Genomic DNA, 71,133 nt, shown 5'->3' with positions numbered 1-71,133 from the left:
TGTCCAAAATTGAGACCGTTATGATCTGGTCAAATAAGCAAGCTGGCGCTGTTCACATCATCGAGATTATCTAATTTAACATGTTAGCCGTAGTTACTTGCTTACAATCGATGAGCAAGCTATCCATGGTGGTAGTTTTAAAGAGGGCAATCTTATCATTTCTAATAATTTGTCAAATAATGTTTAAGTTAACCAGCTCTCAACAGCACCTGGAGGCTTTTATGTTGATGGCTACTCAGACAGATGTTTTGCAGATGCTGGACAGTGAGAAAATCATAGACGGTGTTGCAGAAAAGAGTGAGCTGCTGCAAAAACTACTCGTGTAGTGAGGTAATAATAACACATGAGTATACTGATATTGTTTTTTATTACTATGTGACTATAATGCACCTGGGCTGGCAGAGTTAGTTTAGGTTCTGTTACTTAACTTATTGTTTTGTTATGCACCTTCAACACCCCTACACACACACACACACACACACACAATCACACACCCAGCATGCAACACTACTGATACCACTGATGTTCACACCCCATTGTATGTTCTGTTCATTTCAATATAGTTCAAACTAATTCTACCCTCTGATTCCAGTTTCTTTATTGTGTGGTCTTTCTCTGCTGACATTCATTCCTTAAGGCTCTGTAGTTATACGTATAACCATCTGATACTAGCCCAAAGTTCAGCATATTCATCGAGCAAACTACTACCTTGGAGTATTATTTTATTCAATGTGTCCATCCAGGCAAATTGGTGGATCCAAATGTTATAAAAAAAAACATATATGATGTAATTTCTTTGTAATCATCGAAAATAATGTTAAGTGTATGGGTATTTTTCCAAGTAGGCCACTGACATCGATACGTGCGATGCATTGAGTGGGCCGGTCTGACAGTAAACTCCCGGGCCACTTTTTTCCCCCAGTCCGCCCCTGCTCCAACATGGCCGACAGCTAAACTGTGACGTCACACGAGACCACTCCATAGGGAACCTGCCCTTCACTTGCATAGCTTAAGCTGTGAAGTTGTCTAACAGTGGGTGCTACAGATCAACTGTGTTGACAGTTTTCCAATAGACAGCATGATTATACTTACATAACTATTCTATCTTGTTTGATTAAATATTATTACATTATACTTGGGCTATTTTAATCGGTATCTTTTGTATTCAACTGTAGCCAAATCAGGAATCGGATGATCAAGGATCATATTAACATTCATTATACATTTTGTTGACACCAAAAGAGGAGCAATAACTTGGAATTCTCCAAGGCTTGGGCAGATAGTCTTTCTTGTAAATGGTTTTGGACAATTTTGTATATGTTCAGGATCTGTAGATCAGCTAAATTACGTAAAAATATATTCTGTTCACTTGAAAAACTTACAAGATTGATGCTGAAGAACATTTACAGCACGGATAGTGTGTATGCTTTTGCACTGGCTTGTTTTGTCTTTTTTTTTACTACCACAACAATGCTGCAATGTGCAAGTAAAGCAAACTGAAGCAAACTAAATCTCAAACACCATCAGTAGTGATAATGTAAATGTGTTATAACATCACCAAGGCACAGTTACAAGGTCCAGCCAACTATTAAGCTGTGCTAGTAGCTCTGTTAGGCTGTACATACCGGTAAGCACAGTGGGTCTGAGAGCTTAATGCTAACACATTAACATTAGCATGTTAGCATGCTAATTAGCTGTGAACAGGAGCCAATAGCTGCAAATAATGGAAATGTCATTAGTTTTACAGGCATTTGGTCATCAACCTAAGTACTGGACAAATACAAATTCTGACCTGATGGTGGTGCTAGAGGAAACCTTAAGGTATCACCAAAGTTATTACAATGCGTCCCGAAGGGACCATGAATGTCTGTGTGTATCAAATTTCACTGCAATCCATGGGATAAATTGTGGAAACATTGCTCTCAAAATCACAAATGTGGACCTCACGTGGTGCTAGAGGAAAGGTGAGGGGATCACAAAGTCATTAGGACACATAGTCTGGGAACCATGAATATCTGCATAAAATGTTGTGTGAATCCATCGAGTAGATGTTTAGATGCATCTCTAACACGAAGAACCAAAGGCATTAAAAGAAATATTGGGGGATCATGAACTGACAATCATTGTCTGTACTAAATTTGATGTTAATCTTTCCAGTAGTTGTTGAGATATTTCAGTCTAGACTCAAGTGGTGGACAGACCAACCAACCAACCAACCAACCAACCAACCAACCAACCGACAGACAGACTTTGCCGTCCCCATAGCATGGTCCAAAGAAAAATCTCACATTTTTTCTTGTTGAATAAACACAACACAAACAAACTGTAGGGTTTGTCTGAATGAGAGAGTGATCGGTATGCGTGCCACATGGCTGGTTCTGCTGATGGAAGCAAATTCCATTTCATCCACTGTTTTTTTTCCATTTGGGTATTAGGGTTTTCAAAACACCACACACAGGGAATTTCAGCTGGGTGATTCAAATCATTGTGCCATACCAGTCTGATGTTTTAGAGTTATATGAGGTCAAGTGTTCGTATAAAACTGACAGCATAATTAACCCAGTTATGTGGGTTTATGAGTAAAGCCATGCTCGGGCATGTAGAGCTTTGTAGCCAGGACATGTTTTTCATTCATGATATGGAAAAATGTCCCTCCTTTGCACAGTTAAAAAAAAATTATAATTACTATAATTACTATAGTGAAGATACTAACACCCATAAAACCATTGATCTAATCAAATTAACCACATTTTAACACAAGTGGGTCCAAGGAAGAGAAGCCATATTGTCACTGATACACAAAGACATAAACGATGACTTTGCAAGGTTAAACAGAGTGTTGGGTTGTCAGAAGTTGTACAAGCTTTCTCTCAAGGTTATAGTGACTCAGCTGTTGACATCCACACTTCTCCCCCATACCGCGAGGTGGAACTCATCTAGTTTTTGTTCCACTTCTGCCCCAAAGACCACACCTCCTCCTCAAAGTTGCTTCAAGGTTTGTCATTTCATGAACCCTGCCAGGCATCAGCGGCACAAAGGCATAACTTGATATGGGGAGTAATGCAGATGGTCACTCCAGTTGATTGATGACAAGTGTGACAGAGAATCATCCTTGCCCTTTGTGCTATCCATTCGAATTTGATGTTTTAACCAGCTTTCTATTCTATTTTACTAAATGCAAGAAGATGTCAGAACTGCAGAACCAACAAAATAAGATCAATAGGGCTCAGTTACATACAGTGACCGTCCTAACACAATCGTTTTTTCATCAACACAGAGACACTTTAATATAGAAACTGTCACTGACAGAATACACGGCAAGATAAGGTGAGCAGAGAGCAATTCCACAGAGATCCACATGATGAACTCATGATACATTCTCCCACTCTGAACTGCTGTGCTATTAATAAGCTCCAGCTGTCTTCCCAAATTCCCTTTGAGAATGGGAAACTACACATATAAGCTCTGGGATGAGACAAAATGACTCAGCAGATAACATAGTCACACTGTAACTCTGGTGTTTGGTGACTCTTTTGCGCGCTGTGTGTCGGATATTTGCGGCCCACTGGTAATCCATTTAATAAGAGGACGTGCGTCAACAATCATGTGCCTTCCACAGAGACTGCTGAGGAAAATATCCCGGGGTGACATTGTGGAGCGTTGTGGCCTAGTGTGTGTTTGGTAAACAGAAAGCTACAGTATAATCAGGATGTGATTAAGTCAAGCACATCTTAGTCAGAGAGCTATTTAGAGACTTAAGCTTTAATTGGGTTGTATTCAGAGAATCCCTGTCAGAGTAAACATAATACGTCTGGCAGTCACACACACACACAAGTGTACAGGGGGATAAATAATGACACAGACAAAAATGCGCACCGGGATCAACCCCCACATTGTAAACTGAGAAGCAGAGCCGCAGCACAGACACACTGGGCAACAAAGACACAATTAAAAAGGCTGGTACAACAAGTCCCAGAGCAGACAGCATAGACAGTTATCACTGTATCCATAACAAGCTAAAGGATGACCTTTGTCTCTTCCCAAAGCATTCACGGTTCATGCAGTTTCAGCTCGGTAACTTTAACAAGCTGATGACAACAGAGGAATCAGAAAGGGGTCATGTAGGTGCTCTGGCCAGGGTACGGGTAGACACGTCTCACTGGTTTGGTACACTGAGCTCCGCCCACGCTGGCCCTGTGCAGGCACTCGTCGCTGTCAGTCCTGCAGGCCCCACAGTGGCAGCTGAGGGCCACCGGGTAGGTGAAGAGCGGGTTGGAGTCGATGGGGCAGCCGGGCAGTATTGCTGCGCGGTATTCCACCTTGTCATAGGTACAGCCTCTCTGGATAAGGAAGCGTGGGCCGACTATAGTCCTCATGTTGCTGTCCTGCTCACCAGAGACAAACACATCAATCAACAATACATTTTTAATTCCTCGAGAACACAAAACTTTATTTACGGGCATGTTTTCAACTGAAAATTTAAAAGAAATGGGCCCAAAAATAATGTTTTTTTTATTTGACTTGACCTAATTTCACAATAAGCACATACAACATGGTATAAACTTACACATCCCTCATTTCGGTCTTTCAGTGTTCTTTTTCCCATCTGAAGGAACAAATGACAATCGAGGACATACGTACCCTTGAGTAGCAGAATCCCATGCAGATGGTGGTGTTGATCGCAACACAGTAGTCACACTCTGGCCTCTCTACGTACAGGGTGAAGTCAGTGGGAAAACACATGGGAACAGCTGGGCTGAACAGCAGAAACAGGAGCCAGCAGGTGAACGCTGCAGTCTCCATGTTAAGCAATGCTATGTTTTTTCCCAATCAATGTGGGAACTGAATGGGAAGTAATGATAAAGAGACAAACTGACAACCAGAGAACTAGAGAGGATGAAACGTTTAGTATCTTAAATATTATGTGTTCCCCTTCTGCATGTGTGGGTCACCTGCTCAAGAGATGCGAGCACCTGCAGGCCCGATGGTGCAGTGAGTCTGAACAATATCCCTGCTGACCAGTATTTATGCAAACATGTTACAATCCACCTGCATCCAAGTAAGCAGTTATCTTCTATCGGTGACGAACAGGAAGACCTGAAAGTGAAGTCCATTATGTGGATGACATGAATTAATGATTTCCTTCATGGACAAAGTCCATGCAACAACCAAGGGAATTGACGCAATGGATCATCGAGCAGCTAAAAGCTTAATTTGCTCATGGAAGAGTGCATATCTTTTAAAGACCTTCAATTTCAACCCGAGTTTTACTTCATCTTCCAAAACAAACCTAATATGTCTCTTATTTGGGTAAAAATGAACTGATAAAACACGTCTTAAGCAGCAAAACACTTCAATGCACTTCCTGAATGTGCATGTCACATAGATGCTTTTTTGCATCGTGGGTTAGAAATCTCGATAGCAATGTGCACACAACATTTTCACAAACTGTCACAGTCCTAACTTGTACTGAACATGAAAACATGCAGAAAAGGTTTATCTAATCTGCTCTTCTAGTAAGTACGTATGTTAAAAAACGACTGCAGCAGACGTAAGCATTCATATCTAAACACCAAATTCTTCAGACACAGACTCCAAGCTGCTGGCAAGTCAGTACCTTGATTTAAAAAGTGAGAAGTACAACCTATCCAGCGCTGCAAGACTGCAGGTATTTCCTTATCTCTATTTTGGTTTAATGATTGTTGAGGCTATTCAAAGTCTCTTCGATAAATTAGATCAGCGGTTCCCAAACTTTTTAGGCCACGCACCCCCCTTCTACATCCCGACCGGGTTCGCGCACCCCCCCCCCCCCTTAATAAAAAATAAAAAAAGAAGCAACAGAGCCTTTTAAGCCTTCATAGCCGCATAAGAATCGGACCAATGAGAGAACAGTTTGCTCGCGTGTGGCATTTGTTTACAAGATTTAGTCCGCTGTTAAATGTTGCAGTGTGAACACAAACCGAACAAAGGAGCAACTGCAACAAAGCAAACGAACTGAAGGTGTGAAAACGCCCTGAAACACTGCAACAAAGTTTCAATAACTTTCAGTTACACAAGGCGTCACTTTTAAAGAGCAATACGGATGCGAGCACACACACACAGGCTCAGAGGCAGATTATCACATTTAATTTACAATTAATGAGCGACTAATGTAGCCAGGATGTCTTCGGACAAAGCATCGATGCGGCGCGACACAGTGTTGTTGGACACCGGGATCATGTCCAACTTGTTTGCTTCTTTCTCCCCAATCATACATTCCACCATCTCTCTGGCAGCTGGCAAGCTCACGTCTTCAGTGATTGTGTGCGGTAGCCCCTTTCTCGCTATTCTGTAACCAGATATGAAGCCCGTAGTGCGTCATTTATAGACCAACACATGAATGAGACTGCAGTTGTTTTTGGCTGTTTTGTAACTCCTCCAATTTCGATATAAACAATGTACGGGGCTTTTGACTTGCACTGGCATGCTTGGTGTTCAGGTGGCGACGTAAATAAGAGCTTCAGACTGTTAGCCAGAACCTCACTGCACACCACGCACTGTGGCTTTGGGCAATCTGCGTTGCCAATCCAAGTGAAGCCCAGACACAGATACTTTTCATCATATTTCCTCTTTTTTTCCCAGTCTGATGCTCACTCTCGTTTCCTCTTTTTTCACCTTGACTCCGCGATGGGCCGATGTGCTCCCGATTTGTCTGTGCTATCCCTTCCTCCTTTTCGGTCTCCTCCGTCTCATCTTCCTCTGACTCTGGCTCGATTTCTTCTCCCGGTCTCTCCCCAAAGCACCTCTCCGTTCCCCTCGCCTCCGATTCCTCTCTCTCTCTCTGTCCCTCTCCTCTTTTACGACTGATAGCTTCAGATGTCCCACCTGACAGTTTTTAAATTAAAATTACATTTTTTTTTTATATTTAATATTATTACACCATCAGACCGCCATTACACTTTTCCTCTCGCGCACCCCCTAGAGCAGTGATTTTCAACCGGTGTGCCGCGGCACACTAGTGTGCCGCGAGAGATCGTCAGGTGTGCCGTGGGAAATTTTCTAATATCACCTAATTAACCATTGTCGGGTGTCTGTGCTGTAATAAAGTGTCGCAGATAATGTAATACTCTTATATCTAGGGCCTAGAGGCAGCTCGCGCACCCCCAGGGGTGCGCGCACCCCACTTTGGGAATCCCTGAATTAGATGATAATTGTGAAACATGCAGTTGTTTTTTCGCTGTCTTTGTTTATATCTCCTCTTTATTTAAAATTCAACAAGACTATAAAAGCACATTGTTCTTGCATTCCACGGCAGAGATTTTCTTCTTTTCCTTTCAATCACAAGTGTCGTCGCTCTCTGATAGTGTGCAATAAAGTCTATTCATGAACAGGAACAATGTATCCAGAGAATATCAGAATACACTCAGTGAGTGTAAGTTCAGTCTTTGTCCCTTTTAGCAGCTCCGAGCTTCTCCCCAGGTCTTCCTCCCCTTCACAAACATTAACGTGTGCCATTTTACATTAACTTTCTAAGATTTGACTGGAGCTGATTTTCTCTTCATGGCTGACTTGAAGGAAATCAACCATAAAATCTCTATTCATTCATTCATTACAATGAATGATGCTTATCCATTGTGCTGACATTAATGTCCCCGTGGCTTACACCTACTCGTTCTCTATTTGTTTTTACAGTAGTTGTCACATTGTCCGCCCTCACACACCTTCATGTTTTTGTGTTTGAAATTACAAGCTTCCCTATAAATCGCTGGAATGATAATCAAAGATAAAGATGTGCAAAGTAAAGCAATTTTCACACGTTTCACAGTTGACCAAGTCTGAAATGCACTGAAAAGCATTTTTCAGTCAATGTTCAATCGGTGTTCAACCTTTGCTCTTAGTGGACTGGAGTCGAGGTAACACAGAAGCGTCCTTGACAACATCTCAGAGAGAAGAGAAGTGTTAGGAAACTGAACTAAGCATGGTTGGAACAGGTGGTCCAGTGGCCACTTTCTCTGTGTGGGATTATGTGGTGTTTTTCGGAGCAATTCTGTTGGCAGCGGGCATCGGCCTTTTCCAGGCCATCCGGAGCCGTAAGGAGACCAGCAGCGCTGAGTTCTTGCTGGGTGGACGGCAAATGACGGCTGTGCCAGTTGCCATGTCGCTCACTGCCAGCTTCATGTCTGGCATCACAGTCATTGGCACACCTACTGAGGCCTACCGGTTCGGAACTGCCTTCTGGCTCTTCGGCTTCTCCTACGCCATCATGTCGGCAATCACTGCCGAGATCTTCGTCCCGCTTTTCTACAGGCTGGGGATCACCAGCGCATATGAGGTGAGGAAAAGTCACAGGCTGTATGTGATTATTGTGGCGCTGCACCAAATAACTTCAGATGTAAACACCAACAAAGCAAGCATGCTAACAGAAATGCATGACTTTTACCAGACAATGTGGCTAATGATACGTCCAGTATAGTAAGATTTAAAGTGATCTTGGTTGAATGGCTGTACAGAATACAACTGGTGGAAAAGTATTTCCTTCAAAAGGTGTTAAAACAGAGAAATACAAACCAATAAACAAACGCCTTTCATACTTTGTGGCTGTACAAAGCAAACCAATGTGTGGAAAGAGTTTAATGATGTCTGACTGTTTCTCCTTTCATTCCTAGTACCTGGAGATGCGCTTCAGCCGGCCCATTCGGATAATTGGGACCTCGATGTACATCGTACAGACGGTAACTAAAACATGCTTTTAGTATTCAACTGGTTGTTGTATTTAGATAATTGTAACTAAACATACAAAACCATGAAGAATGGAACAATCATCTATAATTGACATGGTATACGTAACATGATAACAAGCCGGCCTGTTTGACTTTATGTAGAGTTCTAGATACCAAGATTAATATGAATCACATGATTGTTGTGTTTCCACCTAATCAGCTAATGGTGCCATCTGTTTTCAGGTCCTCTACACCGGTTTGGTCATCTATGCTCCTGCTCTTGCACTAAATCAAAGTGAGTCTATACGAAGGCTGTTCTTGCAACAACTATGTATAAATAGTACTTTGTATGATGCTATAGTCTTCCAGAGATGCCTATGTTATCTTTGATGTCATTCGTCATGAGTTGCCCTTCTCTCGTGTTTGTCTTAAAGACAGATTGACCCGAAAACAAAAGAGGCGACCAGATGTGTTTTTCTTTTTAAATGAAGTGGGAATTCATCGCTTGTGCAAAGTAAAAAATAAAGATGGATAGATACCCCATTTCAGAGAGGTTATGGAGACTTTGGCTTGGAGTTACTAACACTGTCACACGTTGTTACGTCTCAAAAGGTTATTCTAAAATCGTAACGGAGCTTTGCTTTTGTGATTTCACAGTCACAGGACTTGATCTCTGGGGAGTGCTGGTGGCTACAGGAGCAGTGTGCATCGTCTACTGCGCTTTGGTTGGTATTGTGCATTCTAAAAAATATGATGTATTGTATTGAACAAATGATCTGCATACCCAAGAGTATACAAGAGGTCTATAATGCGTGCAAACATCGACTGAAAACCTCAAGTCCAAGCATGAATGCATGTGTATCTCAAACTGTTCGTTGTGATATTACACTTAAATATCAGCATCCACGTCTGATATGCTTGTGAAACTAATGCAAGTTATTCTCTGCATGACAATGCATAATTGTACATCACAAGCCTCATCTAGCTTTAAATTGGAAGTACTTGGAAATGATAAGCTGGCTCCAACATGGATCTTGTTTCAGGGCGGACTGAAAGCAGTAATCTGGACGGACGTGATACAGATGGTGATCATGCTGTCGGGTTTTGTCCCCGTTATAGCCAGAGGAGCTGTACTGCAGGGAGGCCTGACGAAGATTTGGGAGGACGCCGGCCAAGGAGGCCGTCTAGAGGCTTTTGAGTATGTTCACAGGCAGAGTTGTGTCAGATCGTATTTGATGTTCGTCTGTTTTTAACTCATTAATCAGATCAATTAGTTGGCAGCTACATAAAAACTAATTAGCTTAACTTTCCGAAAATTGTTTCCTGTAAACGCTTTAGTGTACAAGGAAGGGCGATTCACTGGAAATTATCGAGAAAAATAAATCTAAATTCTGTTTGCTTATTGCCTTTAAAAGTGTCCTCTCACACTGCCAGACGTTTGAGATGTTGATGTCCCCAAACATTCAACACGTTCACACCCTGTTCACTTTTATCAGTTTTGACCCAGATCCTCTGAAGCGACATAGCTTCTGGACCATCATAGTCGGTGGCAGCGTCATGTGGATGTCGATCTACTCAATCAACCAGTCCCAGGTGCAACGCTACATCTCCTGCAAAACCCTGAGACATGCCAAGATGTGAGCGTTCCTGCAATGCACTGCACACCTTACCGGCTGTCAGCCACGGCCCATGCACCGACAAGTCTTCTTTTTTGTCTCTCAGGTCGTTGTACGTGAACACGGTTGGCTTGTGGGTAACTGTGAGTCTGGCTATGTTTACTGGCCTCACCATGTACTCCATTTACAAGAACTGTGACCCATTTACAAACAGGGATATAAGCACCTACGACCAGGTAACCGGCTGCAATTGTCTCTTTACTCAACATCATCATCATCATTCTGTGTTTTGTGTAACAAAGCATTAACACTACGATTGGCTTATGTTTGCAAACCAGATGCTGCCCTACCTTGTGATGGATATTTTGGCAGATTACCCTGGAATCCCAGGCTTGTTTGTGGCTGCCGCATACAGTGGTACTCTTAGGTGAGGCCTGAGACGAACAAGAACATTACATTATTTTAAATCAGAACAAAATAGCCTGTGTTTGCTGAGGAAATGATCTTGTAGATAAGGTACAATAGTAAAGAAAGAATGAGTGACCGGTTGTGATTTATTGTGAAAAATCCACGTCATCTGCCGGCTACCTGAGACTAATCCTATCTGTAATCTATAATCTGCCATTCACATGCATCAGTCTTCCTCTTCTGTGCAAAGACTTAATAGCTTACTGTTTGTTTTCAGCACGGTGTCGTCCAGCATTAACGCTCTTGTTGCCGTCACTGTGGAAGACTTTATTCTTCCAGTGTGCAAAAACCTCACAGAGAAGCAGGTGTACTGGATGAACATGGGCCTGAGTAAGTTCAACAAAACACTTTCACAGTCGCCCAAGAACGAGCAGGCTTTAGAGAAGCGTAAAGTTCTGAGGGACAAACTAACACTAAAGAAAGACAGTTCTGAAGAACGCTCTTCTATAAAACCTTTCCCTATCTCATTGATTACCGAGCTCACTGTACATTCTGACGGTAATTACAACAGTAATCATCGCACAGTATGACTCCTTGAAGTTCACAAGATACCAGTAGACAAGGTAACTACTATCTCATCTTGTTAGTCTAGAGGTAGGTAAAAGTGCTTCCAGTTCCACTGTGCGAGTTACGACATGATCAGAACTGGTTAGCACTAGATAGCCCGACGACACCATGAAATCCTTATTTGTGAAGAGTTTTTCTTCAAGCGGACTGCCCTGGGTCTAGTATTCTCTTCAGGTTCTGCCCCATGCAGTTTCCCAGCATACCCGGCACATTCCAGGCACAGCTGGACCGTGCAGCACATGCAGCACGTACTTTGACACCGTGTTTTATGGACAGCGGCCACGAAATATAACCAGACATTCCTCAGTGTTGGGGCCTGGACCCACTTGTCCGATACAACCTGAGTTGCTGCGAGTTTGTCACAAAGCGTATGACACAGGAGAAAACACAGAAAGTCTTCAGAGACATGGTGGCTGGAAATATTACCCTTCCAGTGTCAGCATTTGACTTGGACGCTCCTTGGACGCAGTCTTTCCAGTTGTCCAAATTCAGTTCAAGTGGTGGGAGCATGAACATGATAATTCATTTTTGGAAGAAAACGTGTCCACTTTTGGACACGCAGAGAGAGCAGAGTCTGCTGGTGGTTAGAGACAGATTACGCCTCGTAATCAGGGTCCTCTTCCAACAGCATCCTCAGTCTCAGACACATTCTGTCACTTTCACTGTAAAAGAGCTGAGCCGAAACAGCATTGGCAGAAAACCTTTGTTTCGAGGAAAATGTCAATGGAGACAGAGTAACAAGAAAGAGCAAACAGGGCACCAGGAGAAATGGTTGAGAAGGCTGCTGTACAAACTTTTAGACGTTTATATAATGATGTGTACAAAATGCGTACAAGACATTGAAACTGTAACCCAGTTGTTCACATTAAATTAGGAAGAATCATGAAATAAGATATCAAGCACATATTTCGGGACGTTAAACATTAAATAGGGTCGGCAATGATAATAGGAGGGTTAAAATGATTCATGTCATTTTAGGTTTTGCTAAATCTGACACTTGCCTGTTACGGGACAATAAGCTTCAAAGCTACTGTAGCCAACAGAAGTGACAGTACCCACTATGACTATAGGTCTTGTAGTGCTAATTGAGACGTCATAAGAAGGATCGATCTGTCTCCTGCGTGCAGAGTCCACTGTAGAAACTATCCTACATTTAGTTTACGCATGTTTAACGGCTCCCAACAGCCTGCAATCGGATACAAAATATTTTACAACTATGATTACTGCCTATGAAAAATATTTAGGACTTTTCTTAAGGCTTTTAAAAAACTGAATTCAATGCTTTTTAAAGACTTTTCAAGACTGGCAGATACCCTGCAAAAGCAAGTCAAGATGTCTTTTTAAAACACATTGAGCACAAAAATCACTATTTTACGACACAAAATTCAGACCTGAGTGGCATCTATCACTAAATCTATCACATGAGGACATTTCACGTTTAAATATGTTTCAGACTTTGAGGACAAGTTTAGCTAACCTGCCGCACAATTTGCACCGAAGAACATTTGGGACCTGCGGGCTGTTTGTGATTAAATCCTTTCTGTTGATGACGTTGATTTTAACATCCCCCAGGTGTTTTCTTTGGTGCCCTGTGTATTGGGATGGCTGGAGTTGCTTCAGTGATGGGAGACATTTTGCAGGTAACCACCATTCAGTGACAGGACTGCAGCCTGTTGTTGCTCTACAGCACCTCCCAGAGCTGAATATCAGGAACTACAAGCCTCCTGACAGCTTTCTGTTTCCAGGCAGCTCTGTCCATATTTGGCATGATCAGCGGGCCTCTCCTCGGTCTTTACCTACTGGGCATGCTATTCCGCACATCCAATTCAATAGTGAGTATTTTTCTTTTTTTTGGAACATTCACTTGCACAGCAACACCCTCTGACAAAGAAATCTCGCCAATACAACAACTGTGACACACATCCAGGAAATATTTGCCTGCAGCCATATTTACATTGCAGGGAGGCCTTGTGGGGATGATCCTCGGTCTGGTGTTGACTCTGTGGGTAGGGATTGGAGGCCAGGTTTACCCACAGACAAGTGAAAAGACAAATCCTCTCCAAGTCAGCACTGCAGGCTGCAACAGCACACTGGGCCAGAACTACACAACGACAGCTCCGTGGACCAGTGCTGTGACTCTGACCTCACAGGCTGAGTGAGTCACTTTACATCTAACGAAAGGTCCATCTGCTTTATTCTATAAGTCCATTCATCAGGAAAAGTAGAAACTTAATAAACTTTCACAGTAAAAATGAATAGATTCTGCTGCCATATGAATGCTCCAATGCTATATCACTATATGCACACACTTCATTCAACTCAATCAAATCTGCTGCACCCAACTGCTTTTTCTGGACTACATTTCAGAAATAGATTTTTTTTATAGGTTTTAAAATGTATTCCATTCCCAGAGAGAGAGAGGATCCAAAAACGCTGTCTAGCTTTGTAACCCTGAACTGCAGAAATTGGTTGATCATGGTAACTGATTAGTCGATCGACAGAACATTTTAATAAGCAAATAATTCCTCAGGTATTTTATTTTCTTACCAAGCAAAAATGCCAAATATTCTCTGGTTCCAGGCTCAAATATGATGATTTGCTGTTTTTTTTCCTCTGTTTGATATCATTGTAAAGTCACTGAATATGCAACCTGACTTCATACAGCATATCTTCAGAAAGCAGTGGTGATCATTTTGGCGTTATAACATGTGTAAAGTGGCAGGAGGACGATGACTAAAATGATTTTCTTTCGCGTGTCAGTGTGAGGCCACCTCTGGCAGACTCCTGGTACTCTCTGTCCTACCTCTACTTGGCTCTCTTGGGTACTCTGACCACAATCGTGTGCGGCCTGCTGGTGAGCATGATCACAGGTGAGGCACACATTAATGCATTAACACACATTAATGATCTACATATTATAATCTAAATCTACCAATACAGCAGTGAGAATATGTCTCTATTTCTCTTTAGGGGGATGCAAGCAAGAACAAAGGAGCCCTGACCTGTTTGTGAAGATGAGTGACCTGATCTGCTTCAGTTGCTGTAGTAAATCAGAGGTAGGAGACTGACCCTTTTGTTAGATAATTGGAGATAAAACTTAGCTGAATTTCAGGAGCAGGACCACACCTCAGCCACTCGCCCACTTCCGGCCACACTCCTATCAATACCTACCCACTCTAAGTCTCGGCACACTCGCGTTTTCTGCACTCGCAACCGGAACACCACGGCGACCGGAACACCACGCAGAGGATGCCGCCAACCGCCATCGAGAGGGTCCGGGCAGCCAAACCTAAGCTGTCCCCCCCCCTCTAGGCTGTCCCTTCACTGTTCTCTTACACCACCTTTCTTCTGCCCGTACCTAGGCACCGGGTTGCCAGGTCTTCTTTCCTCCATCCCCCTTTCTAAGCTGTCCCCCCCTATAAGAGATTCCTGGCACCGGGTTGCCAGGTTCCCTCTCCTCTGTCCCCCTCCCCTATCCTGCTTTTCCTACTACGCATGCTCTTCCCTCTATGCAGATTCCTGGCACCGGGTTGCCAGGTCTTCTTGCCTCTGTCCCCCTCTCTAAGCTGTCCCCGCCCTCTAAGCTGTCCCTTCACTGTTCTCTTACACCACCTTTCTTCTGCCCGTACCTAGGCACTGGGTTGCCAGGTCTTCTTTCCTCCGTCCCCCTTTCTAAGCTGTCCCCCCCCTCTAAGCTGTCCCTTTACTGTTCTCTTACACCACCTTTCTTCTGCCGTACTGAGGCACCGGGTTGCCAGGTCTTCTTTCCTCCGTCCCCCTCCCCTATCCTGCTTTTTCTATGCAGATTCCTGGCACCGGGTTGCCAGGTTCCCTCTCCTCTGTCCCCCTCCCCTATCCTCCTTTTCCTACTACGCATGCTCTTCCCACTATGCAGATTCCTGGCACCGGGTTGCCAGGTTCCCTCTCCTCCGTCCGCCTCCCCTATCCCGCTTTTTCTACTATGCAGATTCCTGGCACCGGGTTGCCAGGTTCCCTCTCCTCTGTCCCCCTCCCCTATCCCGCTTTTCCTACTACGCATACTCTTCCCACTAGGCAGATTCCTGGCACCGGGTTGCCAGGTCTTCTTACCTCTGTCCCCCTCTCTAAGCGCAACAACGCAACCACTGAACGCAACAACGCAACCACTGAACGCAGCAAGCAACAACGAACCGCAGCAAGCAACAACGAATCGCAGAGAGAGAGAAAAAGAAGAGAGGAAAGAAGGAAGAGAGAAGAAAGAGAAGAGAGAGAAAAGAAGAGAGAGAGAAAGAAGGAAGGAAGGAAAGACAGCAAAATAGAGAAGAAAGAAGGAGAGGAAGAGAGAAAAGAAAGGAAGAAGAAGAAGAAAAGGAAGAAGAAAGGGAGAGAAAGAGAAGAGAAAAAATTGGCCAACAACGATGCCGCTCTCTCTGCCGTCTTTGGGGGGTTTTCCACGACGGCCGACGTTGCCGTAGACCAGCCTCGGATCTTGCAAGCAGATGCCAAGTCGTTCCCCCCCATGCTATGAAATCGGACCAATAGTAGCCACAGCATCACGTGGGGCCGCGGATGGCCCAGCAAGTCCATCCCTTAAACTCCTGACAACCTAGCAGTCGGTTACCCAATCATCAGATGACGCTGCGACACCCGTCCACAAAGGGCACATACTCGATGCAGCTCACGTCTGGGCCACCGCAATGCCATGGCTTTCTCGTTTCCCATTCCAGGAGTTCAGCCCTCCTGCAGACACCCGTCCAACATCGGTTTGGCCATATCCAACGCCGTCTTTAGACCCACAAATCCTCACTCGATCTTGCCGACCAGCGCACAGGCTTATTTTGGGGGTCTGCAAGGCCCGGGAGCCGCAGTGGATCCTCAGCTAAGCCTCTCCCAAACCGCATCAGGCCAAATCTCCATCAACCATTCCTCACACTTCAAACAACCGACGAAGGCTCGCTCCGGCCGAGGTGGGGGCCTAAGCTAGTGAATTGGAGATAAAACTTAGCTGAATTTCAGGAGCAGGACCACACCTCAGCCACTCGCCCACTTCCGGCCACACTCCTATAAATACCTACCCACTCTAAGCCTCGGCACACTCGCGTTTTCTGCACCCCACCCTCCCTCCCTCTTGTCAATGGTTATCTCCCCCCATAGTCATCATGCTCCTATCCCATGGAGATCGGGGGGTCTGCAAGGCCCGGGAGCCGCAGTGGATCCTCAGCTAAGCCTCTACCAAACCGCATCAGGCCAAATCTCCACCAACCATTCCTCACACTCTAAACAACCGACGAAGGCTCGATCCGGCCGAGGTAGGGGCCTAAGCTAGTGAATAGGTAGTAAATGAAGGATGTATTACATGTACATTTGTAGATTTTGTCACGTTATTAATGTTTTGTTCTTAACACACTACAGGCATCAGACGTCACAGAAAAGGATGCAGCAGACTTTCATTTAAAAGCTGACGACTCAGCATTCAAAGACTTTGACCCGATGAGTAAAAATGTTGAAAACTCCACCTCCAACTGTAACGCTGCAATATATATCGATACGTTTTCTCTTCTTCATTGAGACATTTCAATGTGCAAATTGTTTTTTTATAAACATACAGATGACAAGTCACAGTTATTCTGCTGCTACCTCTGTGGTGCATTTGGTGCAAACAATTATAACTTCATTATTGCTGTAAGCCTATTTATGTTGACGTGAACATGCTGCTCAAATCAAAATGCAAAATCAATTTGGAGTTTAACTTAAGAAAGGGCTTGACAACAAGTGATAAAGCTTGGCACAACTAAAACAGAACTTTAACAGAATATAAGTTAAATTCAAAAGCTTGTCTATTTATGTTTAGTGCCTAGTTATTTATATCTGGACATTGTGCAATCTTTATGAACTACCTGTGTAAATTAATCATAAATTCTACTTGTTGATAAACTATTTGTACAAACTTCAACCATGTTGATTGAATACACACGTGCACACATTCAGCACAGAAGACAGCTGTATTATGAACTTATGTTTGTGAGAGGGAATACAATACATTTACAGTGTAGTTACTGTAATGCGTTGGCAATGCAGTTTGTCTTCCACTCAGGGCTGTAAACTCTATTTGAACTGAGCAAGAAAGGGGGGGGACAGAGACAGAGAGAGATAAAGAGAGAGAGAGAGAGAGAGAGAGAGAGAGAGAGAGAGAGAGAGCGAGAGAGAGACGGCCAACTTTATGACGGCCATCCAATATACGACAACGTGCCAACGGCCCCAGCAGACCAATCTCAATTTCATCTCCCGTTCCGCCATTAAGGAGGAGGGAGCTCTCAGTCGGTGTCGTCTCCTTCTGCACTTCTGATTTTCCACGAATTAGTACGATTCGGTCGCGTGAAATCTAAATCCTTCATGAGAGGCTGACGGCAGAGAGGAAGAGAACATTCAAACAAAGACAATGCTGATCAATTTGAACATTTATTTGACTTATATCACTGTCAATATTAGGAAACGTGAATATATTAAGTTGGTAATACATAAATTAACCATTTCCGACACCAACAATATGAACTTGTGCAGAAAAAAAGAGATTGCATGTGAACAGCAGTAAAGGTAAATCATACAACACGACAGCACTACAACAAACTCTGAACTCTCCTCCAAACCCAACAAAGAGCTGCCAAAAAGCTGGAATATGAACTAAATCTTTCTGTGGTTAACAATACAGTTGAACTGATCCATAACACTACTTCCTACGCATGTTAAGAAATAAATTGGCATGCTCTTATTAATACTGTCTATTGGATCTTTGACAGTGCCGTATATGTATGCTAACAAAGTTGGAAAATGAACATCTGAACCTGTCTATTATGATAACTGCCTATCTGACCCGTCATAACACTATTTATGCAAATATCTTCACATTGGTCGTCCTCTTCTTTTTGTCACAGCCAGCATCCCTCATTCTCTTCATTGCAGCAAACTTCAAGGAGCTCCCTGGTGATTTATGAGTGACGGGGCTCTGAATCTGAAAAAGACATTTTGATCCAAATCTTTTAACTACCAGGGATTATGTCTTCTTTGTCCATGTATACATTGCATAAACCCAATTTTCTAATAGCACGTTACCTTCTTGAAGATGTTACGTTTGCATTGTGGAGCGGAGAAAGTGGGTGCAGGTGTAGGTGCACTTGCAAAGGTCGGCCGAGAAAAGAAAGAGAAGGCCAAATCAGCTCTACTGGCAATCTGCTACGAATGATCACAAACAATGTCTTCTGATGACAAACAAACAATCAGCCAATATATAAATACATATAAATATATAGAACAACTCACCAAGAGATCGCTTTGATCAGAGCTGTCGGACTTGAACTCGAGCTCTATGGTGCTGTTCCCCCAGCGCTCTGGCTCCACAGCAAAAGGAGGCGTCCTTACTCTGTACGACTGTAAAGGAATTCAAAGAGGCAATGTCAGCAAAACTCATTCATATTTGTATTCATTTTTGGGACATTTCAGAAAAATACTGGATATTACTTTGATGTTTGATGTTCCCCCAACTCCGCTTGCAAAGCGTCTTGGGGCTTTCAGATCTTCGTTGTGAGTTTCCTTCGATACAAAGTCTGAGTTTTATGATTATGAATGCTACAATAGTGACTAAACTCTTATGTTATGCTGGTCTTCATCATCGTATCAAGGTTTACTTCATGAATAGATGAAACTGTTGTCTTTGGGGTTGTTCCACACAATGTTCTGATGGATTCAGTGTCAGATTGCTTCACCACAGAGGACATCAAATGTTATCGTAGTGTGATTTATCTCTTGGCAACGAGCTGTCGCTCAGCAATAACCTCTAGTGACTCGTTCACACCGCAGTCATTCACTGTTGACATGCAGCACATGCTGAGGGACAATCCCCCTGCACATGAATGCACATACACACACACACACACACAGTCTTTGCATGCACATGCACACACATCAGAACCCCCTCCGTTCTTCACAAAGTTTATGTTAATAATGAACGGTTTGTCTGTATGAAAGGGGCAAATGCTGTTTAACGGTTATAAGTGGGACTCTGAACAGGTGAGCTCATACACAACGTCCACAGTATTTGTACTCCACCTGTCTTGGACATGAAAATCAGAATAGAATTCATCACGAATTCTATTCTGTGGCTTTGATGTTCAGCCAGTATGTCCCTCACACATACCTTCACACATTTGAGAGCAGACATTAACATACACACTTGACAATTACATTGAAAACTCTCACAGTTTTTCACAGCACTCATCAACTTGGTTCAAAAACACATTTGACAATTGCAATGGAACAAATGAGAAGAAACAAAAGGACGATCAGAAGAAGCTGGAGTCTGAGCATCACATAAAACCTAAAACTACCACCAACTACCACTAACTACCACCTAAAACTACCACCAAGGAGGAGATGGAGGTATTTCAGCTCAAGGAGGATCTTGACAAGGCCATGCAGGAGCTGACAAATGGCCAACTACAATGGCAAGAGGAGAAGTCTCTCCATCAAGCCAAGGCTCTCTCTCAAGCCAAGGCTTCCTATCAAGCCCAGATAGACGAACAAAGACCGGAGACAAACAGGATCGCAGCAGCTCTGAAGGAAACACAGGACCTGCTGGAGGCTGAGCATCACGTTCAAACTACCACCAAGGAGGAGCTGGCCCTCTGTCAGGCTACTGTTGATAAACAGTTATATTTCCACCGTAAGCTCAAGGAGGCTCTTCATAAGGATAACAGTAAGTCCCTGACAACAGTAACATAACAGTTAGTCCGTGCTTGGAACAGTAAGTTCTGTTGCTAAAGTTCAAGTACTGTGAGCAACAGTAAGTCCTTGCTTGGCAAACAGTAAGTCCCTGCTTGGCAAACAGTAAGTCCCTGCTTGGCGAACAGTAAGTCCCTGCTTTGCAAACAGTAAGTCCCTGCTTGGCGAACAGTAAGTTGGCGAACAGTAAGTCCCTGCTTGGCGAACAGTAAGTCCTTGCTTGGCAAACAGTAAGTCCCTACTTGGCAAACAGTAAGTCCCTGCTTGGCGAACAGTAAGTCCCTGCTTGGCAAACAGTAAGTCCCTGCTTGGCAAACAGTAAGTTGGCGAACAGTAAGTCCCTGCTTGGCAAACAGTAAGTCCCTGCTTGGCGAACAGTAAGTCCTTGCATGGCAAACAGTAAGTCCCTGCTTGGCGAACAGTAAGTCCCTGCTTGGCAAACAGTAAGTCCCTGCTTGGCGAACAGTAAGTATTTGCGTGGCAAACAGTAAGTCCCTGCTTGGCAAACAGTAAGTCCCTGCTTGGCGAACAGTAAGTCCCTGCTTGGCAAACAGTAAGTCCCTCTTTGGCAAACAGTAAGTATCCTGCTTGGCGAGCTTGGCGAACAGTAAGTATCCTGCTTGGCGAACAGTAAGTCCATGCTTGGCGAACAGTAAGGATCCTGCTTGGCGAACAGTAAGTCCATGCTTGGCGAACAGTAAGGATCCTGCTTGGCAAACAGTAAGTCCCTGCTTGGCAAACAGTAAGTCCCTGCTTGGCGAACAGTAAGTCCCTGCTTAGCAAACAGTAAGTCCCTGCTTGGCGAACAGTAAGTTGGCGAACAGTAAGTCCCTGCTTGGCAAACAGTAAGTCCCTGCTTGGCGAACAGTAAGTCTCTGCTTGGCAAACACTAAGTCCTTGCGTGGCAAACAGTCAGTCCCTGCTTGGCAAACAGTAAGTCCCTGCTTGGCGAACAGTGAGTTGGCAAACAGTAAGTCCCTGCTTGGCGAACAGTAAGTCCCTGCTTGGCAAACAGTAAGTCCCTGATTGGCAAACAGCAAGTATCCTGCTTGGCGAACAGCAAGTATCCAGCTTTGCAAACAGTAAGTATCCTGCTTTACGAACAGTAAGTCCCTGCTTGGCAAACAGTAAGTCCTTGTGTGGCAAACAGTAAGTCCCTGCTTGGCAAACAGTAAGTCCCTCTTTGGCAAACAGTAAGTCCCTGCTTGGCAAACAGTGAGTTAGCGAACAGTAAGTCCCTGCTTGGCGAACAGTAAGTCCCTGCTTGGCAAACAGTAAGTCCCTGCTTGGCAAACAGCAAGTATCCTGCTTGGCGAACAGCAAGTATCCAGCTTTGCAAACAGTAAGTATCCTGCTTGACGAACAGTAAGTCCCTGCTTGGCAAACAGTAAGTCCTTGTGTGGCAAACAGTAAGTCCCTGCTTGGCAAACAGTAAGTCCCTCTTTGGCAAACAGTAAGTATCCTGCTTGGCGAGCTTGGCGAACAGTAAGTATCCTGCTTGGCGAACAGTAAGTCCCTGCTTGGCGAACAGTAAGGATCCTGCTTGGCGAACAGTAAGTATCCTGCTTAGTGAACAGTAAGTATCCTGCTTGGGAAACAGTAAGTATCCAGCTTTGCAAACAATAAGTATCCTGCTTGGCGAACAGTAAGTATCCTGCTTTGCGAACAGTAAGTATCCTTGTTGGCAAACAGTAAGTATCCAGCTTTGCAAACAGTAAGTATCCTGCTTGGCAAACAGTAAGTATCCTGCTTGGCGAACAGTAAGTATCCAGCTTTGCAAACAGTAAGTATCCTGCTTGGCGAACAGTAAGTATCCTTCTTAGCAAACAGTAAGTATCCTTCTTGGCAAACAGTAAGTATCCTAATTGGCGAACAGTAAGTATCCTGCTTGGCGTACAGTAAGTCCCTGCTTGGCGAACAGTAAGTCCCTGCTTGGCGAACAGTAAGTCCCTGCTTGGCAAACAGTAAGTCCCTGCTTGGCGAACAGTAAGTACTTGCGTGGAAAACAGTAAGTCCCTGCTTGGCAAACAGTAAGTCCCTGCTTGGCGAACAGTAAGTCCCTGCTTGGCAAACAGTAAGTCCCTCTTTGGCAAACATTAAGTATCCTGCTTGGCGAACAGTAAGTCCCTGCTTGGCAAACAGTAAGTCCCTCTTTGGCAAACATTAAGTATCCTGCTTGGTGAGCTTGGCGAACAGTAAGTATCCTGCTTGGCGAACAGTAAGTCGCTGCTTGGCGAACAGTAAGGATCCTGCTTGGCAAACAGTAAGTCCCTGCTTGGCAAACAGTAAGTCCCTGCTTGGCGAACAGTAAGTCCCTGCTTGGCAAACAGTAAGTCCCTGCTTGGCGAACAGTAAGGATCCTGCTTGGCAAACAGTAAGTATCCAGCTTTGCAAACATTAAGTATCCTGCTTGGCGAACAGTAAGTATCCTGCTTGGCAAACAGTAAGTATCCTGCTTAGTGAACAGTAAGTATCCAGCTTTGCAAACAGTAAGTATCCAGCTTTGCAAACATTAAGTATCCTGCTTGGCGAACAGTAAGTATCCTGCTTGGCAAACAGTAAGTATCCTGCTTAGTGAACAGTAAGTATCCAGCTTTGCAAACAGTAAGTATCCTGGTTAGCGAACAGTAAGTATCCTGCTTGGCGAACAGTAAGTATCCTGCTTGACGAACAGTAAGTCCCTGATTGGCAAACAGTAAGTCCTTGTGTGGCAAACAGTAAGTCCCTGCTTGGCAAACAGTAAGTCCCTCTTTGGCAAACAGTAAGTATCCTGCTTGGCGAGCTTGGCGAACAGTAAGTATCCTGCTTGGCGAACAGTAAGTCCCTGCTTGGCGAACAGTAAGGATCCTGCTTGGCGAACAGTAAGTATCCTGCTTAGTGAACAGTAAGTATCCTGCTTGGGAAACAGTAAGTATCCAGCTTTGCAAACAATAAGTATCCTGCTTGGTGAACAGTAAGTATCCTGCTTTGCGAACAGTAAGTATCCTGCTTGGCGAACAGTAAGTATCCTGCATGGCGAACAGTAAGTATCCAGCTTTGCAAACAGTAAGTATCCTGCTTGGCAAACAGTAAGTATCCTGCTTGGCGAACAGTAAGTATCCTTCTTAGCAAACAGTAAGTATCCTTCTTGGCAAACAGTAAGTATCCTAATTGGCGAACAGTAAGTATCCTGCTTGGCGTACAGTATGTCCCTGCTTGGCGAACAGTAAGTCCCTGCTTGGCAAACAGTAAGTCCCTGCTTGGCGAACAGTAAGGACTTGCGTGCCAAACAGTAAGTCCCTGCTTGGCAAACAGTAAGTCCCTGCTTGGCGAACAGTAAGTCCCTGCTTGGCAAACAGTAAGTCCCTGCTTGGCGAACAGTAAGGATCCTGCTTGGCAAACAGTAAGTATCCAGCTTTGCAAACATTAAGTATCCTGCTTGGCGAACAGTAAGTATCCTGCTTGGCAAACAGTAAGTATCCTGCTTAGTGAACAGTAAGTATCCAGCTTTGCAAACAGTAAGTATCCTGGTTAGCGAACAGTAAGTATCCTGCTTGGCGAACCTGTAAGTATCCTGCTTGGCGAACAGTAAGTATCCAGCTTTGCAAACAGTAAGTATCCTGCTTGGCGAACAGTAAGTATCCTGCTTGGCGAACAGTAAGAATCCTTCTTAGCAAACAGTAAGTATCCTTCTTGGCAAACAGTAAGTATCCTGCTTGGCAAACAGTAAGTCCCTGCTTGGCAAACAGTAAGTCCCTGCTTGGCGAACAGTAAGTACTTGCGTGGCGAACAGTAAGTCCCTGCTTGGCAAACAGTAAGTCCCTGCTTGGCGAACAGTAAGTCCCTGCTTGGCAAACAGTAAGTCCCTGCTTGGCAAACAGCAAGTATCCTGCTTGGCGAACAGCAAGTATCCAGCTTTGCAAACAGTAAGTATCCTGCTTGACGAACAGTAAGTATCCAGCTTGGCGAACAGCACGTATCCTTCTTGGCAAACAGTAAGTATCCTGCTTGGCGAACAGAACAGTAAGTATCCTCCTTGGCAAACAGTAAGTATCCAGCTTTGCAAACAGTAAGTATCCTGCTTGGCGAACAGTAAGTCCTTGCTTGGCAAACAGTAAGTCCCTGCTTGGCAAACAGTAAGTCCCTGCTTGGAGAACAGTAAGTCCCTGCTTGGCGAACAGTAAGTCCCTGCTTGGCAAACAGTAAGTCCCTGCTTGGCGAACAGTAAGTATCCTGCTTGGCGAGCTTGGCGACCAGTAAGTCCCTGCTTGGCGAACAGTAAGTATCCTGCTTGGCGAACAGTAAGTATCCTGTATGGCGAGCTTGGCGAACAGTAAGTATCCTGCTTGGCATACTGTAAGTATCCTGCTTGGCAAACAGTAAGTATCCTGCTTGGCGAGCTTGGCGAACAGTAAGTATCCTGATTGGTGAACAGTAAGTCCCTGCTTGGCGAACAGTAAGTCCCTGCAACAAACAAACAAACCTAATATGTCTCTTATTTTAGCACCTATTAGCACCTGCAGGCCCGATGGTGCAGTGAGTCTGAACAACATCCCTGCTGACCAGTATTTATGCAAACATGTTACAATCCAACTGCATCCATGTAAGCAGTTATCTTCTATCGGTGACGAACAGGAAGACCTGAAAGTGAAGTCCATTATGTGGATGACATGAATTAATGATTTCCTTCATGGACAAAGTCCATGCAACAACCAAGGGAATTGACGCAATGGATCATCGAGCAGCTAAAAGCTTAATTTGCTCATGGAAGAGTGCATATCTTTTAAAGACCTTCAATTTCAACCCGAGTTTTACTTCATCTTCCAAAACAAACCTAATATGTCTCTTATTTGGGTAAAAATTAACTGATAAAAAAAACACGTCTTAAGCAGCAAAACACTTCAATGCACTTCCTGAATGTGCATGTCACATAGATGCTTTTTTGCATCGTGGGTTAGAAATCTCGATAGCAATGTGCACACAACATTTTCACAAACTGTCACAGTCCTAACTTGTACTGAACATGAAAACATGCAGAAAAGGTTTATCTAATCTGCTCTTCTAGTAAGTACGTATGTTAAAAAACGACTGCAGCAGACGTAAGCATTCATATCTAAACACCAAATTCTTCAGACACAGACTCCAAGCTGCTGGCAAATCAGTACCTTGATTTAAAAAGTGAGAAGTACAACCTTCTATCCAGCGCTGCAAGACTGCAGGTATTTCCTTATCTCTATTTTGGTTTGATGATTGTCGAGGCTATTCAAAGTCTCTTCGATAAATTAGATGATAATTGTGAAACATGCAGTTGTTTTTTCGCTGTCTTTGTTTATATCTCCTCTTTATTTAAAATTCAACAAGACTATAAAAGCACATTGTTCTTGCATTCCACGGCAGAGAGTTTCTTCTTTTCCTTTCAATCACAAGTGTCGTCGCTCTCTAATAGTGTGCAATAAAGTCTATTCATGAACAGGAACAATGTATCCAGAGAATATCAGAATACACTCAGTGAGTGTAAGTTCAGTCTTTGTCCTTTTAGCAGCTCCGAGCTTCTCCCCAGGTCTTCCTCCCCTTCACAAACATTAACGTGTGCCATTTTACATTAACTTTCTAAGATTTGACGAGCTGATTTTCTCTTCAAGGCTGACTTGAAGGAAATCAACCATAAAATCTCTATTCATTCATTTATTACAATGAATGATGCTTATCCATTAATCATTAATGTCCCCGTGGCTTACACCTACTCTTTCTCTATTTGTTTTTAAAGTAGTTGTCACATTGTCCGCCCTCACACACCTTCATGTTTTTGTGTTTGAAATTACAAGCTTCCCTATAAATCGCTGGAATGATAATCAAAGATAAAGATGTGCAAAGTAAAGCAATTTTCACACGTTTCACAGTTGACCAAGTCTGAAATGCACTGAAAAGCATTTTTCAGTCAATGTTCAATCGGTGTTCAACCTTTGCTCTTACTGGCATATGTACAACTGGAGTCGAGGTAACACAGAAGTGTCCTTGACAACAGCTCAGAGAGAAGAGAAGTGTTAGGAAACTGAACTAAGCATGGTTGGAACAGGTGGTCCAGTGGCCACTTTCTCTGTGTGGGATTATGTGGTGTTTTTCGGAGCAATTCTGTTGGCAGCGGGCATCGGCCTTTTCCAGGCCATCCGGAGCCGTAAGGAGACCAGCAGCGCTGAGTTCTTGCTGGGTGGACGGCAAATGACGGCTGTGCCAGTTGCCATGTCGCTCAGTACCAGCTTCATGTCTGGCATCACAGTCATTGGCACACCTACTGAGGCCTACCGGTTCGGAACTGCCTTCTGGCTCTTCGGCTTCTCCTACGCCATCATGTCTGCAATCACTGCCGAGATCTTCGTCCCGCTTTTCTACAGGCTGGGGATCACCAGCGCATATGAGGTGAGGAAAAGTCACAGGCTGTATGTGATTATTGTGGCGCTGCACCAAATAACTTCAGATGTAAACACCAACAAAGCAAGCATGCTAACAGAAATGCATGACTTTTACCAGACAATGTGGCTCATGATACGTCCAGTATAGTAAGATTTAAAGTGATCTTGGTTGAATGGCTGTACAGAATACAACTGGTGGAAAAGTATTTCCTTCAAAAGGTGTTAAAACAGAGAAATACAAACCAATAAACAAACGGCTTTCATACTTTGGATGTACAAAGCAAACCAATGTGTGGAAAGAGTTTAATGATGTCTGACTGTTTCTCCTTTCATTCCTAGTACCTGGAGATGCGCTTCAGCCGGCCCATTCGGATAATTGGGACCTCGATGTACATCGTACAGACGGTAACTAAAACATGCTTTTAGTATTCAACTGGTTGTTGTATTTAGATAATTGTAACTAAACGTACAAAACCATGAAGAATGGAACAATCATCTATAATTGACATGGTATACGTAACATGATAACAAGCCGGCCTGTTTGACTTTATGTAGAGTTCTAGATACCAAGATTAATATGAATCACATGATTGTTGTGTTTCCACCTAATCAGCTAATGGTCCCATCTGTTTTCAGGTCCTCTACACCGGTTTGGTCATCTATGCTCCTGCTCTTGCACTAAATCAAAGTGAGTCTATACGAAGGCTGTTCTTGCAACAACTATGTATAAATAGTACTTTGTATGATGCTATAGTCTTCCAGAGATGCCTATGTTATCTTTGATGTCATTCGTCATGAGTTGCCCTTCTCTCGTGTTTGTCTTAAAGACAGATTGACCCGAAAACAAAAGAGGCGACCAGATGTGTTTTTCTTTTTAAATGAAGTGGGAATTCATCGCTTGTGCAAAGTAAAAAATAAAGATGGATAGATACCCCATTTCAGAGAGGTTATGGAGACTTTGGCTTGGAGTTACTAACACTGTCACACGTTGTTACGTCTCAAAAGGTTATTCTAAAATCGTAACGGAGCTTTTCTTTTGTGATTTCACAGTCACAGGACTTGATCTCTGGGGAGTGCTGGTGGCTACAGGAGCAGTGTGCATCGTCTACTGCGCTTTGGTTGGTATTGTGCATTCTAAAAAATATGATGTATTGTATTGAACAAATGATCTGCGTACCCAAGAGTATACAAGAGGTCTATAATGCGTGCAAACATCGACTGAAAACCTCAAGTCCAAGCATGAATGCATGTGTATCTCAAACTGTTCGTTGTGATATTACACTTAAATATCAGCATCCACGTCTGATATGCTTGTGAAACTAATGCAAGTTATTCTCTGCATGACAATGCATAATTGTACATCACAAGCCTCATCTAGCTTTAAATTGGAAGTACTTGGAAATGATAAGCTGGCTCCAACATGGATCTTGTTTCAGGGCGGACTGAAAGCAGTAATCTGGACGGACGTGATACAGATGGTGATCATGCTGGCGGGTTTTGTCGCCGTTATAGCCAGAGGAGCTGTACTGCAGGGAGGCCTGACGAAGATTTGGGAGGACGCCGGCCAAGGAGGCCGTCTAGAGGCGTTTGAGTATGTTCACAGGCAGAGTTGTGTCAGATCGTATTTGATGTTCGTCTGTTTTTAACTCATTAATCAGATCAATTAGTTGGCAGCTACATAAAAACTAATTAGCTTAACTTTCCGAAAATTGTTTCCTGTAAACGCTTTAGTGTACAAGGAAGGGAGATTCACTGGAAATTATCGAGAAAAATAAATCTAAATTCTGTTTGCTTATTGCCTTTAAAAGTGTCCTCTCACACTGCCAGACGTTTGAGATGTTGATGTCCCCAAACATTCAACACGTTCACACCCTGTTCACTTTTATCAGTTTTGACCCAGATCCTCTGAAGCGACATAGCTTCTGGACCATCATAGTCGGTGGCAGCGTCATGTGGATGTCGATCTACTCAATCAACCAGTCCCAGGTGCAACGCTACATCTCCTGCAAAACCCTGAGACATGCCAAGATGTGAGCGTTCCTGCAATGCACTGTACACCTTACCGGCTGTCAGCCACGGCCCATGCACCGACAAGTCTTCTTTTTTGTCTCTCAGGTCGTTGTATGTGAACATGGTTGGCTTGTGGGTAACTGTGAGTCTGGCTATGTTTACTGGCCTCACCATGTACTCCATTTACAAGAACTGTGACCCATTTACAAACAGGGATATAAGCACCTACGACCAGGTAACCGGCTGCAATTGTCTCTTTACTCAACATCATCATCATCATTCTGTGTTTTGTGTAACAAAGCATTAACACTACGATTGGCTTATGTTTGCAAACCAGATGCTGCCCTACCTTGTGATGGATATTTTGGCAGATTACCCTGGAATCCCAGGCTTGTTTGTGGCTGCCGCATACAGTGGTACTCTTAGGTGAGGCCTGAGACGAACAAGGACATTACATTATTTTAAATCAGAACAAAATAACCTGTGTTTGCTGAGGAAATGATCTTGTAGATAAGGTACAATAGTAAAGAAAGAATGAGTCACCGGTTGTGATTTATTGTGAAAAATCCACGTCATCTGCCGGCTACCTGAGACTAATCCTATCTGTAATCTATAATCTGCCATTCACATGCATCAGTCTTCCTCTTCTGTGCAAAGACTTAATAGCTTACTGTTTGTTTTCAGCACGGTGTCGTCCAGCATTAACGCTCTTGTTGCCGTCACTGTGGAAGACTTTATTCTTCCAGTGTGCAAAAACCTCACAGAGAAGCAGGTGTACTGGATGAACATGGGCCTGAGTAAGTTCAACAAAACACTTTCACAGTCGCCCAAGAACGAGCAGGCTTTAGAGAAGCGTAAAGTTCTGAGGGACAAACTAACACTAAAGAAAGACAGTTCTGAAGAACGCTCTTCTATAAAACCTTTCCCTATCTCATTGATTACCGAGCTCACTGTACATTCTGACGGTAATTACAACAGTAATCATCGCACAGTATGACTCCTTGAAGTTCACAAGATACCAGTAGACAAGGTAACTACTATCTCATCTTGTTAGTCTAGAGGTAGGTAAAAGTGCTTCCAGTTCCACTGTGCGAGTTACGACATGATCAGAACTGGTTAGCACTAGATAGCCCGACGACACCATGAAATCCTTATTTGTGAAGAGTTTTTCTTCAAGCGGACTGCCCTGGGTCTAGTATTCTCTTCAGGTTCTGCCCCATGCAGTTTCCCAGCATACCCGGCACATTCCAGGCACAGCTGGACCGTGCAGCACATGCAGCACGTACTTTGACACCGTGTTTTATGGACAGCGGCCACGAAATATAACCAGACTTTCCTCAGTGTGGGGGCCTGGACCCACTTGTCCGATACAACCTGAGTTGCTGCGAGTTTGTCACAAAGCGTATGACACAGGAGAAAACACAGAAAGTCTTCAGAGACATGGTGGCTGGAAATATTACCCTTCCAGTGTCAGCATTTGACTTGGACGCTCCTTGGACGCAGTCTTTCCAGTTGTCCAAATTCAGTTCAAGTGGTGGGAGCATGAACATGATAATTCATTTTTGGAAGAAAACGTGTCCACTTTTGGACACGCAGAGAGAGCAGAGTCTGCTGGTGGTTAGAGACAGATTACGCCTCGTAATCAGGGTCCTCTTCCAACAGCATCCTCAGTCTCAGACACATTCTGTCACTTTCACTGTAAAAGAGCTGAGCCGAAACAGCATTGGCAGAAAACCTTTGTTTCGAGGAAAATGTCAATGGAGACAGAGTAACAAGAAAGAGCAAACAGGGCACCAGGAGAAATGGTTGAGAAGGCTGCTGTACAAACTTTTAGACGTTTATATAATGATGTGTACAAAATGCGTACAAGACATTTGAAACTGTAACCCAGTTGTTCACATTAAATTAGGAAGAATCATGAAATAAGATATCAAGCACTTATTTCGGGACGTTAAACATTAAATAGGGTCGGCAATGATAATAGGAGGGTTAAAATGATTCATGTCATTTTAGGTTTTGCTAAATCTGACACTTGCCTGTTACGGGACAATAAGCTTCAAAGCTACTGTAGCCAACAGAAGTGACAGTACCCACTATGACTATAGGTCTTGTAGTGCTAATTGAGACGTCATAAGAAGGATCGATCTGTCTCCTGCGTGCAGAGTCCACTGTAGAAACTATCCTACATTTAGTTTACGCATGTTTAACGGCTCCCAACAGCCTGCAATCGGATACAAAATATTTTACAACTATGATTACTGCCTATGAAAAATATTTAGGACTTTTCTTAAGGCTTTTAAAAAACTGAATTCAATGCTTTTTAAAGACTTTTCAAGACTGGCAGATACCCTGCAAAAGCAAGTCAAGATGTCTTTTTAAAACACATTGAGCACAAAAATCACTATTTTACGACACAAAATTCAGACCTGAGTGTCATCTATTACTAAATCTATCACATGAGGACATTTCACGTTTAAATATGTTTCAGACTTTGAGGACAAGTTTAGCTAACCTGCCGCACAATTTTCACCGAAGAACATTTGGGACCTGCGGGCTGTTTGTGATTAAATCCTTTCTGTTGATGACGTTGATTTTAACATCCCCCAGGTGTTTTCTTTGGTGCCCTGTGTATTGGGATGGCTGGAGTTGCTTCAGTGATGGGAGACATTTTGCAGGTAACCACCATTCAGTGACAGGACTGCAGCCTGTTGTTGCTCTACAGCACCTCCCAGAGCTGAATATCAGGAACTACAAGCCTCCTGACAGCTTTCTGTTTCCAGGCAGCTCTGTCCATATTTGGCATGATCAGCGGGCCTCTCCTCGGTCTTTACCTACTGGGCATGCTATTCCGCACATCCAATTCAATAGTGAGTATTTTTCTTTTTTTTGGAACATTCACTTGCACAGCAACACCCTCTGACAAAGAAATCTCGCCAATACAACAACTGTGACACACATCCAGGAAATATTTGCCTGCAGCCATATTTACATTGCAGGGGGGCCTTGTGGGGATGATCCTCGGTCTTGTGTTGACTCTGTGGGTAGGGATTGGAGGCCAGGTTTACCCACAGACAAGTGAAAAGACAAATCCTCTCCAAGTCAGCACTGCAGGCTGCAACAGCACACTGGGCCAGAACTACACAACGACAGCTCCGTGGACCAGTGCTGTGACTCTGACCTCACAGGCTGAGTGAGTCACTTTACATCTAACGAAAGGTCCATCTGCTTTATTCTATAAGTCCATTCATCAGGAAAAGTAGAAACTTAATAAACTTTCACAGTAAAAATGAATAGATTCTGCTGCCATATGAATGCTCCAATGCTATATCACTATATGCACACACTTCATTCAACTCAATCAAATCTGCTGCACCCAACTGCTTTTTCTGGACTACATTTCAGAAATAGATTTTTTTTATAGGTTTTAAAATGTATTCCATTCCCAGAGAGAGAGAGGATCCAAAAACGCTGTCTAGCTTTGTAACCCTGAACTGCAGAAATTGGTTGATCATGGTAACTGATTAGTCGATCGACAGAACATTTTAATAAGCAAATAATTCCTCAGGTATTTTATTTTCTTACCAAGCAAAAATGCCAAATATTCTCTGGTTCCAGGCTCAAATATGATGATTTGCTGGTTTTTTTCCTCTGTTTGATATCATTGTAAAGTCACTGAATATGCAACCTGACTTCATACAGCATATCTTCAGAAAGCAGTGGTGATCATTTTGGCGTTATAACATGTGTAAAGTGGCAGGAGGACGATGACTAAAATGATTTTCTTTCGCGTGTCAGTGTGAGGCCACCTCTGGCAGACTCCTGGTACTCTCTGTCCTACCTCTACTTGGCTCTCTTGGGTACTCTGACCACAATCGTGTGCGGCCTGCTGGTGAGCATGATCACAGGTGAGGCACACATTAATGCATTAACACACATTAATGATCTACATATTATAATCTAAATCTACCAATACAGCAGTGAGAATATGTCTCTATTTCTCTTTAGGGGGATGCAAGCAAGAACAAAGGAGCCCTGACCTGTTTGTGAAGATGAGTGACCTGATCTGCTTCAGTTGCTGTAGTAAATCAGAGGTAGGAGACTGACCCTTTTGTTAGATAATTGGAGATAAAACTTAGCTGAATTTCAGGAGCAGGACCACACCTCAGCCACTCGCCCACTTCCGGCCACACTCCTATCAATACCTACCCACTCTAAGTCTCGGCACACTCGCGTTTTCTGCACTCGCAACCGGAACACCACGGCGACCGGAACACCACGCAGAGGACGCCGCCAACCGCCATCGAGAGGGTCCGGGCAGCCAAACCTAAGCTGTCCCCCCCCCTCTAGGCTGTCCCTTCACTGTTCTCTTACACCACCTTTCTTCTGCCCGTACCTAGGCACCGGGTTGCCAGGTCTTCTTTCCTCCATCCCCCTTTCTAAGCTGTCCCCCCCTATAAGAGATTCCTGGCACCGGGTTGCCAGGTTCCCTCTCCTCTGTCCCCCTCCCCTATCCTGCTTTTCCTACTACGCATGCTCTTCCCTCTATGCAGATTCCTGGCACCGGGTTGCCAGGTCTTCTTGCCTCTGTCCCCCTCTCTAAGCTGTCCCCGCCCTCTAAGCTGTCCCTTCACTGTTCTCTTACACCACCTTTCTTCTGCCCGTACCTAGGCACTGGGTTGCCAGGTCTTCTTTCCTCCGTCCCCCTTTCTAAGCTGTCCCCCCCCTCTAAGCTGTCCCTTTACTGTTCTCTTACACCACCTTTCTTCTGCCGTACTGAGGCACCGGGTTGCCAGGTCTTCTTTCCTCCGTCCCCCTCCCCTATCCTGCTTTTTCTATGCAGATTCCTGGCACCGGGTTGCCAGGTTCCCTCTCCTCTGTCCCCCTCCCCTATCCTCCTTTTCCTACTACGCATGCTCTTCCCACTATGCAGATTCCTGGCACCGGGTTGCCAGGTTCCCTCTCCTCCGTCCGCCTCCCCTATCCCGCTTTTTCTACTATGCAGATTCCTGGCACCGGGTTGCCAGGTTCCCTCTCCTCTGTCCCCCTCCCCTATCCCGCTTTTCCTACTACGCATACTCTTCCCACTAGGCAGATTCCTGGCACCGGGTTGCCAGGTCTTCTTACCTCTGTCCCCCTCTCTAAGCGCAACAACGCAACCACTGAACGCAACAACGCAACCACTGAACGCAGCAAGCAACAACGAACCGCAGCAAGCAACAACGAACCGCAGCAAGCAACAACGAATCGCAGAGAGAGAGAAAAAGAAGAGAGGAAAGAAGGAAGAGAGAAGAAAGAGAAGAGAGAGAAAAGAAGAGAGAGAGAAAGAAGGAAGGAAGGAAAGACAGCAAAATAGAGAAGAAAGAAGGAGAGGAAGAGAGAAAAGAAAGGAAGAAGAAGAAGAAAAGGAAGAAGAAAGGGAGAGAAAGAGAAGAGAAAAAATTGGCCAACAACGATGCCGCTCCCTCTGCCGTCTTTGGGGGGTTTTCCACGACGGCCGACGTTGCCGTAGACCAGCCTCGGATCTTGCAAGCAGATGCCAAGTCGTTCCCCCCCATGCTATGAAATCGGACCAATAGTAGCCACAGCATCACGTGGGGCCGCGGATGGCCCAGCAAGTCCATCCCTTAAACTCCTGACAACCTAGCAGTCGGTTACCCAATCATCAGATGACGCTGCGACACCCGTCCACAAAGGGCACATACTCGATGCAGCTCACGTCTGGGCCACCGCAATGCCATGGCTTTCTCGTTTCCCATTCCAGGAGTTCAGCCCTCCTGCAGACACCCGTCCAACATCGGTTTGGCCATATCCAACGCCGTCTTTAGACCCACAAATCCTCACTCGATCTTGCCGACCAGCGCACAGGCTTATTTTGGGGGTCTGCAAGGCCCGGGAGCCGCAGTGGATCCTCAGCTAAGCCTCTCCCAAACCGCATCAGGCCAAATCTCCATCAACCATTCCTCACACTTCAAACAACCGACGAAGGCTCGCTCCGGCCGAGGTGGGGGCCTAAGCTAGTGAATTGGAGATAAAACTTAGCTGAATTTCAGGAGCAGGACCACACCTCAGCCACTCGCCCACTTCCGGCCACACTCCTATAAATACCTACCCACTCTAAGCCTCGGCACACTCGCGTTTTCTGCACCCCACCCTCCCTCCCTCTTGTTAATGGTTATCTCCCCCCATAGTCATCATGCTCCTATCCCATGGAGATCGGGGGGTCTGCAAGGCCCGGGAGCCGCAGTGGATCCTCAGCTAAGCCTCTACCAAACCGCATCAGGCCAAATCTCCACCAACCATTCCTCACACTCTAAACAACCGACGAAGGCTCGATCCGGCCGAGGTAGGGGCCTAAGCTAGTGAATAGGTAGTAAATGAAGGATATATTACATGTACATTTGTAGATTTTGTCACGTTATTAATGTTTTGTTCTTAACACACTACAGGCATCAGACGTCACAGAAAAGGATGCAGCAGACTTTCATTTAAAAGCTGACGACTCAGCATTCAAAGACTTTGACCCGATGAGTAAAAATGTTGAAAACTCCACCTCCAACTGTAACGCTGCAATATATATCGATACGTTTTCTCTTCTTCATGGAGACATTTCAATGTGCAAATTGTTTTTTTATAAACATACAGATGACAAGTCACAGTTGTTCTGCTGCTACCTCTGTGGTGCATTTGGTGCAAACAATTATAACTTCATTATTGCTGTAAGCCTATTTATGTTGACGTGAACATGCTGCTCAAATCAAAATGCAAAATCAATTTGGAGTTTAACTTAAGAAAGGGCTTGACAACAAGTGATAAAGCTTGGCACAACTAAAACAGAACTTTAACAGAATATAAGTTAAATTCAAAAGCTTGTCTATTTATGTTTAGTGCCTAGTTATTTATATCTGGACATTGTGCAATCTTTATGAACTACCTGTGTAAATTAATCATAAATTCTACTTGTTGATAAACTATTTGTACAAACTTCAACCATGTTGATTGAATACACACGTGCACACATTCAGCACAGAAGACAGCTGTATTATGAACTTATGTTTGTGAGAGGGAATACAATACATTTACAGTGTAGTTACTGTAATGCGTTGGCAATGCAGTTTGTCTTCCACTCAGGGCTGTAAACTCTATTTGAACTGAGCAAGAAAGGGGGGGGACAGAGACAGAGAGAGATAAAGAGAGAGAGAGAGAGAGAGAGAGAGAGAGAGAGCGAGAGAGAGACGGCCAACTTTATGACGGCCATCCAATATACGACAACGTGCCAACGGCCCCAGCAGACCAATCTCAATTTCATCTCCAGTTCCGCCATTAAGGAGGAGGAAGCTCTCAGTCGGTGTCGTCTCCTTCTGCACTTCTGATTTTCCACGAATTAGTACGATTCGGTCGCGTGAAATCTAAATCCTTCATGAGAGGCTGACGGCAGAGAGGAAGAGAACATTCAAACAAAGACAATGCTGATCAATTTGAACATTTATTTGACTTATATCACTGTCAATATTAGGAAACGTGAATATATTAAGTTGGTAATACATAAATTAACCATTTCCGACACCAACAATATGAACTTGTGCAGAAAAAAAGAGATTGCATGTGAACAGCAGTAAAGGTAAATCATACAACACGACAGCACTACAACAAACTCTGAACTCTCCTCCAAACCCAACAAAGAGCTGCCAAAAAGCTGGAATATGAACTAAATCTTTCTGTGGTTAACAATACAGTTGAACTGATCCATAACACTACTTCCTACGCATGTTAAGAAATAAATTGGCATGCTCTTATTAATACTGTCTATTGGATCTTTGACAGTGCCGTATATGTATGCTAACAAAGTTGGAAAATGAACATCTGAACCTGTCTATTATGATAACTGCCTATCTGACCCGTCATAACACTATTTATGCAAATATCTTCACATTGGTCGTCCTCTTCTTTTTGTCACAGCCAGCATCCCTCATTCTCTTCATTGCAGCAAACTTCAAGGAGCTCCCTGGTGATTTATGAGTGACGGGGCTCTGAATCTGAAAAAGACATTTTGATCCAAATCTTTTAACTACCAGGGATTATGTCTTCTTTGTCCATGTATACATTGCATAAACCCAATTTTCTAATAGCACGTTACCTTCTTGAAGATGTTACGTTTGCATTGTGGAGCGGAGAAAGTGGGTGCAGGTGTAGGTGCACTTGCAAAGGTCGGCCGAGAAAAGAAAGAGAAGGCCAAATCAGCTCTACTGGCAATCTGCTACGAATGATCACAAACAATGTCTTCTGATGACAAACAAACAATCAGCCAATATATAAATACATATAAATATATAGAACAACTCACCAAGAGATCGCTTTGATCAGAGCTGTCGGACTTGAACTCGAGCTCTATGGTGCTGTTCCCCCAGCGCTCTGGCTCCACAGCAAAAGGAGGCGTCCTTACTCTGTACGACTGTAAAGGAATTCAAAGAGGCAATGTCAGCAAAACTCATTCATATTTGTATTCATTTTTGGGACATTTCAGAAAAATACTGGATATTACTTTGATGTTTGATGTTCCGCCAACTCCGCTTGCAAAGCGTCTTGGGGCTTTCAGATCTTTGTTGTGAGTTTCCTTCGATACAAAGTCTGAGTTTTATGATTATGAATGCTACAATAGTGACTAAACTCTTATGTTATGCTGGTCTTCATCATCGTATCAAGGTTTACTTCATGAATAGATGAAACTGTTGTCTTTGGGGTTGTTCCACACAATGTTCTGATGGATTCAGTGTCAGATTGCTTCACCACAGAGGACATCAAATGTTATCGTAGTGTGATTTATCTCTTGGCAACGAGCTGTCGCTCAGCAATAACCTCTAGTGACTCGTTCACACCGCAGTCATTCACTGTTGACATGCAGCACATGCTGAGGGACAATCCCCCTGCACATGAATGCACATACACACACACACACACACACACACAGTCTTTGCATGCACATGCACACACATCAGAACCCCCTCCGTTCTTCACAAAGTTTATGTTAATAATGAACGGTTTGTCTGTATGAAAGGGGCAAATGCTGTTTAACGGTTATAAGTGGGACTCTGAACAGGTGAGCTCATACACAACGTCCACAGTATTTGTACTCCACCTGTCTTGGACATGAAAATCAGAATAGAATTCATCACGAATTCTATTCTGTGGCTTTGATGTTCAGCCAGTATGTCCCTCACACATACCTTCACACATTTGAGAGCAGACATTAACATACACACTTGACAATTACATTGAAAACTCTCACAGTTTTTCACAGCACTCATCAACTTGGTTCAAAAACACATTTGACAATTGCAATGGAACAAATGAGAAGAAACAAAAGGACGATCAGAAGAAGCTGGAGTCTGAGCATCACATAAAACCTAAAACTACCACCAACTACCACTAACTACCACCTAAAACTACCACCAAGGAGGAGATGGAGGTATTTCAGCTCAAGGAGGATCTTGACAAGGCCATGCAGGAGCTGACAAATGGCCAACTACAATGGCAAGAGGAGAAGTCTCTCCATCAAGCCAAGGCTCTCTCTCAAGCCAAGGCTTCCTATCAAGCCCAGATAGACGAACAAAGACCGGAGACAAACAGGATCGCAGCAGCTCTGAAGGAAACACAGGACCTGCTGGAGGCTGAGCATCACGTTCAAACTACCACCAAGGAGGAGCTGGCCCTCTGTCAGGCTACTCTTGATAAACAGTTATATTTCCACCGTAAGCTCAAGGAGGCTCTTCATAAGGATAACAGTAAGTCCCTGACAACAGTAACATAACAGTTAGTCCGTGCGTGGAACAGTAAGTTCTGTTGCTAAAGTTCAAGTACTGTGAGCAACAGTAAGTCCTTGCTTGGCAAACAGTAAGTCCCTGCTTGGCAAACAGTAAGTCCCTGCTTGGCGAACAGTAAGTCCCTGCTTTGCAAACAGTAAGTCCCTGCTTGGCGAACAGTAAGTTGGCGAACAGTAAGTCCCTGCTTGGCGAACAGTAAGTCCTTGCTTGGCAAACAGTAAGTCCCTACTTGGCAAACAGTAAGTCCCTGCTTGGCGAACAGTAAGTCCCTGCTTGGCAAACAGTAAGTCCCTGCTTGGCAAACAGTAAGTTGGCGAACAGTAAGTCCCTGCTTGGCAAACAGTAAGTCCCTGCTTGGCGAACAGTAAGTCCTTGCGTGGCAAACAGTAAGTCCCTGCTTGGCGAACAGTAAGTCCCTGCTTGGCAAACAGTAAGTCCCTGCTTGGCGAACAGTAAGTATTTGCGTGGCAAACAGTAAGTCCCTGCTTGGCAAACAGTAAGTCCCTGCTTGGCGAACAGTAAGTCCCTGCTTGGCAAACAGTAAGTCCCTCTTTGGCAAACAGTAAGTATCCTGCTTGGCGAGCTTGGCGAACAGTAAGTATCCTGCTTGGCGAACAGTAAGTCCCTGCTTGGCGAACAGTAAGGATCCTGCTTGGCAAACAGTAAGTCCCTGGTTGGCAAACAGTAAGTCCCTGCTTGGTGAACAGTAAGTCCCTGCTTAGCAAACAGTAAGTCCCTGCTTGGCGAACAGTAAGTTGGCGAACAGTAAGTCCCTGCTTGGCAAACAGTAAGTCCCTGCTTGGCGAACAGTAAGTCTCTGCTTGGCAAACACTAAGTCCTTGCGTGGCAAACAGTCAGTCCCTGCTTGGCAAACAGTAAGTCCCTGCTTGGCGAACAGTGAGTTGGCAAACAGTAAGTCCCTGCTTGGCGAACAGTAAGTCCCTGCTTGGCAAACAGTAAGTCCCTGCTTGGCAAACAGCAAGTATCCTGCTTGGCGAACAGCAAGTATCCAGCTTTGCAAACAGTAAGTATCCTGCTTTACGAACAGTAAGTCCCTGCTTGGCAAACAGTAAGTCCTTGTGTGGCAAATAGTAAGTCCCTGCTTGGCAAACAGTAAGTCCCTCTTTGGCAAACAGTAAGTCCCTGCTTGGCGAACAGTGAGTTAGCGAACAGTAAGTCCCTGCTTGGCGAACAGTAAGTCCCTGCTTGGCAAACAGTAAGTCCCTGCTTGGCAAACAGCAAGTATCCTGCTTGGCGAACAGCAAGTATCCAGCTTTGCAAACAGTAAGTATCCTGCTTGACGAACAGTAAGTCCCTGCTTGGCAAACAGTAAGTCCTTGTGTGGCAAACAGTAAGTCCCTGCTTGGCAAACAGTAAGTCCCTCTTTGGCAAACAGTAAGTATCCTGCTTGGCGAGCTTGGCGAACAGTAAGTATCCTGCTTGGCGAACAGTAAGTCCCTGCTTGGCAAACAGTAAGGATCCTGCTTGGCGAACAGTAAGTATCCTGCTTAGTGAACAGTAAGTATCCTGCTTGGGAAACAGTAAGTATCCAGCTTTGCAAACAATAAGTATCCTGCTTGGCGAACAGTAAGTATCCTGCTTTGCGAACAGTAAGTATCCTTGTTGGCAAACAGTAAGTATCCAGCTTTGCAAACAGTAAGTATCCTGCTTGGCAAACAGTAAGTATCCTGCTTGGCGAACAGTAAGTATCCAGCTTTGCAAACAGTAAGTATCCTGCTTGGCGAACAGTAAGTATCCTTCTTAGCAAACAGTAAGTATCCTTCTTGGCAAACAGTAAGTATCCTAATTGGCAAACAGTAAGTATCCTGCTTGGCGTACAGTAAGTCCCTGCTTGGCAAACAGTAAGTCCCTGCTTGGCGAACAGTAAGTCCCTGCTTGGCAAACAGTAAGTCCCTGCTTGGCGAACAGTAAGTACTTGCGTGGAAAACAGTAAGTCCCTGCTTGGCAAACAGTAAGTCCCTGCTTGGCGAACAGTAAGTCCCTGCTTGGCAAACAGTAAGTCCCTGCTTGGCGAACAGTAAGTCTCTGCTTGGCAAACACTAAGTCCTTGCGTGGCAAACAGTCAGTCCCTGCTTGGCAAACAGTAAGTCCCTGCTTGGCGAACAGTGAGTTGGCAAACAGTAAGTCCCTGCTTGGCGAACAGTAAGTCCCTGCTTGGCAAACAGTAAGTCCCTGCTTGGCAAACAGCAAGTATCCTGCTTGGCGAACAGCAAGTATCCAGCTTTGCAAACAGTAAGTATCCTGCTTTACGAACAGTAAGTCCCTGCTTGGCAAACAGTAAGTCCTTGTGTGGCAAATAGTAAGTCCCTGCTTGGCAAACAGTAAGTCCCTCTTTGGCAAACAGTAAGTCCCTGCTTGGCGAACAGTGAGTTAGCGAACAGTAAGTCCCTGCTTGGCGAACAGTAAGTCCCTGCTTGGCAAACAGTAAGTCCCTGCTTGGCAAACAGCAAGTATCCTGCTTGGCGAACAGCAAGTATCCAGCTTTGCAAACAGTAAGTATCCTGCTTGACGAACAGTAAGTCCCTGCTTGGCAAACAGTAAGTCCTTGTGTGGCAAACAGTAAGTCCCTGCTTGGCAAACAGTAAGTCCCTCTTTGGCAAACAGTAAGTATCCTGCTTGGCGAGCTTGGCGAACAGTAAGTATCCTGCTTGGCGAACAGTAAGTCCCTGCTTGGCAAACAGTAAGGATCCTGCTTGGCGAACAGTAAGTATCCTGCTTAGTGAACAGTAAGTATCCTGCTTGGGAAACAGTAAGTATCCAGCTTTGCAAACAATAAGTATCCTGCTTGGCGAACAGTAAGTATCCTGCTTTGCGAACAGTAAGTATCCTTGTTGGCAAACAGTAAGTATCCAGCTTTGCAAACAGTAAGTATCCTGCTTGGCAAACAGTAAGTATCCTGCTTGGCGAACAGTAAGTATCCAGCTTTGCAAACAGTAAGTATCCTGCTTGGCGAACAGTAAGTATCCTTCTTAGCAAACAGTAAGTATCCTTCTTGGCAAACAGTAAGTATCCTAATTGGCGAACAGTAAGTATCCTGCTTGGCGTACAGTAAGTCCCTGCTTGGCAAACAGTAAGTCCCTGCTTGGCGAACAGTAAGTCCCTGCTTGGCAAACAGTAAGTCCCTGCTTGGCGAACAGTAAGTACTTGCGTGGAAAACAGTAAGTCCCTGCTTGGCAAACAGTAAGTCCCTGCTTGGCGAACAGTAAGTCCCTGCTTGGCAAACAGTAAGTCCCTCTTTGGCAAACATTAAGTATCCTGCTTGGCGAACAGTAAGTCCCTGCTTGGCAAACAGTAAGTCCCTCTTTGGCAAACATTAAGTATCCTGCTTGGTGAGCTTGGCGAACAGTAAGTATCCTGCTTGGCGAACAGTAAGTCGCTGCTTGGCGAACAGTAAGGATCCTGCTTGGCAAACAGTAAGTCCCTGCTTGGCAAACAGTAAGTCCCTGCTTGGCGAACAGTAAGTCCCTGCTTGGCAAACAGTAAGTCCCTGCTTGGCGAACAGTAAGTTGGCGAACAGTAAGTCCCTGCTTGGCAAACAGTAAGTCCCTGCTTGGCGAACAGTAAGTCTCTGCTTGGCAAACAGTAAGTCCCTGCTTGGCAAACAGTAAGTCCCTGCTTGGCAAACAGTAAGTCCCTGCTTGGCGAACAGTGAGTTGGCGAACAGTAAGTCCCTGCTTGGCGAACAGTAAGTCCCTGCTTGGCAAACAGTAAGTCCCTGCTTGGCAAACAGCAAGTATCCAGCTTTGCAAACAGTAAGTATCCTGCTTTACGAACAGTAAGTCCCTGCTTGGCAAACAGTAAGTCCTTGTGTGGCAAACAGTAAGTCCCTGCTTGGCAAACAGTAAGTCCCTCTTTGGCAAACAGTAAGTCCCTGCTTGGCGAACAGTGAGTTAGCGAACAGTAAGTCCCTGCTTGGCGAACAGTAAGTCCCTGCTTGGCAAACAGTAAGTCCCTGCTTGGCAAACAGCAAGTATCCCGCTTGGCGAACAGCAAGTATCCAGCTTTGCAAACAGTAAGTATCCTGCTTGACGAACAGTAAGTCCCTGATTGGCAAACAGTAAGTCCTTGTGTGGCAAACAGTAAGTCCCTGCTTGGCAAACAGTAAGTCCCTCTTTGGCAAACAGTAAGTATCCTGCTTGGCGAGCTTGGCGAACAGTAAGTATCCTGCTTGGCGAACAGTAAGTCCCTGCTTGGCGAACAGTAAGGATCCTGCTTGGCGAACAGTAAGTATCCTGCTTAGTGAACAGTAAGTAACCTGCTTGGGAAACAGTAAGTATCCAGCTTTGCAAACAATAAGTATCCTGCTTGGCGAACAGTAAGTATCCTGCTTTGCGAACAGTAAGTATCCTGCTTGGCGAACAGTAAGTATCCTGCTTGGCGAACAGTAAGTATCCAGCTTTGCAAACAGTAAGTATCCTGCTTGGCAAACAGTAAGTATCCTGCTTGGCGAACAGTAAGTATCCTTCTTAGCAAACAGTAAGTATCCTTCTTGGCAAACAGTAAGTATGCTAATTGGCGAACAGTAAGTATCCTGCTTGGCGAACAGTAAGTCCCTGCTTGGCAAACAGTAAGTCCCTGCTTGGCGAACAGTAAGGACTTGCGTGGCAAACAGTAAGTCCCTGCTTGGCAAACAGTAAGTCCCTGCTTGGCGAACAGTAAGTCCCTGCTTGGCGAACAGTAAGTCCCTGCTTGGCAAACAGTAAGTCCCTGCTTGGCGAACAGTAAGGATCCTGCTTGGCAAACAGTAAGTATCCAGCTTTGCAAACATTAAGTATCCTGCTTGGCGAACAGTAAGTATCCTGCTTGGCAAACAGTAAGTATCCTGCTTAGTGAACAGTAAGTATCCAGCTTTGCAAACAGTAAGTATCCAGCTTTGCAAACATTAAGTATCCTGCTTGGCGAACAGTAAGTATCCTGCTTGGCAAACAGTAAGTATCCTGCTTAGTGAACAGTAAGTATCCAGCTTTGCAAACAGTAAGTATCCTGGTTAGCGAACAGTAAGTATCCTGCTTGGCGAACAGTAAGTATCCTGCTTGACGAACAGTAAGTCCCTGATTGGCAAACAGTAAGTCCTTGTGTGGCAAACAGTAAGTCCCTGCTTGGCAAACAGTAAGTCCCTCTTTGGCAAACAGTAAGTATCCTGCTTGGCGAGCTTGGCGAACAGTAAGTATCCTGCTTGGCGAACGGTAAGTCCCTGCTTGGCGAACAGTAAGGATCCTGCTTGGCGAACAGTAAGTATCCTGCTTAGTGAACAGTAAGTATCCTGCTTGGGAAACAGTAAGTATCCAGCTTTGCAAACAATAAGTATCCTGCTTGGCGAACAGTAAGTATCCTGCTTTGCGAACAGTAAGTATCCTGCTTGGCGAACAGTAAGTATCCTGCATGGCGAACAGTAAGTATCCAGCTTTGCAAACAGTAAGTATCCTGCTTGGCAAACAGTAAGTATCCTGCTTGGCGAACAGTAAGTATCCTTCTTAGCAAACAGTAAGTATCCTTCTTGGCAAACAGTAAGTATCCTAATTGGCGAACAGTAAGTATCCTGCTTGGCGTACAGTATGTCCCTGCTTGGCGAACAGTAAGTCCCTGCTTGGCAAACAGTAAGTCCCTGCTTGGCGAACAGTAAGGACTTGCGTGGCAAACAGTAAGTCCCTGCTTGGCAAACAGTAAGTCCCTGCTTGGCGAACAGTAAGTCCCTGCTTGGCAAACAGTAAGTCCCTGCTTGGCGAACAGTAAGGATCCTGCTTGGCAAACAGTAAGTATCCAGCTTTGCAAACATTAAGTATCCTGCTTGGCGAACAGTAAGTATCCTGCTTGGCAAACAGTAAGTATCCTGCTTAGTGAACAGTAAGTATCCAGCTTTGCAAACAGTAAGTATCCTGGTTAGCGAACAGTAAGTATCCTGCTTGGCGAACCTGTAAGTATCCTGCTTGGCGAACAGTAAGTATCCAGCTTTGCAAACAGTAAGTATCCTGCTTGGCGAACAGTAAGTATCCTGCTTGGCGAACAGTAAGAATCCTTCTTAGCAAACAGTAAGTATCCTTCTTGGCAAACAGTAAGTATCCTGCTTGGCAAACAGTAAGTCCCTGCTTGGCAAACAGTAAGTCCCTGCTTGGCGAACAGTAAGTACTTGCGTGGCGAACAGTAAGTCCCTGCTTGGCAAACAGTAAGTCCCTGCTTGGCGAACAGTAAGTCCCTGCTTGGCAAACAGTAAGTCCCTGCTTGGCAAACAGCAAGTATCCTGCTTGGCGAACAGCAAGTATCCAGCTTTGCAAACAGTAAGTATCCTGCTTGACGAACAGTAAGTATCCAGCTTGGCGAACAGCACGTATCCTTCTTGGCAAACAGTAAGTATCCTGCTTGGCGAACAGAACAGTAAGTATCCTCCTTGGCAAACAGTAAGTATCCAGCTTTGCAAACAGTAAGTATCCTGCTTGGCGAACAGTAAGTCCTTGCTTGGCAAACAGTAAGTCCCTGCTTGGCAAACAGTAAGTCCCTCCTTGGAGAACAGTAAGTCCCTGCTTGGCGAACAGTAAGTCCCTGCTTGGCAAACAGTAAGTCCCTGCTTGGCGAACAGTAAGTATCCTGCTTGGCGAGCTTGGCGACCAGTAAGTCCCTGCTTGGCGAACAGTAAGTATCCTGCTTGGCGAACAGTAAGTATCCTGTATGGCGAGCTTGGCGAACAGTAAGTATCCTGCTTGGCATACTGTAAGTATCCTGCTTGGCAAACAGTAAGTATCCTGCTTGGCGAACAGTAAGTCCCTGCAACAAACAAACAAACCTAATATGTCTCTTATTTTAGCACCTATTAGCACCTGCAGGCCCGATGGTGCAGTGAGTCTGAACAACATCCCTGCTGACCAGTATTTATGCAAACATGTTACAATCCAACTGCATCCATGTAAGCAGTTATCTTCTATCGGTGACGAACAGGAAGACCTGAAAGTGAAGTCCATTATGTGGATGACATGAATTAATGATTTCCTTCATGGACAAAGTCCATGCAACAACCAAGGGAATTGACGCAATGGATCATCGAGCAGCTAAAAGCTTAATTTGCTCATGGAAGAGTGCATATCTTTTAAAGACCTTCAATTTCAACCCGAGTTTTACTTTATCTTCCAAAACAAACCTAATATGTCTCTTATTTGGGTAAAAATTAACTGATAAAAAAAACACGTCTTAAGCAGCAAAACACTTCAATGCACTTCCTGAATGTGCATGTCACATAGATGCTTTTTTGCATCGTGGGTTAGAAATCTCGATAGCAATGTGCACACAACATTTTCACAAACTGTCACAGTCCTAACTTGTACTGAACATGAAAACATGCAGAAAAGGTTTATCTAATCTGCTCTTCTAGTAAGTACGTATGTTAAAAAACGACTGCAGCAGACGTAAGCATTCATATCTAAACACCAAATTCTTCAGACACAGACTCCAAGCTGCTGGCAAATCAGTACCTTGATTTAAAAAGTGAGAAGTACAACCTTCTATCCAGCGCTGCAAGACTGCAGGTATTTCCTTATCTCTATTTTGGTTTGATGATTGTTGAGGCTATTCAAAGTCTCTTCGATAAATTAGATGATAATTGTGAAACATGCAGTTGTTTTTTCGCTGTCTTTGTTTATATCTCCTCTTTATTTAAAATTCAACAAGACTATAAAAGCACATTGTTCTTGCATTCCACGGCAGAGAGTTTCTTCTTTTCCTTTCAATCACAAGTGTCGTCGCTCTCTAATAGTGTGCAATAAAGTCTATTCATGAACAGGAACAATGTATCCAGAGAATATCAGAATACACTCAGTGAGTGTAAGTTCAGTCTTTGTCCTTTTAGCAGCTCCGAGCTTCTCCCCAGGTCTTCCTCCCCTTCACAAACATTAACGTGTGCCATTTTACATTAACTTTCTAAGATTTGACTGGAGCTGATTTTCTCTTCAAGGCTGACTTGAAGGAAATCAACCATAAAATCTCTATTCATTCATTCATTACAATGAATGATGCTTATCCATTGTGCTGACATTAATGTCCCCGTGGCTTACACCTACTCTTTCTCTATTTGTTTTTACAGTAGTTGTCACATTGTCCGCCCTCACACACCTTCATGTTTTTGTGTTTGAAATTACAAGCTTCCCTATAAATCGCTGGAATGATAATCAAAGATAAAGATGTGCAAAGTAAAGCAATGGTCATCACGTGACCCAAAGTGAAAAGCATAAAGTTTGAACCTGCCCTGCCTGCGTAAATTCCTCACGATACAAAACTCATACTGAATAACTTGGGAGTTGTGTAAAGACCCCTCCTATGAGAATGGACACATCTAGACAACAGAAGGTCTTCAAACAAACCTCAGGATCTTTTACAATCCCTGAAATCACAGCTGACTGTAACCGTGTGTCCTTGATGGATTATTTACTAAAGTGAACTAATCTTTATGGTCTACCGAAAACATCAGACTGCTGACAATTGCAGAAGATGTTCAGTGGTTGAAGTATCTCATTATTCTACTGCAGTCGGAGCGACGCTTATGGTTGATAGAGACCCTGAACTCCTTGGATTTTACCTCTCTTTGTTGAAGGTTTGAAACTTTTGAATATGAGTGCAGCTGATTTTCACACTTTCACAGTTGACCAAGTCTGAAATGCACTGAAAAGCATTTTTCATTTTTCAGTCAGTCATCGGTGTTCAACCTTTGCTCTTACTGGCATATGTACAACTGGAGTCGAGGTAACACAGAAGTGTCCTTGACAACATCTGAGAGAGAAGAGAAGTGTTAGGAAACTGAACTAAGCATGGTTGGAACAGGTGGTCCAGTGGCCACTTTCTCTGTGTGGGATTATGTGGTGTTTTTCGGAGCAATTCTGTTGGCAGCGGGCATCGGCCTTTTCCAGGCCATCCGGAGCCGTAAGGAGACCAGCAGCGCTGAGTTCTTGCTGGGTGGACGGCAAATGACGGCTGTGCCAGTTGCCATGTCGCTCACTGCCAGCTTCATGTCTGGCATCACAGTCATTGGCACACCTACTGAGGCCTACCGGTTCGGAACTGCCTTCTGGCTCTTCGGCTTCTCCTACGCCATCATGTCTGCAATCACTGCCGAGATCTTCGTCCCGCTTTTCTACAGGCTGGGGATCACCAGCGCATATGAGGTGAGGAAAAGTCACAGGCTGTATGTGATTATTGTGGCGCTGCACCAAATAACTTCAGATGTAAACACCAACAAAGCAAGCATGCTAACAGAAATGCATGACTTTTACCAGACAATGTGGCTCATGATACGTCCAGTATAGTAAGATTTAAAGTGATCTTGGTTGAATGGCTGTACAGAATACAACTGGTGGAAAAGTATTTCCTTCAAAAGGTGTTAAAACAGAGAAATACAAACCAATAAACAAACACCTTTCATACTTTGTGGATGTACAAAGCAAACCAATGTGTGGAAAGAGTTTAATGATGTCTGACTGTTTCTCCTTTCATTCCTAGTACCTGGAGATGCGCTTCAGCCGGCCCATTCGGATAATTGGAACCTCGATGTACATCGTACAGACGGTAACTAAAACATGCTTTTAGTATTCAACTGGTTGTTGTATTTAGATAATTGTAACTAAATGTACAAAACCATGAAGAATGGAACAATCATCTATAACTGACATGGTATACGTAACATGATAACAAGCCGGCCTGTTTGACTTTATGTAGAGTTCTAGATACCAAGATTAATATGAATCACATGATTGTTGTGTTTCCACCTAATCAGCTAATGGTGCCATCTGTTTTCAGGTCCTCTACACCGGTTTGGTCATCTATGCTCCTGCTCTTGCACTAAATCAAAGTGAGTCTATACGAAGGCTGTTCTTGCAACAACTATGTATAAATAGTACTTTGTATGATGCTATAGTCTTCCAGAGATGCCTATGTTATCTTTGATGTCATTCGTCATGAGTTGCCCTTCTCTCGTGTTTGTCTTAAAGACAGATTGACCCGAAAACAAAAGAGGCGACCAGATGTGTTTTTCTTTTTAAATGAAGTGGGAATTCATCGCTTGTGCAAAGTAAAAAATAAAGATGGATAGATACCCCATTTCAGAGAGGTTATGGAGACTTTGGCTTGGAGTTACTAACACTGTCACACGTTGTTACGTCTCAAAAGGTTATTCTAAAATCGTAACGGAGCTTTTCTTTTGTGATTTCACAGTCACAGGACTTGATCTCTGGGGAGTGCTGGTGGCTACAGGAGCAGTGTGCATCGTCTACTGCGCTTTGGTTGGTATTGTGCATTCTAAAAAATATGATGTATTGTATTGAACAAATGATCTGCGTACCCAAGAGTATACAAGAGGTCTAAAATGCGTGCAAACAGCGACTGAAAACCTCAAGTCCAAGCATGAATGCATGTGTATCTCAAACTGTTCGTTGTGATATTACACTTAAATATCAACATCCACGTCTGATATGCTTGTGAAACTAATGCAAGTTATTCTCTGCATGACAATGCATAATTGTACATCACAAGCCTCATCTAGCTTTAAATTGGAAGTACTTGGAAATGATAAGCTGGCTCCAACATGGATCTTGTTTCAGGGCGGACTGAAAGCAGTAATCTGGACGGACGTGATACAGATGGTGATCATGCTGTCGGGTTTTGTCGCCGTTATAGCCAGAGGAGCTGCACTGCAGGGAGGCCTGACGAAGATTTGGGAGGACGCCGGCCAAGGAGGCCGTCTAGAGGCGTTTGAGTATGTTCACAGGCAGAGTTGTGTCAGATCGTATTTGATGTTCGTCTGTTTTTAACTCATTAATCAGATCAATTAGTTGGCAGCTACATAAAAACTAATTAGCTTAACTTTCCGAAAATTGTTTCCTGTAAACGCTTTAGTGTACAAGGAAGGGAGATTCACTGGAAATTATCGAGAAAAATAAATCTAAATTCTGTTTGCTTATTGCCTTTAAAAGTGTCCTCTCACACTGCCAGACGTTTGAGATGTTGATGTCCCCAAACATTCAACACGTTCACACCCTGTTCACTTTTATCAGTTTTGACCCAGATCCTCTGAAGCGACATAGCTTCTGGACCATCATAGTCGGTGGCAGCGTCATGTGGGTGTCGATCTACTCAATCAACCAGTCCCAGGTGCAACGCTACATCTCCTGCAAAACCCTGAGACATGCCAAGATGTGAGCGTTCCTGCAATGCACTGTACACCTTACCGGCTGTCAGCCACGGCCCATGCACCGACAAGTCTTCTTTTTTGTCTCTCAGGGCGTTGTACGTGAACACGGTTGGCTTGTGGGTAACTGTGAGTCTGGCTATGTTTACTGGCCTCACCATGTACTCCATTTACAAGAACTGTGACCCATTTACAAACAGGGATATAAGCACCTACGACCAGGTAACCGGCTGCAATTGTCTCTTTACTCAACATCATCATCATCATTCTGTGTTTTGTGTAACAAAGCATTAACACTACGATTGGCTTATGTTTGCAAACCAGATGCTGCCCTACCTTGTGATGGATATTTTGGCAGATTACCCTGGAATCCCAGGCTTGTTTGTGGCTGCCGCATACAGTGGTACTCTTAGGTGAGGCCTGAGACGAACAAGGACATTACATTATTTTAAATCAGAACAAAATAGCCTGTGTTTGCTGAGGAAATGATCTTGTAGATAAGGTACAATAGTAAAGAAAGAATGAGTCACCGGTTGTGATTTATTGTGAAAAATCCACTTCATCTGCCGGCTACCTGAGACTAATCCTATCTGTAATCTATAATCTGCCATTCACATGCATCAGTCTTCCTCTTCTGTGCAAAGACTTAATAGCTTACTGTTTGTTTTCAGCACGGTGTCGTCCAGCATTAACGCTCTTGTTGCCGTCACTGTGGAAGACTTTATTCTTCCAGTGTGCAAAAACCTCACAGAGAAGCAGGTGTACTGGATGAACATGGGCCTGAGTAAGTTCAACAAAACACTTTCACAGTCGCCCAAGAACGAGCAGGCTTTAGAGAAGCGTAAAGTTCTGAGGGACAAACTAACACTAAAGAAAGACAGTTCTGAAGAACGCTCTTCTATAAAACCTTTCCCTATCTCACTGTACATTCTGGAAAATGTCAATGGAGACAGAGTAAAAAGAAAGAGCAAACAGGGCACCAGGAGAAATGGTTGCGAAGGCTGCTGTACAAACTTTTAGACGTTTATATAATGATGTGTACAAAATGCGTACAAGACATTGAAACTGTAACCCAGTTGTTCACATTAAATTAGGAAGAATCATGAAATAAGATATCAAGCACTTATTTCGGGACGTTAAACATTAAATAGGGTCGGCAATGATAATAGGAGGGTTAAAATGATTCATGTCATTTTAGGTTTTGCTAAATCTGACACTTGCCTGTTACGGGACAATAAGCTTCAAAGCTACTGTAGCCAACAGAAGTGACAGTACCCACTATGACTATAGGTCTTGTAGTGCTAATTGAGACGTCATAAGAAGGATCGATCTGTCTCCTGCGTGCAGAGTCCACTGTAGAAACTATCCTACATTTAGTTTACGCATGTTTAACGGCTCCCAATAGCCTGCAATCGGATACAAAATATTTTACAACTATGATTACTGCCTATGAAAAATATTTAGGACTTTTCTTAAGGCTTTTAAAAAACTGAATTCAATGCTTTTTAAAGACTTTTCAAGACTGGCAGATACCCTGCAAAAGCAAGTCAAGATGTCTTTTTAAAACACATTGAGCACAAAAATCACTATTTTACGACACAAAATTCAGACCTGAGTGTCATCTATTACTAAATCTATCACATGAGGACATTTCATTTAAATATGTTTCAGACTTTGAGGACAAGTTTAGCTAACCTGCCGCACAATTTTCACCGAAGAACATTTGGGACCTGCGGGCTGTTTGTGATTAAATCCTTTCTGTTGATGACGTTGATTTTAACATCCCCCAGGTGTGTTCTTTGGTGCCCTGTGTATTGGGATGGCTGGAGTTGCTTCAGTGATGGGAGACATTTTGCAGGTAACCACCATTCAGTGACAGGACTGCAGCCTGTTGTTGCTCTACAGCACCTCCCAGAGCTGAATATCAGGAACTACAAGCCTCCTGACAGCTTTCTGTTTCCAGGCAGCTCTGTCCATATTTGGCATGATCAGCGGGCCTCTCCTCGGTCTTTACCTACTGGGCATGCTATTCCGCACATCCAATTCAATAGTGAGTATTTTTCTTTTTTTTGGAACATTCACTTGCACAGCAACACCCTCTGACAAAGAAATCTCGCCAATACAACAACTGTGACACACATCCAGGAAATATTTGCCTGCAGCCATATTTACATTGCAGGGAGGCCTTGTGGGGATGATCCTCGGTCTGGTGTTGACTCTGTGGGTAGGGATTGGAGGCCAGGTTTACCCACAGACAAGTGAAAAGACAAATCCTCTCCAAGTCAGCACTGCGGGCTGCAACAGCACACTGGGCCAGAACTACACAACGACAGCTCCGTGGACCAGTGCTGTGACTCTGACCTCACAGGCTGAGTGAGTCACTTTACATCTAACGAAAGGTCCATCTGCTTTATTCTATAAGTCCATTCATCAGGAAAAGTAGAAACTTAATAAACTTTCACAGTAAAAATGAATAGATTCTGCTGCCATATGAATGCTCCAATGCTATATCACTATATGCACACACTTCATTCAACTCAATCAAATCTGCTGCACCCAACTGCTTTTTCTGGACTACATTTCAGAAATAGATTTTTTTTATAGGTTTTAAAATGTATTCCATTCCCAGAGAGAGAGAGGATCCAAAAACGCTGTCTAGCTTTGTAAACCTGAACTGCAGAAATTGGTTGATCATGGCAACTGATTAGTCAATCGACAGAACATTTTAATAAGCAAATAATTCCTCAGGTATTTTACTTTCTTACCAAGCAAAAATGCCAAATATTCTCTGGTTCCAGGCTCAAATATGATGATTTGCTGTTTTTTTTTCTCTGTTTGATATCATTGTAAAGTCACTGAATATGCAGCCTGACTTCATACAGCATATCTTCAGAAAGCAGTGGTGATCATTTTGGCGTTATAACATGTGTAAAGTGGCAGGAGGACGATGACTAAAATGATTTTCTTTCGCGTGTCAGTGTGAGGCCACCTCTGGCAGACTCCTGGTACTCTCTGTCCTACCTCTACTTGGCTCTCTTGGGTACTCTGACCACAATCGTGTGCGGCCTGCTGGTGAGCATGATCACAGGTGAGGCACACATTAATGCATTAACACACATTAATGATCTACATATTATGATCTAAATCTACCAATACAGCAGTGAGAATATGTCTCTATTTCTCTTTAGGGGGATGCAAGCAAGAACAAAGGAGCCCTGACCTGTTTGTGAAGATGAGTGACCTGATCTGCTTCAGTTGCTGTAGTAAATCAGAGGTAGGAGACTGACCCTTTTGTTAGATAATAGGTAGTAAATGAAGGATATATTACATGTACATATGTAGATTTTGTCACGTTATTAATGTTTTGTTCTTAACACACTACAGGCATCAGACGTCACAGAAAAGGCTGCAGCAGACTTTCATTTGAAAGCTGACGACTCAGCATTCAAAGACTTTGACCCGATGAGTAAAAATGATGAAAACTCCACCAAACTGTAACGCTGCGATATATATCGATACGTTTTCTCTTCTTCGTGGAGACATTTCAATGCAAATTGTTTTTTTTATAAACATACAGATGACAAGTCACAGTTGTTCTGCTGCTACCTCTGTGGTGCATTTGGTGCGAACAATTATAACTTCATTATTGCTGTAAGCCTATTTATGTTGACGTGAACATGCTGCTCAAATGAAAATGCTAAATCAATTTGGAGTTTAACTTAAGAAAGGGCTTGACAACAAGTGATAAAGCTTGGCACAACTAAAACATAACTTTAACAGAATATAAGTTAAATTCAAAAGCTTGCCTATTCATGTTGCTTGCTGCCTTACTGAGGTGCCTAAACAACAGAAAAAAACAAGAAATATCATGCAATATTTGGTGGACCGTTTGAATCATTTAACGAAACCCAAGACGTTTCAGCTATTGAGGTATTCATCAGAACAATAAGGAACAGAGCTTTTAAAATAACACAAGGTTGCCACATCTTTTGCTCCAGTGTGACTGAGCTGCTCCCATTTCCTGTGTAGCAGCAATGTGGCAACTTGACTACTATTGCCCTTTGTTCAATAGTTCTCCCTGCCAGCGGCTGCTAGCTGTATATCCTGAACACGGCCCTCCTTTTATTTCATGACATGTTGACCATGGTGATTGAATACACACGTGCACACATTCAGCACAGAAGACAGCTGTATTATGAACTCTGTGTGTTTGTGAGAGGGAATACAATACATTTACAGTGTAGTTGCTGTAATGCGTTGGCAATGCAGTTTGTCTTCCACTCAGGGCTGTAAACTCTATTTGAACTGAGCAAGAAAGGGGGGGGGGACAGAGACAGAGAGAGATAAAGAGAGAGAGAGAGAGAGAGAGAGAGAGAGAGAGAGATAGAGATAGAGAGAGAGAGAGAGAGAGAGAGAGAGAGAGAGAGAGAGAGAGAGAGAGAGAGAGAGAGAGAGAGATAGAGATAGAGAGAGAGAGAGAGAGAGAGAGAGAGAGAGAGATTGAGCTTTGGTCTACTCTAGGTAATAGCTGTGTAGCTGTGTCCTTTGTCTCCTTGGAAACATACAATAGAGGAAGTTCACAAAGAAGTGGCCTGCCCACTTTCACCTGCCACTTTGCCAGCAAATCAGCACGAGCTGGTCCAGGTTCATAGGAAGTGAGGAGTCGGCAGTGACATGGAGGCAGAGTCGCTGTCAGGGAAGTGAACCGAGTCTCTTGTTCATACGAAGAAACCAAGGTGAGCCAGATCTGTCATTGACTTCTTATTCACGGTTTGGACTTAAGTTAAGCTCCCCCTTGGGAGGGAGATTAGAAACGTTTCCACCGACGTAACTACAAAAGATCAGAGTTGTGTGTACACAGTCATGTTTAGTGTGTCCGAAGTTATTTCCTGCATCAGATCTGTTCATGTAACGCATATGACCTCCTAGTAAAAGGTCAAACACAATGTTTAGGGTATTGTTTTCACTGCACAGACGGGGAACATAAATGTATGTATTCCAGTGTTTTTCAGCCAGTGTTTTGTTTCCCACTACAGAACTAAATGGCCATGGACACCCTCTTTGCTACCCTGGCTTGTTACCTTCTGGCCATTCCTCTTGCTGTGGCACAAACACAGACGGATAAATTAACTGTCACGCCAACAATAAGAACCCCTGATTTAAACGTGACGCTCACAGCAACAACGCTATCTTCATCTAACTCTACTGGACGTGTGGCTGTCTTCTCAAACTCGACGGAGAACACGACTCCTTTCACCAGCACGACCCGGGACAATGGCACCTTCACCAACGCTACAGCAGCTACACTTGAGGGCACAAGTCCTCTCCAGACTCCTCAGTCAACAACCGACGTGACTCCTCGAACTAACAGTACGACACCGACGACCACGACACCGGACACTCCTACGTCTACCGCTCTGACAACATCGACGCGGACCACAGCAGGTTACATAAGTACACCAGATACTACAGTGATCACAACTGCAAATTCATCTCACACTGTCAACACAACCTCAGGTTCAGTGGACACAACCACACCAGGTAGGCATCGGGCTTCAGTTTGTATTAATGATTTGGTTACGCAATGCGACTTGATGTTTCACTCGCGTGAATGACTTTAATTTGTTCATTCTTTTGCTGCGTTACAAGGTTTGAGACTAAACATTTCAGAGAAGCGCATGACCATCGTCTTCAGCGTTGTGCTTGGAGTGTTTGCCCTGGCAGGGGTTGTGTTCATGTTCCACAGATGCAAACATAAAATCCAATACTTGCATCAACCTCTAAACAACACGGGTAAGGACTTCCCCTTCAGCATGCAATCACGAAATCATATGTTGTCTTTAATTAGCAATTAAAAATGGCTATTTCATTTTCAGCAGATGAATTTGTGGCAGACGAGGACACACTTGTCATTTCTGGAGGACTTTATGACGGCCATCCAATATACGACAACGTGCCAACGGCCCCAGCAGACCAATCTCAATTTCATCTCCAGTTCCGCCATTAAGGAGGAGGGAGCTCTCAGTCGGCGTCGTCTCCTTCTGCACTTCTGATTTTCCACTAATTAGTACGATTCGGTCGCGTGAAATCTAAATCCTTCATGAGAGGCTGACGGCAGAGAGGAAGAGAACATTCAAACAAAGACAATGCTGATCAATTTGAACATTTATTTGACTTATATCACTGTCAATATTAGGAAACGTGAATATATTAAGTTGGTAATACATAAATTAACCATTTCCGACACCAACAATATGAACTTGTGCAGAAAAAAAGAGATTGCATGTGAACAGCAGTAAAGGTAAATCATACAACACGACAGCACTACAACAAACTCTGAACTCTCCTCCAAACCCAACAAAGAGCTGCCAAAAAGCTGGAATATGAACTAAATCTTTCTGTGGTTAACAATACAGTTGAACTGATCCATAACACTACTTCCTACGCATGTTAAGAAATAAATTGGCATGCTCTTATTAATACTGTCTATTGGATCTTTAACAGTGCCGTATATGTATGCTAACAAAGTTGGAAAATGAACATCTGAACCTATCTATTATGATAACTGCCTATCTGACCCGTCATAACACTATTTATGCAAATATCTTCACATTGGTCGTCCTCTTCTTTTTGTCACAGCCAGCATCCCTCATTCTCTTCATTGCAGCAAACTTCAAGGAGCTCCCTGGTGATTTATGAGTGACGGGGCTCTGAATCTGAAAAAGACATTTTGATCCAAATCTTTTAACTACCAGGGATTATGTCTTCTTTGTCCATGTATACATTGCATAAACCCAATTTTCTAATAGCACGTTACCTTCTTGAAGATGTTACATTTGCATTGTGGAGCGGAGAAAGTGGGTGCAGGTGCAGGTGCACTTGCAAAGGTCGGCCGAGAAAAGAAAGAGAAGGCCAAATCAGCTCTACTGGCAATCTGCTACGAATGATCACAAACAATGTCTTCCTCTGACAAACAAACCATCAGCCAATATATAAATACATATAAATATATAGAACAACTCACCAAGAGATCGCTTTGATCAGAGCTGTCGGACTTGAACTCGAGCTCTATGGTGCTGTTCCCCCAGCGCTCTGGCTCCACAGCAAAAGGAGGTGTCCTTACTCTGTACGACTGTAAAGGAATTCAAAGAGGCAATGTCAGCAAAACTCATTCAAATTTGTATTCATTTTTGGGACATTTCAGAAAAATACTGGATATTGGTCGGCGAACAGCAAGTATCCAGCTTTGCAAACAGTAAGTATCCTGCTTTACGAACAGTAAGTCCCTGCTTGGCAAACAGGAAGTCCTTGTGTGGCAAACAGTAAGTCCCTGCTTGGCAAACAGTAAGTCCCTCTTTGGCAAACAGTAAGTATCCTGCTTGGTGAGCTTGGCGAACAGTAAGTATCCTGCTTGGCGAACAGTAAGTCCCTGCTTGGCGAACAGTAAGTCCCTGCTTGGCAAACAGTAAGTCCCTGCTTGGCGAACAGTAAGTCCCTGCTTGACAAACAGTAAGTCCCTGCTTGGCGAACAGTGAGTTGGGGAACAGTAAGTCCCTGCTTGGCGAACAGTAAGTCCCTGCTTGGCAAACAGTAAGTATCCTGCTTGACGAACAGTAAGTCCCTGCTTGGCAAACAGTAAGTCCCTCTTTGGCAAACAGTAAGTATCCTGCTTGGCGAGATTGGCGAACAGTAAGTATCCTGCTTGGCGTACAGTAAGTCCCTGCTTGGCGAACAGTAAGTCCCTTCTTGGCGAACAGTAAGTCCCTGCTTGGCAAACAGCAAGTATCCTGCTTGGCGAACAGTAAGTCCCTGCTTGACGAACAGTAAGTCCCTGCTTGGCGAACAGTAAGTCCTTGCTTGGCAAACAGTAAGTCCCTGCTTGGCAAACAGTAAGTATCCTGCTTGACGAACAGTAAGTCCCTGCTTGGCAAACAGTAAGTCCCTCTTTGGCAAACAGTAAGTATCCTGCTTGGCGAGATTGGCGAACAGTAAGTATCCTGCATGGCGTACAGTAAGTCCCTGCTTGGCGAACAGTAAGTCCCTTCTTGGCGAACAGTAAGTCCCTGCTTGGCAAACAGCAAGTATCCTGCTTGGCGAACAGTAAGTCCCTGCTTGACGAACAGTAAGTCCCTGCTTGGCGAACAGTAAGTCCTTGCTTGGCAAACAGTAAGTCCCTGCTTGGCAAACAGTAAGTCCCTGCTTGGCAAACAGTAAGTCCCTGCTTGGCAAACAGTAAGTCCCTGCTTGGCAAACAGCAAGTATCCAGCTTGGCAAACAGTAAGTCCCTGCTTGGCGAACAGTAAGTTGGTGAACAGTAAGTCCCTGCTTGGCGAACAGTAAGTCTTTGCTTGGCAAACAGTAAGTCCCTGCTTGGCGAACAGTAAGTCCCTGCTTGGCAAACAGTAAGTCCCTGCTTGGCGAACAGTAAGTTGGCGAACAGTAAGTCTCTACTTGGCAAACAGTAAGTCCCTGCTTGGCGAACAGTAAGTCTCTGCTTGGCAAACAGTAAGTCCTTGCGTGGCAAACAGTAAGTCCCTGCTTGGCAAACAGTAAGTCCCTGCTTGGCGAACAGTAAGTCCCTGCTTGGCGAACAGTAAGTCCCTGCTTGGCAAACAGTAAGTCTCTGCTTGGCTAACAGTGAGTTGGCAAATGGTAAGTCCCTGCTTGGCAAACAGCAAGTATCCTGCTCGGCGAACAGCAAGTATCCAGCTTTGCAAACAGTAAGTATCCTGCTTTACGAACAGTAAGTCCCTGCTTGGCAAACAGTAAGTCCTTGTGTGGCAAACAGTAAGTCCCTCTTTGGCAAACAGTAAGTATCCTGCTTGGTGAGCTTGGCGAACAGTAAGTCCCTGCTTGGCAAACAGTAAGTCCCTGCTTGGCGAACAGTAAGTCCCTGCTTGACAAACAGTAAGTCCCTGCTTGGCGAGCTTGGCGAACAGTAAGTATCCTGCTTGGCGTACAGTAAGTCCCTGCTTGGCGAACAGTAAGTCCCTGCTTGGCAAACAGTAAGACCCTGCTTGGCAAACAGTACGTCCCTGCTTGGCGAACAGTAAGTCCCTGCTTGGCAAACAGTAAGTCCCTCTTTGGCAAACAGTAAGTATCCTGCTTGGCGAGCTTGGCGAACAGTAAGTATCCTGCTTGGCGAGCAGTAAGTCCCTGCTTGGCGAACAGTAAGGATCCTGCTTGGCAAACAGTAAGTATCCAGCTTTGCAAACATTAAGTATCCTGCTTGGCGAACAGTAAGTATCCTGCTTGGCAAACAGTAAGTATCCTGCTTAGTGAACAGTAAGTATCCAGCTTTGCAAACAGTAAGTATCCTGGTTAGCGAACAGTAAGTATCCTGCTTGGCGAACAGTAAGTATCCTGCTTGGCGAACAGTAAGTATCCAGCTTTGCAAACAGTAAGTATCCTGCTTGGTGAACAGTAAGTATCCTGCTTGGCGAACAGTAAGAATCCTTCTTGGCAAACAGTAAGTCCCTGCTTGGCAAACAGCAAGTATCCTGCTTGGCGAACAGCAAGTATCCAGCTTGGCAAACAGTAAGTCCCTGCTTGGCGAACAGTAAGTCCTTGCTTGGCAAACAGTAAGTCCCTGCTTGGCAAACAGTAAGTCCCTCTTTGGCAAACAGTAAGTATCCTGCTTGGTGAACAGTAAGTATCCTGCTTGGCGAACAGTAAGAATCCTTCTTGGCAAACAGTAAGTCGCTGCTTGGCAAACAGCAAGTATCCTGCTTGGCGAACAGCAAGTATCCAGCTTGGCAAACAGTAAGTCCCTGCTTGGCGAACAGTAAGTCCTTGCTTGGCAAACAGTAAGTCCCTGCTTGGCAAACAGTAAGTATCCTGCTTGGCGAGCTTGGCGAACAGTAAGTATCCTGCTTGGCGAGCTTGTCGAACAGTAAGTATCCTGCTTGGCGTACAGTAAGTCCCTGCTTGGCGAACAGTAAGTCCCTCTTTGGCAAACAGTAAGTATCCTGCTTGGCGAGCTTGGCGAACAGTAAGTATCCTGCTTGGCGTACAGTAAGTCCCTGCTTGGCGAACAGTAAGTCCCTGCTTGGCAAACAGTAAGTCCCTGCTTGGCGAACAGTAAGTACTTGCGTGGCAAACAGTAAGTCCCTGCTTGGCAAACAGTAAGTCCCTGCTTGGCGAACAGTAAGTCCCTGCTTGGCAAACAGTAAGTCCCTCTTTGGCAAACAGTAAGTATCCTGCTTGGCGAGCTTGGCGAACAATAAGTATCCTGCTTGGCGAACAGTAAGTCCCTGCTTGGCGAACAGTAAGGATCCTGCTTGGCAAACAGTAAGTATCCAGTTTTGCAAACATTAAGTATCCTGCTTGGCGAACAGTAAGTATCCTGCTTGGCAAACAGTAAGTATCCTGCTTAGTGAACAGTAAGTATCCAGCTTTGCAAACAGTAAGTATCCTGGTTAGCGAACAGTAAGTATCCTGCTTGGCAAACAGTAAGTATCCTGCTTGGCGAACAGTAAGTATCCAGCTTTGCAAACAGTAAGTATCCTGCTTGGCGAACAGTAAGTATCCTGCTTGGCGAACAGTAAGAATCCTTCTTAGCAAACAGTAAGTATCCTTCTTGGCAAACAGTAAGTATCCTGCTTGGCGAACAGTAAGTATCCTGCTTGGTGAACAGTAAGTCCCTGCTTGGCAAACAGTAAGTCCCTGCTTGGCAAACAGTGAGTTGGCGAACAGTAAGTCCCTGCTTGGCGAACAGTAAGTCCTTGCTTGGCAAACAGTAAGTCCCTGCTTGGCGAACAGTAAGTCCCTGCTTGGCAAACAGTAAGTCCCTGCTTGGCGAACAGTAAGTTGGCGAACAGTAAGTCGCTGCTTGGCGAACAGTAAGTCCCTGCTTGGCAAACAGTAAGTCCCTGCTTGGCAAACAGCAAGTATCCTGCTTGGCGAACAGCAAGTATCCAGCTTGGCAAACAGTAAGTCCCTGCTTGGCGAACAGTAAGTCCTTGCTTGGCAAACAGTAAGTCCCTGCTTGGCGAACAGTAAGTCCCTGCTTGGCGAACAGTAAGTATCCTGTTTGGCGAGCTTGGCGACCAGTAAGTCCCTGCTTGGCGAACAGTAAGTATCCTGCTTGGCGAACAGTAAGTATCCTGCATGGCGAGCTGGGTGAACAGTAAGTATCCTGCTTGGCATACTGTAAGTATCCTGCTTGGCAAACAGTAAGTATCCTGCTTGGTGAGCTTGGCGAACAGTAAGTATCCTGATTGGTGAACAGTAAGTCCCTGCTTGGCAAACAGTAAGTCCATGCTTGGCGAACAGTCAGTCCCTGCTTGGCAAACAGTAAGTCCCTGCTTTGCAAACAGTAAGTCCCTGCTTGGCGAACAGTAAGTCCCTGCAACAAACAAACAAACCTAATATGTCTCTTATTTGGGTAAAAATGAACTGATAAAAAAAATACGTCTTAAGCAGCAAAACACTTCAATGCACTTCCTGAATGTCCATGTCACATAGATGCTTTTTTGCATCGTGGGTTCGAAATCTCGATAGCAATGTGCACACGACATTTTCACAAACTGTCACAGTCCTAACTTGTACTGAACGTGAAAACATACAGAAAACGTTTATCTAATCTGCTCTTCTAGTAAGTACGTATGTTAAAAAAACGACTGCAGCAGACGTAAGCATTCATATCTAAACACCAAATTCTTCACACACAGACTCCAAGCTGCTGGCAAGTCAGTACCTTGATTTAAAAAGTGAGAAGTACAACCTATCCAGCACTGCAAGACTGCAGGTATTTCCTTATCTCTATTTTGGTTTAATGATTGTCGAGGCTATTCAAAGTCTCTTCGATAAATTAGATGATAATTGTGAAACATGCAGTTGTTTTTTCGCTGTCTTTGTTTATATCTCCTCTTTATTTAAAATTCAACAAGACGATTAAAAGCACATTGTTCTTGCATTCCACGGCAGAGAGTTTCTTCTTTTCCTTTCAATCACAAGTGTCGTCGCTCTCTAATAGTGTGCAATAAAGTCTATTCATGAATAGGAACAATGTATCCAGAGAATATCAGAATACACTCAGTGAGTGTAAGTTCAGTCTTTGTCCATTTTAGCAGCTCCGAGCTTCTCCCCAGGTCTTCCTCCCCTTCACAAACATTAACGTGTGCCATTTTACATTAACTTTCTAAGATTTGACTGGAGCTGATTTTCTCTTCAAGGCTGACTTGAAGGAAATCAACCATAAAATCTCTATTCATTCATTTATTACAATGAATGATGCTTATCCATTGTGCTGACATTAATGTCCCCGTGGCTTACACCTACTCTTTCTCTATTTGTTTTTACAGTAGTTGTCACATTGTCCGCCCTCACACACCTTCATGTTTTTGTGTTTGAAATTACAAGCTTCCCTATAAATCGCTGGAATGATAATCAAAGATAAAGATGTGCAAAGTAAAGCAATGGTCATCACGTGACCCAAAGTGAAAAGCATAAAGTTTGAACCTGCCCTGCCTGCGTAAATTCCTCACGATACAAAACTCATACTGAATAACTTGGGAGTTGTGTAAAGACCCCTCCTATGAGAATGGATACATCTAGACAACAGAAGGTCTTCAAACAAACCTCAGGATCTTTCACAATCCCTGAAATCACAGCTGACTGTAACCGTGTGTCCTTGATGGATTATTAACTAAAGTGAACTCATCTTTATGGTCTACCGAAAACATCAGACTGCTGACAATTGCAGAAGATGTTCAGTGGTTGAAGTATCTCATTATTCTACTGCAGTCTGAGCGACGCTTATGGTTGATAGAGACCCTGAACTCCTTGGATTTTGCCTCTCTTTGTTGAAGGTTTGAAACTTTTGAATATGAGTGCAGCTGATTTTCACACGTTTCACAGTTGACCAAGTCTGAAATGCACTGAAAAGCATTTTTCAGTCAATGTTCAATTGGTGTTCAACCTTTGCTCTTAGTGGACTGGAGTCGAGGTAACACAGAAGTGTCCTTGACAACAGCTCAGAGAGAAGAGAAGTGTTAGGAAACTGAACTAAGCATGGTTGGAACAGGTGGTCCAGTGGCCACTTTCTCTGTGTGGGATTATGTGGTGTTTTTCGGAGCAATTCTATTGGCAGCGGGCATCGGCCTTTTCCAGGCCATCCGGAGCCGTAAGGAGACCAGCAGCGCTGAGTTCTTGCTGGGTGGACGGCAAATGACGGCTGTGCCAGTTGCCATGTCGCTCACTGCCAGCTTCATGTCTGGCATCACAGTCATTGGCGCACCTACTGAGGCCTACCGGTTCGGAACTGCCTTCTGGCTCTTCGGCTTCTCCTACGCCATCGTGTCTGCAATCACTGCCGAGATCTTCGTCCCGCTTTTCTACAGGCTGGGGATCACCAGCGCATATGAGGTGAGGAAAAGTCACAGGCTGTATGTGATTATTGTGGCGCTGCACCAAATAACTTCAGATGTAAACACCAACAAAGCAAGCATGCTAACAGAAATGCATGACTTTTACCAGACAATGTGGCTAATGATACGTCCAGTATAGTAAGATTTAAAGTGATCTTGGTTGAATGGCTGTACAGAATACAACTGGTGGAAAAGTATTTCCTCCAAAAGGTGTTAAAACAGAGAAATACAAACCAATAAACAAACGGCTTTCATACTTTGGATGTACAAAGCAAACCAATGTGTGGCAAGAGTTTAATGATGTCTGACTGTTTCTCCTTTCATTCCTAGTACCTGGAGATGCGCTTCAGCCGGCCCATTCGGATAATTGGGACCTCGATGTACATCGTACAGACGGTAACTAAAACATGCTTTTAGTATTCAACTGGTTGTTGTATTTAGATAATTGTAACTAAACGTACAAAACCATGAAGAATGGAACAATCATCTATAATTGACATGGTATACGTAACATGATAACAAGCCGGCCTGTTTGACTTTATGTAGAGTTCTAGATACCAAGATTAATATGAATCACATGATTGTTGTGTTTCCACCTAATCAGCTAATGGTGCCATCTGTTTTCAGGTCCTCTACACCGGTTTGGTCATCTATGCTCCTGCTCTTGCACTAAATCAAAGTGAGTCTATACGAAGGCTGTTCTTGCAACAACTATGTATAAATAGTACTTTGTATGATGCTATAGTCTTCCAGAGATGCCTATGTTATCTTTGATGTCATTCGTCATGAGTTGCCCTTCTCTCGTGTTTGTCTTAAAGACAGATTGACCCGAAAACAAAAGAGGCGACCAGATGTGTTTTTCTTTTTAAATGAAGTGGGAATTCATCGCTTGTGCAAAGTAAAAAATAAAGATGGATAGATACCCCATTTCAGAGAGGTTATGGAGACTTTGGCTTGGAGTTACTAACACTGTCACACGTTGTTACGTCTCAAAAGGTTATTCTAAAATCGTAACGGAGCTTTTCTTTTGTGATTTCACAGTCACAGGACTTGATCTCTGGGGAGTGCTGGTGGCTACAGGAGCAGTGTGCATCGTCTACTGCGCTTTGGTTGGTATTGTGCATTCTAAAAAATATGATGTATTGTATTGAACAAATGATCTGCGTACCCAAGAGTATACAAGAGGTCTATAATGCGTGCAAACATCGACTGAAAACCTCAAGTCCAAGCATGAATGCATGTGTATCTCAAACTGTTCGTTGTGATATTACACTTAAATATCAGCATCCACGTCTGATATGCTTGTGAAACTAATGCAAGTTATTCTCTGCATGACAATGCATAATTGTACATCACAAGCCTCATCTAGCTTTAAATTGGAAGTACTTGGAAATGATAAGCTGGCTCCAACATGGATCTTGTTTCAGGGCGGACTGAAAGCAGTAATCTGGACGGACGTGATACAGATGGTGATCATGCTGGCGGGTTTTGTCCCCGTTATAGCCAGAGGAGCTGCACTGCAGGGAGGCCTGACGAAGATTTGGGAGGACGCCGGCCAAGGAGGCCGTCTAGAGGCGTTTGAGTATGTTCACAGGCAGAGTTGTGTCAGATCGTATTTGATGTTCGTCTGTTTTTAACTCATTAATCAGATCAATTAGTTGGCAGCTACATAAAAACTAATTAGCTTAACTTTCCGAAAATTGTTTCCTGTAAACGCTTTAGTGTACAAGGAAGGGAAATTCACTGGAAATTATCGAGAAAAATAAATCTAAATTCTGTTTGCTTATTGCCTTTAAAAGTGTCCTCTCACACTGCCAGACGTTTGAGATGTTGATGTCCCCAAACATTCAACACGTTCACACCCTGTTCACTTTTATCAGTTTTGACCCAGATCCTCTGAAGCGACATAGCTTCTGGACCATCATAGTCGGTGGCAGCGTCATGTGGATGTCGATCTACTCAATCAACCAGTCCCAGGTGCAACGCTACATCTCCTGCAAAACCCTGAGACATGCCAAGATGTGAGCGTTCCTGCAATGCACTGCACACCTTACCGGCTGTCAGCCACGGCCCATGCACCGACAAGTCTTCTTTTTTGTCTCTCAGGGCGTTGTACGTGAACATGGTTGGCTTGTGGGTAACTGTGAGTCTGGCTATGTTTACTGGCCTCACCATGTACTCCATTTACAAGAACTGTGACCCATTTACAAACAGGGATATAAGCACCTACGACCAGGTAACCGGCTGCAATTGTCTCTTTACTCAACATCATCATCATCATTCTGTGTTTTGTGTAACAAAGCATTAACACTACGATTGGCTTATGTTTGCAAACCAGATGCTGCCCTACCTTGTGATGGATATTTTGGCAGATTACCCTGGAATCCCAGGCTTGTTTGTGGCTGCCGCATACAGTGGTACTCTTAGGTGAGGCCTGAGACGAACAAGGACATTACATTATTTTAAATCAGAACAAAATAACCTGTGTTTGCTGAGGAAATGATCTTGTAGATAAGGTACAATAGTAAAGAAAGAATGAGTCACCGGTTGTGATTTATTGTGAAAAATCCACGTCATCTGCCGGCTACCTGAGACTAATCCTATCTGTAATCTATAATCTGCCATTCACATGCATCAGTCTTCCTCTTCTGTGCAAAGACTTAATAGCTTACTGTTTGTTTTCAGCACGGTGTCGTCCAGCATTAACGCTCTTGTTGCCGTCACTGTGGAAGACTTTATTATTCCAGTGTGCAAAAACCTCACAGAGAAGCAGGTGTACTGGATGAACATGGGCCTGAGTAAATTCAACAAAACACTTTCACAGTCGCCCAAGAACGAGCAGGCTTTAGAGAAGCGTAAAGTTCTGAGGGACAAACTAACACTAAAGAAAGACAGTTCTGAAGAACGCTCTTCTATAAAACCTTTCCCTATCTCATTGATTACCGAGCTCAATGTACATTCTGACGGTAATTACAACAGTAATCATCGCACAGTATGACTCCTTGAAGTTCACAAGATACCAGTAGACAAGGTAACTACTATCTCATCTTGTTAGTCTAGAGGTAGGTAAAAGTGCTTCCAGTTCCACTGTGCGAGTTACGACATGATCAGAACTGGTTAGCACTAGATAGCCCGACGACACCATGAAATCCTTATTTGTGAAGAGTTTTTCTTCAAGCGGACTGCCCTGGGTCTAGTATTCTCTTCAGGTTCTGCCCCATGCAGTTTCCCAGCATACCCGGCACATTCCAGGCACAGCTGGACCGTGCAGCACATGCAGCACGTACTTTGACACCGTGTTTTATGGACAGCGGCCACGAAATATAACCAGACATTCCTCAGCCTGGACCCACTTGTCCGATACAACCTGAGTTGCTGCGAGTTTGTCACAAAGCGTATGACACAGGAGAAAACACAGAAAGTCTTCGGAGACATGGTGGCTGGAAATATTACCCTTCCAGTGTCAGCATTTGACTTGGACGCTCCTTGGACGCAGTCTTTCCAGTTGTCCAAATTCAGTTCAAGTGGTGGGAGCATGAACATGATGATTCATTTTTGGAAGAAAACGTGTCCACTTTTGGACACGCAGAGAGAGCAGAGTCTGCTGGTGGTTAGAGACAGATTACGCCTCATAATCAGGGTCCTCTTCCAACAGCATCCTCAGTCTCAGACACATTCTGTCACTTTCACTGTAAAAGAGCTGAGCCGAAACAGCATTGGCAGAAAACCTTTGTTACGAGTAAAATTTCAATGGAGACAGAGTAACAAGAAAGAGCAAACAGGGCACCAGGAGAAATGGTTGAGAAGGCTGCTGTACAAACTTTTAGATGTTTATATAATGATGTGTACAAAATGCGTACAAGACATTGAAACTGTAACCCAGTTGTTCACATTAAATTAGGAAGAATCATGAAATAAGATATCAAGCACTTATTTCGGGACGTTAAACATTAAATGGGGTCGGCAATGATAATAGGAGGGTTAAAATGATTCATGTCATTTTAGGTTTTGCTAAATCTGACACTTGCCTGTTACGGGACAATAAGCTCCAAAGCTACTGTAGCCAACAGAAGTGACAGTACCCACTATGACTATAGGTCTTGTAGTGCTAATTGAGACGTCATAAGAAGGATCGATCTGTCTCCTGCGTGCAGAGTCCACTGTAGAAACTATCCTACATTTAGTTTACGCATGTTTAACGGCTCCCAATAGCCTGCAATCGGATACAAAATATTTTAGAACTATGATTACTGCCTATGAAAAATATTTAGGACTTTCTTAAGGCTTTTAAAAAACTGAATTCAATGCTTTTTAAAGACTTTTCAAGACTGGCAGATACCCTGCAAAAACAAGTCAAGATGTCTTTTTAAAACACATTGAGCACAAAAATCACTATTTTACGACACAAAATTCAGACCTGAGTGGCATCTATCACTAAATCTATCACATGAGGACATTTCACGTTTAAATATGTTTCAGACTTTGAGGACAAGTTTAGCTAACCTGCCGCACAATTTGCACCGAAGAACATTTGGGACCTGCGGGCTGTTTGTGATTAAATCCTTTCTGTTGATGACGTTGATTTTAACATCCCCCAGGTGTGTTCTTTGGTGCCCTGTGTATTGGGATGGCTGGAGTTGCTTCAGTGATGGGAGACATTTTGCAGGTAACCACCATTCAGTGACAGGACTGCAGCCTGTTGTTGCTCTACAGCACCTCCCAGAGCTGAATATCAGGAACTATAAGCCTCCTGACAGCTTTCTGTTTCCAGGTATCTCTGTCCATATTTGGCATGATCAGCGGGCCTCTCCTCGGTCTTTACCTACTGGGCATGCTATTCCGCACATCCAATTCAATAGTGAGTATTTTTCTTTTTGTTGGAACATTCACTTGCACAGCAACACCCTCTGACAAAGAAATCTCGCCAATACAACAACTGTGACACACATCCAGGAAATATTTGCCTGCAGCCATATTTACATTGCAGGGAGGCCTTGTGGGGATGATCCTCAGTCTGGTGTTGACTCTGTGGATAGGGATTGGAGGCCAGGTTTACCCACAGACAAGTGAAAAGACAAATCCTCTCCAAGTCAGCACTGCGGGCTGCAACAGCACACTGGGCCAGAACTACACAACGACACCTCCGTGGACCAGTGGTGTGACTCTGACCTCACAGGCTGAGTGAGTCACTTTACATCTAACGAAAGGTCCATCTGCTTTATTCTATAAGTCCATTCATCAGGAAAAGTAGAAACTTAATAAACTTTCACAGTAAAAATGAATAGATTCTGCTGCGATATGAATGCTCCAATGCTATATCACTATATGCACACACTTCATTCAACTCAATCAAATCTGCTGCACCCAACTGCTTTTTCTGCACTACATTTCAGAAATAGATTTTTTTTATAGGTTTTAAAATGTATTCCATTCCCAGAGAGAGAGAGGATCCAAAAACGCTGTCTAGCTTTGTAAACCTGAACTGCAGAAATTGGTTGATCATGGCAACTGATTAGTCAATCGACAGAACATTTTAATAAGCAAATAATTCCTCAGGTATTTTACTTTCTTACCAAGCAAAAATGCCAAATATTCTCTGGTTCCAGGCTCAAATATGATGATTTGCTGTTTTTTTTTCTCTGTTTGATATCATTGTAAAGTCACTGAATATGCAACCTGACTTCATACAGCATATCTTCAGAAAGCAGTGGTGATCATTTTGGCGTTATAACATGTGTAAAGTGGCAGGAGGACGATGACTAAAATGATTTTCTTTCGCGTGTCAGTGTGAGGCCACCTCTGGCAGACTCCTGGTACTCTCTGTCCTACCTCTACTTGTCTCTCTTGGGTACTCTGACCACAATCGTGTGTGGCCTGCTGGTGAGCATGATCACAGGTGAGGCACACATTAATGCATTAACACACATTAATGATCTACATATTATGATCTAAATCTACCAATACAGCAGTGAGAATATGTCTCTATTTCTCTTTAGGGGGATGCAAGCAAGAACAAAGGAGCCCTGACCTGTTTGTGAAGATGAGTGACCTGATCTGCTTCAGTTGCTGTAGTAAATCAGAGGTAGGAGACTGACCCTTTTGTTAGATAATAGGTAGTAAATGAAGGATATATTACATGTACATATGTAGATTTTGTCACGTTATTAATGTTTTGTTCTTAACACACTACAGGCATCAGACGTCACAGAAAAGGCTGCAGCAGACTTTCATTTGAAAGCTGACGACTCAGCATTCAAAGACTTTGACCCGATGAGTAAAAATGTTGAAAACTCCACCAAACTGTAACGCTGCGATATATATCGATACGTTTTCTCTTCTTCGTGGAGACATTTCAATGCAAATTGTTTTTTTTATAAACATACAGATGACAAGTCACAGTTGTTCTGCTGCTACCTCTGTGGTGCATTTGGTGCGAACAATTATAACTTCATTATTGCTGTAAGCCTATTTATGTTGACGTGAACATGCTGCTCAAATGAAAATGCAAAATCAATTTGGAGTTTAACTTAAGAAAGGGCTTGACAACAAGTGATAAAGCTTCGCACAACTAAAACATAACTTTAACAGAATATAAGTTAAATTCAAAAGCTTGCCTATTCATGTTGCTTGCTGCCTTACTGAGGTGCCTAAACAACAGAAAAAAACAAGAAATATCATGCAATATTTGGTGGAACGTTTGAATCATTTAACGAAACCCAAGACGTTTCAGCTATTGAGGTATTCATCAGAACAATAAGGAACAGAGCTTTTAAAATAACACAAGGTTGCCACATCTTTTGCTCCAGTGTGACTGAGCTACTCCCATTTCCTGTGTAGCAGCAATGTGGCAACTTGACTACTATTGCCCTTTGTTCAATAGTTCTCCCTGCCAGCGGCTGCTAGCTGTATATCCTGAACACGGCCCTCCTTTTATTTCATGACAGGCACACTATAATACTGTCTGATATTTTACATGTGTGATGGCATTACTGTATTGAAGGAACAATGGCTATTTGTTTTTGAGGACATGTTTAGTGCCTAGTTATTTATATCTGGACATTGTGCAATCTTTATGAACTACCTGTGTAAATTAGTCATAAATTCTACTTGTTGATAAACTATATGTACAAAGTTCAACCATGTTGATTGAATACACACGTGCACACATTCAGCACATAAGACAGCTGTATTATGAACTCTGTGTCTCTGTGTGAGAGAGAGAGAGAGAGAGAGAGAGAGAGAGAGAGAGAGAGAGAGAGAGAGAGAGAGAGAGATTGAGCTTTGGTCTACTCTAGGTAATAGCTGTGTAGCTGTGTCCTTTGTCTCCTTGGAAACATACAATAGAGGAAGTTCACAAAGAAGTGGCCTGCCCACTTTCACCTGCCACTTTGCCAGCAAATCAGGACGAGCTGGTCCAGGTTCATAGGAAGTGAGGAGTCGGCAGTGACATGGAGGCAGAGTCACTGTCAGGGAAGTGAACCGAGTCTCTTGTTCATACAAAGAAACCAAGGTGAGCCAGATCTGTCATTGACTTCTTATTCACGGTTTGGACTTAAGTTAAGCTCCCCCTTGGGAGGGAGATTAGAAACGTTTCCACCGACGTAACTACAAAAGATCAGAGTTGTGTGTACACAGTCATGTTTAGTGTGTCCGAAGTTATTTCCTGCATCAGATCTGTTCATGTAACGCATATGACCTCCTAGTAAAAGGTCAAACACAATGTTTAGGGTATTGTTTTCACTGCACAGACGGGGAACATAAATGTATGTATTCCAGTGTTTTTCAGCCCGTGTTTTGTTTCCCACTACAGAACTAAATGGCCATGGACACCCTCTTTGCTACCCTGGCTTGTTACCTTCTGGCCATTCCTCTTGCTGTGGCACAAACACAGACGGATAAATTAACTGTCACGCCAACAATAAGAACCCCTGATTTAAACGTGACGCTCACAGCAACAACGCTATCTTCATCTAACTCTACTGGACGTGTGGCTGTCTTCTCAAACTCGACGGAGAACACGACTCCTTTCACCAGCACCACCCGGGACAATGGCACCTTCACCAACGCTACAGCAGCTACACTTGAGGGCACAAGTCCTCTCCAGACTCCTCAGTCAACAACCGACGTGACTCCTCGAACTAACAGTACGACACCGACGACCACGACACCGGACACTCCTACGTCTACCGCTCTGACAACATCGACGCGGACCACAGCAGGTTACATAAGTACACCAGATACTACAGTGATCACAACTGCA

At 43.9% G+C, this 71,133-nt stretch overlaps 5 protein-coding genes and 2 long non-coding RNA genes across 7 annotated transcripts in view; 6 read left to right on the top strand and 1 right to left on the bottom strand.

Moving 5' to 3' along the window:
* Window positions 1-4,106: 4,106 nt before the first annotated feature.
* tshba (thyroid stimulating hormone subunit beta a) lies at window positions 4,107-4,803 on the bottom strand (the record flags this gene model as incomplete). The annotated part of the gene is made up of 2 exons (XM_079266417.1): window positions 4,107-4,385; window positions 4,642-4,803. The coding sequence occupies 2 exons, from the start codon at window positions 4,801-4,803 to the stop codon at window positions 4,107-4,109; spliced, it is 441 nt and encodes a 146-aa protein (XP_079122543.1).
* A 3,154-nt stretch (window positions 4,804-7,957) lies between these two features.
* On the top strand, window positions 7,958-18,321 carry LOC306797255 (sodium-coupled monocarboxylate transporter 1-like; the record flags this gene model as incomplete). Its single annotated transcript, XM_079296515.1, has 16 exons — window positions 7,958-8,311; window positions 8,646-8,711; window positions 8,943-8,994; window positions 9,357-9,424; window positions 9,743-9,897; window positions 10,196-10,336; window positions 10,422-10,551; window positions 10,654-10,742; window positions 11,001-11,113; window positions 12,923-12,990; window positions 13,096-13,182; window positions 13,312-13,505; window positions 14,111-14,220; window positions 14,321-14,406; window positions 16,742-16,853; window positions 18,290-18,321. 16 exons carry the CDS (start codon window positions 7,958-7,960, stop codon window positions 18,319-18,321), a joined length of 1,857 nt encoding a protein of 618 aa, XP_079152641.1.
* A 7,825-nt stretch (window positions 18,322-26,146) lies between these two features.
* Window positions 26,147-36,519, top strand: LOC306797243 (sodium-coupled monocarboxylate transporter 1-like; the record flags this gene model as incomplete). The annotated part of the gene is made up of 16 exons (XM_079296510.1): window positions 26,147-26,500; window positions 26,833-26,898; window positions 27,130-27,181; window positions 27,544-27,611; window positions 27,930-28,084; window positions 28,383-28,523; window positions 28,609-28,738; window positions 28,841-28,929; window positions 29,188-29,300; window positions 31,111-31,178; window positions 31,284-31,370; window positions 31,500-31,693; window positions 32,299-32,408; window positions 32,509-32,594; window positions 34,950-35,061; window positions 36,488-36,519. The coding sequence occupies 16 exons, from the start codon at window positions 26,147-26,149 to the stop codon at window positions 36,517-36,519; spliced, it is 1,857 nt and encodes a 618-aa protein (XP_079152636.1).
* Window positions 36,520-47,131: 10,612 nt separating this feature from the next.
* On the top strand, window positions 47,132-53,001 carry LOC306775748 (sodium-coupled monocarboxylate transporter 1-like; the record flags this gene model as incomplete). The annotated part of the gene is made up of 15 exons (XM_079266238.1): window positions 47,132-47,485; window positions 47,820-47,885; window positions 48,117-48,168; window positions 48,531-48,598; window positions 48,917-49,071; window positions 49,370-49,510; window positions 49,596-49,725; window positions 49,828-49,916; window positions 50,175-50,287; window positions 51,294-51,361; window positions 51,467-51,553; window positions 51,683-51,876; window positions 52,482-52,591; window positions 52,692-52,777; window positions 52,888-53,001. 15 exons carry the CDS (start codon window positions 47,132-47,134, stop codon window positions 52,999-53,001), a joined length of 1,827 nt encoding a protein of 608 aa, XP_079122364.1.
* Window positions 53,002-54,896: 1,895 nt separating this feature from the next.
* LOC306797559 lies at window positions 54,897-55,930 on the top strand. The gene is made up of 3 exons (XR_013773135.1): window positions 54,897-55,044; window positions 55,153-55,296; window positions 55,380-55,930. It is a non-coding gene; the product is annotated as an uncharacterized lncRNA (long non-coding RNA).
* Window positions 55,931-62,517: 6,587 nt separating this feature from the next.
* On the top strand, window positions 62,518-69,179 carry LOC306775819 (sodium-coupled monocarboxylate transporter 1-like; the record flags this gene model as incomplete). The annotated part of the gene is made up of 15 exons (XM_079266350.1): window positions 62,518-62,871; window positions 63,204-63,269; window positions 63,501-63,552; window positions 63,915-63,982; window positions 64,301-64,455; window positions 64,754-64,894; window positions 64,980-65,109; window positions 65,212-65,300; window positions 65,559-65,671; window positions 67,472-67,539; window positions 67,645-67,731; window positions 67,861-68,054; window positions 68,660-68,769; window positions 68,870-68,955; window positions 69,066-69,179. The coding sequence occupies 15 exons, from the start codon at window positions 62,518-62,520 to the stop codon at window positions 69,177-69,179; spliced, it is 1,827 nt and encodes a 608-aa protein (XP_079122476.1).
* A 1,861-nt stretch (window positions 69,180-71,040) lies between these two features.
* Window positions 71,041-71,133, top strand: part of LOC306775737 — a 1,173-nt gene continuing 1,080 nt past the window's right edge. The window contains exon 1 of the long non-coding RNA XR_013771888.1: window positions 71,041-71,133. This exon is cut by the window's right edge and continues 55 nt beyond it. This is a non-coding gene — a long non-coding RNA (uncharacterized lncRNA).

This window comes from Melanostigma gelatinosum, assembly GCF_949748355.1.
Source record: "Melanostigma gelatinosum genome assembly, chromosome: 3".
Lineage (NCBI taxonomy): Eukaryota > Metazoa > Chordata > Actinopteri > Perciformes > Zoarcidae > Melanostigma > Melanostigma gelatinosum.
Note: the sequence above shows the minus strand (reverse complement) of the source record. Positions and strands in the feature narration are given on the sequence as shown.